This window comes from Ylistrum balloti, unplaced genomic scaffold, assembly GCF_031769215.1.
Source record: "Ylistrum balloti isolate Yb309-2 unplaced genomic scaffold, AGI_CSIRO_Ybal_v1 Utg371138, whole genome shotgun sequence".
Classification (NCBI taxonomy): Eukaryota; Metazoa; Mollusca; class Bivalvia; order Pectinida; family Pectinidae; genus Ylistrum; species Ylistrum balloti.
The window spans coordinates 259073-327500 of record NW_026782624.1 but is presented as its reverse complement, the minus strand read 5'-3'; the positions used below and the strand labels follow the sequence as shown (position 1 = coordinate 327500).

General features: G+C 34.4%; 3 protein-coding genes and 1 pseudogene across 3 annotated transcripts in view; 3 read left to right on the top strand and 1 right to left on the bottom strand.

The window, feature by feature from the left end:
- Nucleotides 1-20861: 20861 nt before the first annotated feature.
- Nucleotides 20862-22721, top strand: LOC132561028 (uncharacterized; annotated as a pseudogene).
- A 2245-nt stretch (nt 22722-24966) lies between these two features.
- On the top strand, nt 24967-43903 carry LOC132561026 (protocadherin Fat 4-like). The gene is made up of 11 exons (XM_060225745.1): nt 24967-24978; nt 25216-25308; nt 36194-36289; nt 36799-36909; nt 37306-37413; nt 38646-38760; nt 40845-40942; nt 41115-41288; nt 42473-42607; nt 42893-43033; nt 43718-43903. Exons 1-11 carry the CDS (start codon nt 24967-24969, stop codon nt 43901-43903), a joined length of 1269 nt encoding a protein of 422 aa, XP_060081728.1.
- A 473-nt stretch (nt 43904-44376) lies between these two features.
- LOC132561017 (serine-aspartate repeat-containing protein G-like) lies at nt 44377-53455 on the top strand. The gene is made up of 11 exons (XM_060225733.1): nt 44377-44427; nt 47230-47285; nt 47584-47665; nt 47980-48102; nt 48899-48957; nt 49544-49694; nt 50018-50112; nt 50856-50942; nt 51387-51452; nt 51684-51857; nt 52444-53455. The coding sequence occupies exons 1-11, from the start codon at nt 44377-44379 to the stop codon at nt 53453-53455; spliced, it is 1956 nt and encodes a 651-aa protein (XP_060081716.1).
- Nucleotides 53456-57258: 3803 nt separating this feature from the next.
- Nucleotides 57259-68428, bottom strand: part of LOC132561025 (mucin-2-like) — a 22448-nt gene continuing 11278 nt past the window's right edge. Inside the window, exons 4-6 of the mRNA XM_060225744.1 lie at nt 67521-68428; nt 58939-65211; nt 57259-57452 (exon numbers count right to left, since the gene is read on the bottom strand). The exon at nt 67521-68428 is cut by the window's right edge and continues 17 nt beyond it. Of these exons, the coding sequence (XP_060081727.1) occupies nt 57259-57452; nt 58939-65211; nt 67521-68428 (7375 nt within the window). The remainder of the gene's footprint in view (nt 57453-58938; nt 65212-67520) is intronic.

Sequence of the window (68428 nt, the reverse complement as noted above, 5' to 3'; positions counted from 1 at the left end):
CTTTTTTTATAAAATGTGATAAAAATAATTATCTTATATCCGAAGGGAGACAATTCATATTTCTAAATTGAGTGTGCACACCCATTGTGTTCATTCTGAGTTACCGCCCTTCATTTCAATCTGGCAGATGGTATCCAGTGTGGCTGAGACTGCACATAACTGCAATTACTATTTTAGTGTGTTGTTTTATTGGTAAATTATGTAAGCGAGTTTCAAAGAGTGCCAAATCCAACATAATACGTTTCCCTTTTTAGAAATTGATTTGTAACGTGTTTTAACGTCATTGAAGTATCATTGGTAGTTATAGAAAAAAAATATTTCCCTTCTTTGTCTAACGCGTTGACATACATATATTATTGCGTTTATGATGGCATGACGCATTTGTTTAGAGGTATATCTTAACTGCAAATCGTCGTCTACTGTATAAAATTCTTCTGTTCTGATCGACTAAATGAATTTCAAACTAACTGCATAAAGGCTTAAAAAATAGTATTCATGGTGAGAAACGATGTATTATTTAGCTGATGTCGCTTTAACGCTAGGGCAAAAGTGACGGTCATCATTCTTAAAATGCTACTCCATATGAGTTTAAGGAGTCACACCTACATTGGTTCAGAGACGTATATAACACATACGTCTCTGATTGGTTCAAGATAATTTTATGACGTAAGTTTTAAGTTGGTACAGCCCAGGAAGGCGAGATGGGCGGGGTCACGTAGGAGAACGCTTTCTACACCTGTCTGGTTTAATTGTACATGAACAAAATTCGGTCTAAGATTACATTTTAAAGTACATATATATTGTATTTTATTGGTAGGTGTATCAAAGTAGACGCCACATCCATTGCAGCTGTTACAAATTGGTTATCGATTTATTGGAGTGATTTGTCTACCTGTGTCCCCAATATAAATATCGACTGATCATGAGTAATATGTCTACCTGTGTCCCCCATATAAATATAACTGATCATGAGTAATATGTTTACCTGTGTCCCCCATATAAATATCGACTGACCATGAGTAATATGTCTACCTGTGTCCCCAATATAAATATCGACTGATCATGAGTAATATGTCTACCTGTGTCCCCAATATAAATATCGACTGATCATGAGTAATATGTCTACCTGTGTCCCCAATATAAATATCGACTGATCATGAGTAATATGTTTACCTGTGTCCCCCATATAAATATCGACTGACCATGAGTAATATGTCTACCTGTGTCCCCCATATAAATATCGACTGATCATGAGTAATATGTCTACCTGTGTCCCCCATATAAATATCGACTGACCATGAGTAATATGTCTACCTGTGTCCCCCATATAAATATCGACTGACCATGAGTAATATGTCTACCTGTGTCCCCCATATAAATATCGACTGACCATGAGTAATATGTCTACCTGTGTCCCCCTATAAATCGACTAACCTGCAATCATTGTGATACTGATCGGTGCACACCAGGCAACGGAGACCGAACTTTGTATCCAGAAAAGTGGAAATTCATTATAACGAATGATGATAATCAGTTAATCCGTATATTCAAATCCGTATTTTATAGAACGAACGACAGGTGTTCTTGTCGTCTCTGAGAAAACAGGTAAGAATGATAAATTTTCTTATAATGACACAGATTTAAATAGTATTTTCAACGTTGTCATTGTCTAGATATTTAATGTCAGTTATTATCATCATACATATAGCAACAAAATGCACATCTAAACAAAAATATCATGAATTGTCTGGCATATAGTCTACAAAATAATAAACAATATGAATGATAATTATACATCAACCTTTATTTATTTTTGGAACGATCAGTAAAAACAGACATGGGAGAACACGGTTTAAGAAAATATTACAACAACGCTCAAAATTTGAAATCCGTTTGGTTTTTTTTAGCAAAAACGTCATCAAACACTCAGAGGAAATATATAAAATTTCTGTTCTAGAATCTGTATGTGTTACTTAATTCTAGGTCGCTTTAATAAAAAATATAATGATTTAAAAAATATATATTCAGTTTTTCCTTCTCGAGAGATACCTCCCTTGTCACTATAATGCATTATATGGACCATGTGTCGGGATTCTTGCCAAATCCCCCTTGTATGTATGATATAAAATACGTCTTGCGTGATTCATACGTTGTCAGGCTATTTCAAGTTGTGGTATTTTATGCCAAGATGCCAAATACGTTTTCTTATGTCACTACATTGCTTTCTGGTCATTCCTAACTTAAAAATAAATAGCAAATGTAAACAAAACTATACCTACCTGCAATAAATACTTATCCATGTTCATATAAAAACATCAAAGAGGTAGGACGCAAAGTGTTATAAATCAAACAACTTTATGATACCCTCCTTACACAAATGTAGAAGACTGCCTGTGAGTACAAAAACGGAGATTATGTTAACTTTCGATTAACGCTTTGGCGAGACAAACCGTCATTTTACAGTAAACATAAATTTGGTGCATTTTTACGTGTTAAATCATATAGTGTTCTGAAAAACACCATTTAAAATCTTATTTCATAATCCGAAATATATACCACAGCGTCGACACACAAGCACAAAATATAATCAAGCAGCTACACACAAAATTTAACAAAGCGTCAAAAAAAAAAAAAAAAAACACAAAATTTAACAAAGCGTCAACACACAGACACAAAGTAAAACAAAGCGCCAACATACAGACACAAAGTAAAACAAAGCGTCAACACACAAACACAAAGTAAAACAAAGCGTCAACACACAGACACAAAGTAAAACAAAGCGTCAACACACAGACACAAAGTAAAACAAAGCGTCAACACACAAACACAAAGTAAAACAAAGCGTCAACACAAAAGTTAACAAAGCATCAACACACAGACACAAAGTAAAACAAAGCGTCAACACAAAAGTTAACAAAGCATCAACACACAGACACAAAGTAAAACAAAGCGTCAACACACAAACACAAAGTAAAACAAAGCGTCAACACAGAGACACAAAGTAAAACAAAGCGTCAACACACAAACACAAAGTAAAACAACGCGTCAACACACAAACACAAAGTAAAACAAAGCGTCAACACACAAACACAAAGTAAAACAAAGCGTCAACACACAAACACGAAGTAAAACAAAGCTTCAACACAGAGACACAAAGTAAAACAAAGCGTCAACACACACACAAAGTAAAACAAAGCGTCAACACACAAACACAAAGTGAAACAAAGCGCCAACACACAAACACAAAGTAAAACAAAGCGTCAACCCACAAACCCAAAGTAAAACAAAGCGCCAACACACAAACACTAAGTAAAACAAAGTATCAACACACAGACACAAAGTAAAACATAGCGTCAACACACAGACACAAAGTAAAACAAAGCGTCAATACACAAACACAAAGTAAAACAAAGCGTCAACACAAAGTAAAACAAAGCGTCAACACACAAACGTCAATATCCTGTTACAATTTCATCCGACATTTAATGAGTTAAACTTACTTCCTATACTTGTACTTATTCTTTTCTTAGATGTAGTCTTTCTGTCTGCATTTATTATTGATTGATTTCGAAGTACAATCAATACAGAGACGTAAGCATTTGTCTTTGCAACATGCGGGTGACGTAATCATAGAGTGATATCTATATTTAGGTTAACAGGCGATAGCTACATCAATGTGAGACAAAAAGTGATCAACAAGTAAATAAATGTTGCTTAGGTCAGCAAATATATTTGTACGTATCCAAACTTTTATATTTTGCCGAGAAGAAATCTTGAAAGCATCAGCACACAAACAAAAGATGGAACCAAAACACAAAAACGAAATGTAACAAAGCGTCAAAACACAGTCCAATATTTATCGCAAAGGCGTTACCAAAAACAAATCCCATTTATAATAAATATGTCAAAACACTAACAGAAAATATAAAAAGCGTAAAAAAAACCCAACCATTTTTTAAGGTCTCAACATACAAGCACAAAATACAACAATTTGTCAATACACAACACTAGATACACCAAAATGACATTCATCAATATACAACAGCTAAATGTCATCATACGACACACAAAATATACCACAAATGTCATCATACGACACACAAAATATACCACAAATGTCATCATACGACACACAAAATATACCACAAATGTCATCATACGACACACAATATATACCACAAATGTCATCATACGACACACAAAATATACCACAACATCAGCACATTATACAAAAGTACAAAAAGCTACAACAAAGCGTCAACAAACAAACAAGACGACTTGCAACCAATCATTGTGATGTAAAATGTAAAATAGCTCTTGTATCAATAAATCTTATGTATGTTATTGTGATATAATTGAATGTACATCTGTTCTTTCAAACGTTATTTTACAGAGAAACTAACATGGAAATTTTAAAAATATCTTTTGGGGCTGTTCGGTTTCTTGAGTTTACTCCGGCCATGCATCGGACAAGGTAATATATTGATGCCGTTGCTCAGAAAAAAAAGAATCATGCACCATATGTGATATACATTTGTATATAGCACAACAGATTTTTGGGTATGGTCATTTCGCGTATTTGTCACACATTCGTAATCGTTTCAGTATCAGCACACTGTCATGTAGGCGATATTTCTGTCATTCATTGTATTGTGATTGTCTGTCCTTTTTTTGTTGGGGATTTTTTTTCGGCTGTTGTTTTTTTTCTGTTTTGTTTGTTTAAGCTATACTTACGGAACAACCCTTCATTTAATTTATAAAGGATTTATTTCCTCATTGTAACTTCATGTCATATATTTTTTTATAAATATATGAACATTGGCCAATTAAATGTCTCCTATAGTATCATATCTTGCGGAGGACTTCATAATTTTGACATAGATATATAATAAAATGTTCCTATATTCCGAGAACTGTCTTGACCGTTTTGAATACAGCCCGACCAATAAGAAAAATAATTTGTCTCCTTTTATGTATATAACATGTTTCAGGCAGCGATGGAGTCCTCCCCGTTCGAATATTTGACAGCGCAGTTAAGAAGAGTAAGTACACACATGTAAGTGGAGATGATTAAGACAAGAAATTAGAATTGGAGAAAAATATTATTAAACGTTTAACACCCCAAATAATTTTTTAAAAGCGATTGTCAGAGTTATAAAAGCAAAACGGTCGTTAGTGCATTCTAGGTGGTGAAATCCTTTGATACTGAAAAAGCAAGTTTTCTTTCTTTTCTTCAGATGATTGCTTTTATACCGTGAACTGTTCACTTGTGAAGATTCAAGCAGAGTGGGATTTCTTTGTGTACTTAAATAAAACGGATACACACCAAACAGGTTTGTGTATGAAAATAGATCTACTTTCACATTGTGTAAGTAAATAAATATACATAACTACTATTCTTGGTTTTCCTTCTGATGTTTGTTATTTCTGTTGAGTTCACTCTATAATCGTATTGACCATGTTATAGGATTCATGTTCAATGTGTTAATATGTACTAGATGTCAGTTTTAACAATACAAAACGTATTCTTATTTGTTTAGCACTGATGATCTAGCATTTCTATTTGTTTGATATATCCCAATTGTAAACATCGTCATTATGAAGCAAGACTTGCTTTATTTTTAAAAATTTATTTTCATTATCAGGATTTTACAGGACATCTTTGCTCCGTGGAGTGTGAGGTAGTGTATGATTTATTATATAATGTCTATGTATTATATAAAGGTGCTTGACATGGAAAATTTTATACGTCATCAATCATTTGCTTGGTAGCACTTCTAATGTTTTATTTTAAGACAAAGATTTTGATAGATATTAACAGTATCAGATCAGTGGTATCACACGTGGTGACAGGAAAAGTTGTGTACTATGAAGAATTCGTTTGTTTTCATCTGTTTTGTTTTCCTATTTGTTAATTTGATGTTTTTGTTGTCTATCCTTTTTTTCCCAATGTTTAATTATTTTGATTCATGATTGCTGAATTTTGTTAACTAAACTTAACGTAATAATGCTTCATGATTATGAAATATTGATAATGAAATTTGTTACCAGTCAGGGGAACGAGAAACATTGTTTTTTTCAAAGATATGCTGACAATGTCGATCCGATAACATTCAAACAGAGCGTGTACACAGTCAATGTTTCTGAGGTGAGTATAGTTGTTTTTAAATTTTTATTTAAAAGTTTCATCAAACAAAACATTATTTTACAAATGCGAAATTTTCTACACTAAATCGATTGGAACAACCTCCATTTTCACCGCACCTTCACTATCTCCAAAATAGCGGCCGGTTCTGTGTTGGATTACTCCGTTAGACGGGAAGGTTGCAATCAGTCTGATAATGGATACTATACATATAATGTTGATATTTTTCATTCATTAAAGTATGAATTTACTTTTGCAAATATTACTGTCGTTATCCGACGTACAAAGAGTACGTCACTGAGACTTTATTTTTTGGTTCTGTAGTCACATGGCCTTTTGTAGCTACCAACCAACTCAACTGAAATTGATTTGAAACTTTCGAAAGAGTAAAATGAAGAAAAAAGATTAAATTTGGAAATAACTGCTTTTTCACTGCCATCGCAGTTTTGTTTATGAATATCTAAGATGCCATACTTCTAGGAATATGCACATAGTATATATATTATATGTTATACAAATGTAGAAAATCTCTTATTCTATATCGACTTTGAACTTTGCTTTGTAAATTAATTTTGCTATTATTGTTTTATGACAGTCTGCAGGAACTGAAGTCCCCCTTTATGATTTGACACAGGATATGATCGATAGAAAAGATTGCTTTTACAGTGATACGTTTGCCGAATTTTCTATTAAGGTAATACATTTTGTCTTCTGAGGTATGACAAGAATCAATTAACATTCACTACCTGTATACAGATATAGCATGAACATTGTCCCAGCTGTCATAGGGCATTCAGTTATTAAGCAAGACTTACTGTATTTCATTTGTCAATGCGTTTTATGCAGTGCTGAATGTGGCTTCGTTAAAGTCTGCTTCAATCTTAAACATAACTGGTTGTATTGTTTCAACATTTTAGTGTGTGTAACTAATGTCAGTAGAATCATTTCTCAATATACTGTTTATCAGTGTCTTAAGCTAAAATTATGGTAGTGACTTTACTTTAAACCGTCAGATCTTTTAAGATCATTTCGACCAATGTTAATTTTCCTTGGTAGCCTCCTATGTTCCAACAACTTAGATAAAGTCTTTAGTATCAGTGACAAGTACTTGCTGAAGGAGGAGTTGTGTCATGCAGTTTACTTATTCATTTTGTTATTCTGATATCGATTTCTAAAGTTGTATTGAATGAAGTTTTTCACTTGTACGTCTTTTGCACAATTCTTTAATTTTGTAAGCGGTATATTTCTGTGGTTGTGTCCATTCTTCAAGGTTATCCGTAATCTGCGTACATGTACATATCGTTTTATTTTATTTCAAAAGTGGCAAGGTTCAGAATATTCCAACGCACTTATTGCAAATTGTAAAATTTTGTTATTTTGTTTTTGATTTGATCTTCTCGCTATCAAATTTGACAAATAGTCTTCTCTTTCAACAATTTAAGCGCTTTTTATTACTAAAAGAATGAAACAGATGATTGATGCAGATTAAATATTTGTCGACACACGCCTTTTTTGTATTACCTAACGTACTTTGCCACAAGCATTGACCATTTCTGCTAAATGATGACATGTTACAATTTACACTTCTCATCGAAGGAAATCTTATCAACAAAATATTATCTTTGATATCTTAGAACCATGCTCATAACTTGAAACATATTATGGACAAAATGTTAATGTGATATTTTGTTTTATTTCTGCACAGACATATACAGATATATTTCAAGTTAAGGGTACCAGACCGCCTGGATTATATCTCAAATCGAGACTCGATTACCAGAAAACACAAACGTACAATGTCACAGTAGCAGCCATTGTAAGTAAATATTCATTATATTTTCATTTTTCGGTTCCAATTTGAAATATAAAAATATATTAATTGAATGGTAATTCATTACGTTAACTTTGATATAATTACATCCATGATTTATTTTCACTTCAACAGTTAAAATAGGTGAATAAATCGTAGTCGTAGTGATCACATTCAGAAATATCCGATTTATTTTGCGATATGAAGTTCGATGTGCTTGAGAACTTGCTTTGATTGACAAAGATTAACATGGTGGTGGTTGTCGTGAAGCAGAAGGCGCTTACTCTTTCGGACCAGCTGGTCTTATTCTCCTTTTTCAGTAGTTTCCGTGTACATCTTTCTTTTGTTCATATTTTGCATTAAGTTTATTAGATTTGAGGTTGGGTTATGATTATGTTGACTTTTTTTCTTGGATTTCTTGTTCGGTCTTTTAAGAAGCAAATATTCCAAGTAACAAATTTGTAATATTCAATTATACTCTCTATTAAATGATCAAGACACCGTATATCCATGTGTTTAAATACAAATCAAAATTTAAATAAAAAAAGTTGATTTCAATGTATTTCCGGTGTGTATAGTTGATGAAATAGGATATGAGTGCTGCTTTGGCTCTCTTTAAAATGCTTACTAGAACAAGAAGTTTTGTTTATCTTTCAGTTGTATGATCAAGATGACACGACATTATTCATAGTATCTGTAATACCTTATCCGTGTAAGGTAAGTATATGCTGCCGTACACGAAAATACGGGAAACTAAACAGAAATGATAACTAGACTTCATTAATTCTTTTACATAAATACTTAGCTATTAAAAGCAAATAATTTGATTTTCCAAAGGTCAACGTTAATACAAGACCAAAATGTAAATGTAAGTAGTTAGATTCAATATCAAACGACAGACGCAGAAATTAACGAGAATATGTTAATGCGAATTTGGGATTTACTGTTACTGTAACTAGTAGCGAAAACATGGCTGAAGTTAGATACAGAAATTAGAAACTAATCTCTACTTACTTTAATTGACCTAAATTTACATGACGAGTGTCGCCAGTGAATGCGGGGAATGCTTGTGTTTGATGGTGGTGGGTTATTTGGACATCAATTTTTTTTCAGAATTTAGTTATTATGTATTTTAACCGTTAACTGCTGGCATGATGGTTGATAAAAGGTTATAAAACGATATTACAGTCTGCATGTTTTCATTCGGGTTTCTGGACTTATGGTAACGTTTTGACGTGCCAGCTAATCCAATAAATAGCTGTGTAATAAAAACTTAAAACATGAAATAAAATCTAACAAGAAATGTTTCTGTTTAATGTATAAATATCTGCCACGTAAGGCGACCCTGGCTAAATAATGGCACGTTCTCAAATACCAGCCGAGATAGTAACGAAACATCCGCGCTTAAAGAATAACATATAATTTGAGGCTATTTCTTTCAGTGTCCAACCACAGTAACGACTTGTCATCCAACAACACCTGGGGATATGTCAACAAGTATGATATTATATCAAAAATTCCTCTTATGTTTCCTTAATATACCTATTGATAAAGATATTTTCTATATATTTTTCAATCAGTATATTATAAAGTATCGTTGATGTTATGATTTCTATTTAATAAATTAACTTAAATATACTATTTATGGTATCTACTACATGTAATTTCAATATCTGACTTTGGTAATATTATGTGCTTGTTATGTACAATATATCTTATACAATATTCATTTGTGTGTCTTTTGTAAAATCTTAAGTCTATTGGGTAACATATAAAGAGGGAATTAAATGTCTTAGAATATAAAGCCATATTGTCTAAAATCAGAATGTTTCCAAACCTTGCAATGGAGCTTTTGACCTTCCGAATCGTCCATACTTTAACTCTAGAGAATAATCCACCCTGACCCTTTCCTTTATGTTTGACCTCATGTGTTGTTGGAACATTGTTGTGAGTTTATCATGTATCCGTCTTAGTACGAGGTACGTATTTATTTTTATTACATTTTACAGTTTAAACTGCACGATACTTGTGTTTATGTACTTATGAACGATATGTGATATGTTCTTGATTTAGAGATCACTCGAAATAAACAAGTTCAGAATATGACTTAAATATATGAGGTATAAAAAGTAGGTAAATATAGAGACTTACATAATCTGTAATGGTCAGATTTAATTGCACATCTTGAGCCATTAGGGAAAGGTAAGTGTGGTAAATAATGTCATCTTTATAAAGAGAATATTTATCAATATTTTTCTATGTTTCTTTGTGTATTGTGTAAAACGGTTTGGTGATTTAGTTTATGAAGGTGATAGTATATTATTTCTTTTGTAATTCTTCATTCCTAACTAGGTATGAATTGTTTGGAAAATAAATATTAAACAATCATTGTACTATACCTATTGTTTTGTTCATTTTAAACGCACATATATAACATGTTTCTTTTATTAGATAAAGTAACACTAATTATCATTATCGAGTGTAATATATACTGATTTTGTTTTCGGAAGATACATCTTCAAGAAAATTTAGTGAATAATCCTTTTTGTTTACAACTATAAGAGGAAAATAAAAAAATCAACATATACATTCGATTTGTGTTCTAAAGAAATCATAATTTGTTGTAGATGTATTACTGATATTTTACGGTACATAATTAATTTCCTGTATACGGCCTAATAAGATCTGCAACATTTGTCAGGTAGAAAGCAAACGTTCATTTTTCATAGTTGTGACCAGCTGGAGTTGACTAGAGATCTCATGGTAGCGATCAATTCCATGTGAATTTCAACAATTCCCGCAGAAAGCAGCTTTCATGTACAATCTTGACGGTAATTTCATGGTCCTTTTTCTTCTTTTTTGCTTTTCATTTGGCCCCTTTGTATCGAATAGTTAGGTTTATATTTGCAACAGGAACATTTGATATTTTCAAAGAATTTATACATTTTTGTGGTCATATTTGTGCTAATATGAGATATTCAGTAGTTCAACTCTTTGTTTATTCTCTGAACATATGTCTCCCCGACCATAACTTATTTGATTTTCTCTGTAAAACTATTTTTCTCAGTGATAATTGTACATAAGTTACTCCCGTTTATTATATGTATTAACATATTTGCTCATCCTCTAATTACAGGATATTAAAGGATTTCCTTTCGCCATTCTCGAGTTTCCACCCTTCAGAAAAGGAGTTCGATGTGTTTTGCAGTATTAATGAACTTTCCTAAAGATTCCATTTCAAATAAATCTATATGAATACTGTTATCCAATCTTTTGTTTTATATAAACCAGCCGATCTTACATGATTTCAATTAATTTTTGTGTGTGTATGTGTGTGTGTGCGTGCGTGCGTGCATGTGTTTTTTTTTTAACAATGGACATGTTTTAACCTAGTATAAAAATAGAGATGGTGCAAACGATGATGCAAGGGAAGTAACTACAGTATACAAAAAAACATCCAGAGAGAGAAATGTTTCAGGGCCGATAACTGATTGATACATAAAGACGAATAAGTATTGCAATGCATTATTATATATAAAATGGCCTCTATTCTTCCGGAAGTCATTAAAAAATTTTCAAAGATATTTCGACCAATTTGACATTGTGTCATTTAAACTCTTAAATTTTTGACTCCATAGATCTATTATGAAAAAGAAACAACATAAACAACTTTATTGGTAAAAACGGTACATACAGCTTGAAATTCTGATTTCCTCGATTGACAGATAATTCATACGACTTTTTGTAGCTTTAACATTACAGTAATCATGGTTATAAGTTAGGAGTTGTACTAATCGACAGATTAAAATACAAGAAAATCCTATTGCATGATGTTTAAGTAAGTAATATGATTTATAAGTATGTATAAATAAATGATCTCGTCACTAGTTCTAATATAAAGCTGACGTCACCAGTGTCACTAGTTCTAACATAAAGATGACGTCACCAGTGTCACTAGTTCTAATATAAAGCTGACTTCACGACGTGTTAATGTAGCTGACATGTGATTGCTATATCAAAAAGAAGAAAAAAAGACTCAGAAGGATTTTTTTCTTCATATCGCTGCCCTACCTCTGTAGAATAGGTCATAAATTAAACAAATAAATCTTGAATTCAAATCAGGCACATTTCACTTTGCACAAAGTAAATATATCAAAAAGAGTATATGCTACTTTTGAAATATGGTTTAACTTTACAAGGAGTTTTCATGATATTTACATGTACTCTCATGTATTGTAAAATATATGACCGAACTATTTAGTGTATGGTATCAACAGCTCATCTTATAACTCATAGGGCGGGATGTTTTGATCCTCGGGAATTTACAGAGACTCTAGTGCAGGTTACAAGTGGTCGATAACCCCTGTGCACAGTGCATTTCAGTTTGGTGTCGTGTAATCCTTGGGACAGAGATAACGTCTAGGAAGTATATTTCTACTTCAGATTTGCCTTTAAAGTAGGTCAAATTCGAATACATTCACAATTCCTTAATCAATCAATATAGCTGTTTATCTAAAGTGTAAAACAGCAAGAAGGACATACCAACACGTAAATATAGGCATAATTCAAACTTGAATTCGATAGAACTGGGGCAAAATATAAACAAAAAGCTGATTTACATGGGAAAGGTAGAACAAGTAAATGAAAAGTTTAGTGTTGAAAAACTGATTGACTGGTAATAAAACACATTTCGCTCCTAGTTCATTAGACCATAGAATAAATTATGTTACGTGTATAATCTTCCACAAGAAAAATTATTCACGGCCTGAGTTATGGCTTGGATTTACATACATCTTTAAATTCAGCAGAACTAGGACATAATATGAAAAAAAGAAATATTGACAAGGAGACTCTTGAAATAGCACAATGAGAACAAGATCAAGTGTTAGGGAAACGTAACGGCTTCTGCTTCATCGAGGACACCCGCCATGTAAAAGATCCTTTAATCAAATCACAAAGACAACATGACAGACATGGTAATTTACACACACCTCTCTGTACTGCAAAATAGGTCATCATAGCAAAATGAGCTGACCAACACACTTATTAACAGACGTTGATAACAATGATTACCAACACAAGGGAACTATAATCTACATTTAGCACACACTATATGACACTTGAGGGCCTGAACCCAGCACCCTAAACTGGTCATACAACACGTTTTCAATTTCTTAAGAAGTACTCGATGGAATTAATCTTTATATAAAAATTTCCATATGTCATAGGTTGTGCATGAAAAAGTTGTGGTCGTAAAATGTGGGTGTGCTACAGAGAATTTAACAGTTAATGTTTGTTATTATTCTTTATTGAGGATAATTGCATGAATCATTCTCTCTCTATAAAAGGTAAACTTGATATATTAAAAAAAGAAAGAAAATACGAACATGTAAACATAAACACAATCCAATTTCAAATATTCAGTAAAATCGGGACAAAAAATGAAGTATAGAAAGATTTATACTGAGACTCATGAAAAAGTACATGGAGAATAAGACCAGCTTATCCGGAATAGTCTTCTGCTTCATTGACAACACCCGCCATACAAACCGTGGTCAATCTGAGTAAGCAATGTCAAGTTCTCCAATGAGAACAAGGAATACTACCACGGAACTAACGAGCACCAAACCTGTGATATAGCACAAAGAATTAGAACTTGATATTTGTCATTGCTATTTCCTGAAAAGGACAGAACAGATAGATCTCGGATTTCATATCGGTTCCTTTCCAAGGTCACTTGTTGCGCATGCTTAAATCAAGTCATCTGACCGGTTGAAAAACAAACGGTCTGAAAAAAGGCAAAACAAAATGGAAAGAAGAAAAATAACAAGTAAACTGGTAGGCGGCCAGTGCGCTCTGCGATCCCTTGTTTTGAAATATTGTCAATAATGCTTACTGTGAACCAAAAGAAACACTTCTAATTAAAAAAAAATCCTTATTTTAAAGTTAAGATGACATTATCACCGATGCCGTTAGGTGAAATATGCTAAATGTAATTCGCACTGGCTATGGGGCATATATTATACACACACAAAAGCATACTTATTTATCATATGTATGCCGTATAACCCGAGGACATACAGATTCCACTTACCACTGAGAGAAATTGTATGTTCACTCTTTTGACGAATGAGCAATTAGAGGTAAAATTAAGATTCATCTTTTAAACCTTTGATCAACAAACATTACTCCATACTTTATATATGTATTCATATTTTGACATGACAGAAGAGAACTAGAGAATTGCCCTGTTCGGGACTCGACCTCACAAAATCCGTTTAAACTTTATGTACATTGTTCTGTTTCTTTTATCGTTGCTGACAGAAACGACTTTGACATGTTTCAATGTGTTATTTCAAAGTGTACACTATCTTCTACATCCATACGGATTCTACAGTAGCAATGATCCTTACTTGTTCATCATTTCAATTCTTAGTGTTGAACGGAATCCCGGTCTGATAACCTTAGTTAGTTTGACTTGAGCTTTCTGCATTTAAACGTCAGAAGCATAAGAAATTAATTTACTTTTCTCGATTCCACTCTTAGTGACTTTGATGTTTTGTGCTTCACAGAGACACATCTTGATAATAATGTTGAAAATGAGTCCTTGACTATTCCTGTCTATTCTTTATTGATGCTTAAAGATAGAAATACTCACGGTGGAGGTGTTCTTGGTTACTTTTCTGATACAATTAAATCTTGTCACAAACGAGAGAATGTAGTTGGGCGGAAATGACGTATTATAATAGACGAATCAAGGTAGGATTATTTAACAGACCCCGAAACTAAAGTAATACATTTTTCAACATTTGGAATGGTCTGTTGATATTGTCTGTGATTATTGTTCTGATATTGTTATTCGTGGTTATTTTACAGTTGATTTGAAGTATCGTCACAGTAGTTTAGAGACTATAGCAGCTTATCATAGCCTTTTGAATGTTATTACCAACTCGTGTTACTGCTGATACAGCAACACTTCTTGATCCGATCTATTTATAACACCTAGTATCAAGTGTCTTGATAGCGGGGTTTTCAATGTGGACAACACATTTAGTGACCATAGCTTTTTTTCATTTATCCTTCTCATATAATTGCAAAATCAGCGTAATCAAGACATATGTGGAACTGGCATTATTTAGGTTTTAACGATTTGCTGGCGACAAAAGATTGGGAAAACCTCATTTGTAATGTACCTTCTATTGATCGTGCAGTTGTACATTTTAATATAAAATATTTGGAAGTAGCTAGTACTTATATTCCAAACTCAACATTAACTATTCGTTCCTGTGACAAACTTTGGTTTGATATGGTTTTACGTAGACATTGTCCTATACGTGACTGACTTAAACATTACGCTCTAAATGCCCTGAACATTGGTCAGCATACACGAATTTGAGAAGCAAAATAAACAATACGAAAAAGAAAACTAAAGCTGACTATTTTAATAATTTCGTATCACGAATCTGGCAATTTCTAATAAGTTTTTCTCATCTGTTCATTCTATTTAACCTTTAGAATTAATACATTATTGATGGTTTTCGCACAGTGGCATACATGCACCAAGAATACTTCTTCACCTCTAATTCATCTCCTGATGATTCCAATGTCACCTTTCCAAACTTCATTAGGAAAAATTAGGAAAAGACCAAACTTTTTCCAGCTCTGTCAAACACGAAAAAGAAGTTTTTGATATTTTTGTCCATTCTTGGTATAGGAAAGACTGTTGGTTCAGACAAAATTAGCCATCGTACACTGAAAGTAAAAAAAATAATCTCTAAGCCTCTTACCATGTTCTTTTACCTATTACTCTATTATAGATGCTGTTTCCCCTCGGATTTGGAAAAAAGTTAATATTTATATTCCTTCTAACTAAAAAACAATATCTTTATTGGGTTGTCGATATAAAATTATGTATTGATGAGTGTTTAAGAACTTTTTATAACTTTGCTAGAGAGACAATTTTTATAAGTATCAATCTGGATTCATTCCTAGTCGGTCCGCAGTCTACTAGTTAATAGAATTGTATCATAATATTAACTCTACTGGTGACAATAATAAATACTCTTGTGTTGTTTTTTGTGACATGTCAAATTTTTTTTGATAACGTCAGGCATAAATATCTTTTGTTCAAACTTCGTCATTATGGAATTGAAGGAAACCTGTTATCCTGGCTGAAAAATTGATAAGAATATGTTGTTTATGGACATAACGCTTTTAAACATGTCCCGACAGGGGTTCCCCATGGTTCTGTACTTTGGCCCTTGCTGTTCCTATCTTATATCCTGATGCCATGCAAACCTTTGTCAGATGTTTGTTATTGATTCCTTTCTTCAAACATCCCCTCCCAATTTAAGTGAAATCAAGCAAACTTTGAATCAGGATTTGCACCGTTTTCAAACTTAGCTTATGCAGAGCAATCCTGCAAAAGTGGTTGTTTTCTAATCTGCACATATCCCAGTTAAGCCAACTTGGATATGCAATGGTGAGCCGATTAGGTACAACGACTCACGTCGTCATTTAGGAGAAACTCTTAGTAATAATTGCAAATGGGGAGACCACATAAACCATTTGTTCAAATCTTCATAACAAGTAAATACTTTGGAAAAACTGAAGTATAAAGTAGATAGGTCTACTCTCAATACTATAAATGTATCATTTATACGATCTGTGGTTGAATATGCCTGGTATGTCTAGGGTGGATGTTCGGAACACTTATCCGACTCCCTGGGAAAAGTTCAGTTAGAAGCAGCTAAAATCGTCTATGGCCTCATATCCATTATCGTGACCCGTTATATACTGAACAAAGGTTGGAATCCACTCAAAGAGAAGGTTCAAAACTTATTACATTCGACAAAATACATAACAAAAACGTCTCTCTATATTTTGAAAACTTGATTCTGACTTGAACATGGAGTTAAGAAATCCAAACAACTATCAAGCCCCACGAGGTCGTCTGGATATTATGAAAAAGGTCTTTTGTTCTGTCTAAAAATGTGTGGAATAATTTAGACAAATCTTCTAAATCGGCTGTATCACCAAAACATTCAGAACTCATCTATGGTAGCAGTAAACAGTTAATTTGCATTTTTCCTGAAATTATTTGTCATGTTTGAGATATACAGGTATAGCAGATTGGTTATGAAAAATACATCATTACATGTATATATATTTTTAAACTACATAACAATTACATTAACAGTATAGAGATGAAATTTGTGTAAAAAAAAAAAAAAAATTCCTCTGATTTCTGACATTTGATCGTCATGGTTACCTACTGAAAAATGCTAAAAATGCAAAAATACTGCTAATTCCAACCCAACACTACAACTTTCTAGGAGAAATTTAATTCTAAACACCTATCTTACAATCAACAACACTGTCATGGTAACAAAGTACTTACATTTCAGCAAATTCCAACTCGGAAATTCTTCATAACACATGTGAACACTATGAAAATTTCACTTCCAGTAAAGCTAGTTTTTGGTGCGTAGACACAGATCCGAGACTGCCCAAAAAGTAATCTCCAACACAAAGCTAAAATATTATCCTGAAAAAAATGAAACCCCACATTGTCCACTTTAACATGGCAGGACCAATTTTAGGAAGGATTTTTTTTTCATTTCTAATTAAAACCTTTATAATGGGGTAATCTAATGAGCATAAAAATCACCCATGGCCACACCGAGAAACTGTACTGCTACCTATCCCGCATACATTTATCCTTTCCTAATAATTTATATTCCAGCAATCGATATTTTTCTGAAACCAATGTAGTATCTTGCGTTCAAATTTATATATGTTAGGTTTTGCCAATTCCCGTGAGGTGAAGGTATTGAAGACGGAAGTCACTGTTTCCTTACATTTTCTTTATTATCTTATTGTAGACGTATGTTGTTTGCTACCTTGTATGATTTAAACGTAGATTTCTATGTGGAAACTATCTTATGGGGCGATAGTAATGTTAACACATATGATTTTTTCATTTAACAATTGTATGCCTACGAATTACATGTTTTCATGTCTTTAGTATACAGATGTGTATGTGCAGTATATTAATTGTTATTTATTTATGGAGAAGAGTTCATCAATTGCTGATCCCTTTGTCTGTTACTGATAATAAAACATTTCTAGATTAGTAATCTCAGACTCAGAGTCATTGAAAAACAGAACAGCTTTATGATCCTTATAAATTTATTATTGTTCGATTTCACTTAAATTAAAAATGTGCGTTGAAAGGAAATTTGCAGTATTTATTTTATCTATTTTTTGTCTAAATTTCAACCAAAAAAGGATATATTTTTTCATAAATATCAAATATGGAATGATATAAAATGAATTATATGAGTTTTCATTTTATATTTCATGAAACTTGTCATGGAAGTCTTTATTTCACAAGACTTAAGCAAATTTTAGATACTTTTATCGTGTAACTCAGAAAAGGTACATTTTGAAGGTTTTATAATAGAATAAATAAATGACAAAATCAGATGGAGCCATTTTTTGCGCCATTTTCGATTCATGATATAAAGTCAATGTCCATTTTATCACAACATTATAGATTTCTGACTGGTGCAGTCAATGAAAAACGCTGCAGGGTGTATTACACCTTTGACATAAGACGAAGTTTTATCAGTTAATCTTATTCTCCATGATCTATTTTGCTTTTTTTTTAAATAAATCCTAGAAAATGGGGAACAACAGTCTTAAATGTAAAGATGTTGATGTAAACTTTAGAAATTTGAAAATCAACATCAAAACAAATGTTTTAGCAGTGTTTGTTCATGTATAACGATTCATCTTGTTTGCTGGAATTGTCCCATGAACAACCAGGATCATATTGAGGCGTGGTTACTTGTAGTGGCTAGTTGTTACATCACCGAAGAAAGACATACGGGAGATCCATCACATCCTCTCCAAAGCAAAGAGGGTAAAATATCATGCCCAAGGACACACTCAGTCACAGCAATTATGACAAAGTGTCTTGCCACAGGTCACAACTCTGTCAGCACAGAGCGATCCTTTTTGCAAAATCTTGTGAAACACAAACCACAACGGGCCTTACGAACATTTTATTAGGACTTGTATATTCTTAATAATGAAAATACCAATGTGGACAATTATGTCTTCATTAGTAATAATAGTAATTGTATTTTTAGGCTTTATTACATATATGTTGTACTGAATGGAACAAAATTATTTGATGTCGCTACAGTAGTCATAAGCGAGCATGTTAATTTAAGATAAACAAATAAGACCCGATACCCTACATAAGGGTCTGAGTTTACAAGAACGTGTCATCGGCTTGTTTTAATGGTAACACTGCTGCACAGGAAAGGATATAAAAACCGAAAACAGCTTTTGAAATGTTAGGTTATAGATTAAAAGATTTCAATATCGACTTATAACTGAATTTGTAACTTTTTTATATTTGAAATTAATAAATTAACTAATTACGATATATTCGGAACGTTTTTCATTAAGGAAAATATGCCAAAGATAAATAAATGAATGAATGAATTTATTAATAAATAAATCAAAGCGTTATTGTTGTAAATGAGAATATTTTTAAGAAAATAATTAGATGATCTTGCTGTTGTTTAGTAAGAAATTACGGCACGAAAACCAAACAATAATTCTTATTCGAAATTAATGATTGAAAATTACAGGGCGGATAAAAAAAATATTCAACGTCTTTTGCCTCGATAACACGAGATATCAGTCTAATTATGAGAACTGAACACATACACAAGTCATACTTAGTCATAAATAAAATCTAAAGTGGATATATTCTGAATATTAGCCCATACCACTCTATTTTGATAAATTTAAGTTCTCTGAAGTTGGTGTTGCGGCTCGTAGAAGAGAACATCCAAACGCTAATGTTAAAAGAAAATCTTGCTTCCATAGCAGGGTAGTCATGTCACACAAAAATCACTAGCGCATACACAGAATGGGTTAGTGGTTAAGTGTAACGAGTCAAAATCTTTAATATGTTTTCGTTTCCGAGATTCGCAATGAAATTATGGTGGCGACGGTATTTGGTCTAAATTGAATCTATCCAGAAACGAAACATAGTGACAGGTTATTCGGCATACATTTTCACACAAAGAATTATCCATGAACCTAAGTGATTTGTGAAATACTTTAAGTTTATATATAACAACGTCATTTCCCCTTTTGCATTTATGAAAAGACGCACAAATTCATAACATAGGATTTCAAAAGATGCAGGTTGATGAAAATAACGGGGAAGTTTTACTTTCATCATAGTGATCTCATTGAGAAATACTCTTTTATGGTATGAAGTGTGACGTCTTTAATTTTGATGTATACCTTGTTCTCTTTTTGAGAACGTGACATAACTTATTTGGATTGACCAAAGCTTATATGGCAGGTGTCATCGATGAAGCAGAAGACGCTTACACACTCTTTGGGAACACATGGTCTTAATTTCATTGCATTTTTGTCTCCGTGGGTTTTTTCTTTCTTTTTTTCAGTTTTGCTTCGGGTAGATGGGTATTCTATAGTTTTATTGAATTTGAGTTTGGATCGTATTTCATTTAACATGTTGGTATATTCTTTTTGTTAATGTAATTTTTTGTCATTTCGAAGTGCATCTACGCTGATGATTTATTACTGGTATACAAAATGAATTGATTTTTATAGTCAATGAATTAAGTAACAGTAAACATATATATGTATCTTTACAAGAATTTATGACAAACCGAGCATTTAGCAATTTCTTCATTTCCTTAAGTTAAAAACATCATTTATCATTGCTGCCTTCAGTTGACAGGGTTTGTGGCAAATATTGCATTTTAATCATCCGATCGATTCGTCCAAGGAAGCTGAATATTTCATACATAAGTTTATTCTTGTATTTCATTGTTATTTCGTGTTTGACAGGTTTTCTTCCTTATTGTCTTTGGTAGGACCATAACCTTCAGCCTAGGTTTCGAGTGTGATAAAACAGCCTCTGTGTGTGAAACAACCTTGGTAATAGAAACAGGCGATGATGCATAATGTTGAAATACAAGTATATCCTTACAACGTCAAAATCAGCAGACATGACGTAGTTGACCCATCAAAGGCTACACCCATTCTCCCAGATGACGCTATGACTGCTGATGACTGGGAGGAAAACAGATTCGTAGTCGTCACTAATTAAACTATTTCTGGTCCTCCGATAATTGTAGCGGTAGCACTTGATCGTTCATGTCACCAACAAGCTTTATTTAGATACATTTACCACTGGCATGGTCTTCACCAGAAAGGAACCACTTGTTTCACAGTGTCCAATCCTCTCCGGACAGAAGGTCACGTATGACTTCACAGTTGACCAATCCGGAAGTTACTGGTATCATTCACATGGAGGTAACTAGCGGACGAAGGCGATCAATGGGACTTTGGTTATTAGACAAGACAATGAAAGAACATATAATGACAGTTCAGGATTAGAACCATTTCTTAGGCGCCGATATGTACCACTTTATGATTAGATATGGTCTGTGATCTGTGGATGGTGTATCCATTTCATGCTATTTCCGTTCTTGTAAACGGTAGAGGACGCTACTACAAAAACACAACGACAGGAGAAAGCAATGTAGTCCCGTTGTCAGCGTTTTCAGTGGTTCAAGGACAAGCGTTTAGATTTCGGGTCATTAATGTAGGTGGCATGTATCGTATAAGAGTATCAGTAGACGATCATCCTTTGATACTTGTTGCATCAGATGGTCAAACCTAACGAGGCCCGAGTCGTTTATAACAAATCCTGAAGAACCATTTGATATTGTTTTAACAGCCAATCAGAGCATTTCAATCTCTTGGATACGGGCAGAAACATTTGAAACTAAATTGCATCGAGTAGAACCCATCAGTCCAGAGGTAGACCTAGCACTGTTAGGCGATCTTGTACACGACAAACAGATGTCTGGTCGTCAACTGTCCTTTTACAAATTATCCATTAGGTGACCATATTGACTGCATAAGATTTAATTTTTTGAAGTCAGCAATGAACAACGATCCTGCACTAGAACTAGTATCTGCAGATACATCTAAAGATTATTTTCTTAATTACAAGAAAATTGTCCTCAATCAACGGAATCTAAAGATCCCAGTGTTTCCGCTGTGACACAACCCTTCGAGATCTAGACGACGTGCGACAAAGTAGACTGTGGTGAGGATAAAACATGTAGATACCTAATCACTCACAGATGCACACAATGATGTCGTGCAGTTTGTTCCGTTTAATATGGGAAGAGGAAATGTTGAAGCCCATCCTATTCATCTACATTGTTATTCCTTCTGTGTACTTAAAATGGGATACGTTACCTACAACGCAACGACCGCTAAATATATTTTTGAAAACCATGATATCGATTGCAGAGGAAGTGTAGACTTTACAAGCTACTGTTACAACGCTGCTTGGCGCGATCCGAAATCGCTCGGAAACAACGTGCCAGGGTTGGAACTGAAACGTTCCCCTCGGAAGGATACATTGATTGTTCAAAAGGTTGGAAATGCTGTGATAAGAATCAAGGCCGATAATCCTGGTGTTTGAATCATGCATTGTCACGTCCAATACCATGCATAGGTATGCGGATGTTTAATAACTCATAGCCTTTACATTCGTCACCTCCATTGGGTTTCCCGATTTGTCACGACTTCCCGCCAACCTCCTGCCGAGAAAATATGTATGCCAGCCATCCTCCGACGTCTACAACTTTCGAGACAAACGCACTCCAGCAAATCATTGCCAATAAGTAGACTACTTTAATCCTTTCATATACATTAAACGAATCTCGACAATGCATAACGGTTTATTCTATTGAAGTTGGGTGTTGTTCCTTTGCAATCTTGAAAGGAGCGAATCCGCCTGTGATTGGTCAGATTTTTTCTTCTGGAACCAATCAAATTGCTTCGCTTGTGCCTCCCATTTTGCTGTGACATGTTCCAGAGATGCAGAGAGCGAACGTGATCATAACCCCTGAAGTATTGAGAACGTAGTAAGGGTAGCTTTGCCGACTTTTGTCGAATTTCTTCTTTTTATAATCGTAGTGGTTTTGTTATATGTTTACATAGTTAACAAAATAGACTTTTTAAAAAGGATGCTCAGCTCAGGCCCAATGAACCCTGATTAAGGTATAAGTGTGAGTGCTTTCAAACACCTTTATTTCTATAGCAATATTCGGCAAATCATTGCGTGTTGTTTCTATGCTCTATATTTGATTTTTTGAGTTAACACAAATAGCAATTCAACGTAAATTATTATGCTAACGATATCTTTGCAAGTACCCGCGATTAAAATCTGAACATTTATATATTCCTAGAAATGCTTGGTATCCTTCAGATTTGTATGGAATGAAAGCCACGATGACGTCGTTCGGAGGTCAAACCCCAGTTGTATAATAACACACATCAAATACCAACCCTGTTATCAGTATAATAACACACATCAAATAACAACCCTGTTATCAGTATAAAACACACATAACATAACAACCCTGTTATCAGTATAATAACACCCATCACGTGACAAGCCTGGTATCAGTGTTATAACACACATCACATAACAACCCTGTTATCAATGTAATATCACAGAACATAACAACCCTGTTATCAGTATAATAACACCCGTCACACAACAACCCTGTTATTACTGTAATAACACCTCTTACATAACAACACTGTTATCAATGTAATAACACCCGTCACACAACAACCCTGTTATCAGTATAATAACACACATAACATAACTACCCTGTTATCAGTATAATAACACCCATCACATGACAACCCTGATATCAGTGTTATAACACACATCATATAACAACCCTGCTATCAGTATAAAAACACACATCACATAACAACCCTGTTATCAGTATAACACCCATCACGTGACAAGCCTGATATCAGTGTTATAACACACATCACGTGACAAGCCTGGTATCAGTGTTATAACACCCATCACGTGACAAGCCTGATATCAGTGTTATAACACCCATCACGTGACAAGCCTGATATCAGTGTTATAACACACATCACGTGACAAGCCTGGTATCAGTGTTATAACACCCATCACGTGACAAGCCTGATATCAGTGTTATAACACCCATCACGTGACAAGCCTGGTATCATTGTTATAACACCCATCACGTGACAAGCCTGATATCAGTGTTATAACATCCTCCCACACATAAATACATTATTTTACTTATTTTAACGCACTCGTCTAATTTCTCTGACCATTAACTCTTTTCGAACATAAACTTTAAGATGGATCCTGGCATTAAAAAGGAAGGAAATATTCACTCGAGAAATTATCGTATGGGATTTTACTTCAAGAAGACGATGTTTTAAACGTCTGAGGAGGCCATTTTTGTTTTATGATAAAGAGATGAAGTATTGTCTGTCTTGTTCAGCTTTATCAACGTTCATTAAAAAAAGCAAGAAAATACCAACATTTCAAAACAAAGCATTAAATTGCCTATATGTGAGGTTCATCGTCCTGCAAACAGCAATAGCCCTTTTGTGTCAGGGTCTTCTTACATTTGCTTGTCGTTACCTCATGGAACAACATTTGGGAGGCACGCCACATTTCATCCAAAACATTAAAGAATATATTTAATTTAATCAAGGTAAAGTGTCTTGCCCAAGCATACAGACACGCCTGCAGAGAATAACCCGTTTCTCAACTTCCTTTGAAACGCAATCCGCCACGGTTAGGGAACATCCAACCACGCACCTCGGGTTTTCACTTCAGTTGTGTAGGATCACGCTATCCTGGCCCCTTATAGCTTTGTTCCCGGTCGTATCATTTTATATATGTTTTTTAGTTACACTTATATCAAAGCAAAAATGAAAATGCCAACATGGTGTCTCTATTGATATGTCTGATAAAAGCTTAACACCAATGCCCGAGTAAACATGCCCAAAAGAAAATCAAACAAATTTCAAAACAATGCCCTATCTATCAAATAAAACAGCGGTAATACTTGTCATCATTATCAAGATGTCCACACAAGTATGTTTATTGGCCAATAGTTCGGACATTTAAGTCCAATTCAATATCCTTAGGGTGTTATCTGTGTTGTTTGTTGTATTTATTTTATTACTCAGGTTGGGTTGGCATGCCTGTATCAGAGAGGGGTTTTTACCTGTGGTTCCCTCGGTCTCGTTATCTTTCTCTGTCTATAGGGCAAATGGATAACACACCGATAAGCTTTGCATTGTATATGTATTGATATTATTATCAACGTAGGAACGACAAGACGACACAAGGGACTTCTTTTTCTCTCCCTTAGGTTCTATTGATTCGGGGTACAGCCAGCAGGTCAGCGTAGATGTGACACAGGTTGGCAAGTCTTGCCTATCCCAAACCATGTTAGTGGTACCGTAGGAATTCGCTCTATCTGCTAGCTACAGCATCACAACAAACGACTTTCATGCCAGTCTGTACCTCCGGTGTTCACGAGCGGAGCATTAAGTGTCCGGTACATTAAAGGATGGTGTAGAGTTAATCCAACATTCAAAAATACATTCCCTTGGATGTTATTCTGGAAGTATTTCTGTCTTTACAAAGGTAAGGATGTCCTGAATACAATGTACGGTTTTAAATAATATTTAACTTCTGTGTTTTTAAGGATTTGTCGCAGACATGTGATAAAGCTTTAGAACATAGTGTCACTGACCGTTTTAAGCATTTGGGGACATATTTTTCTCAAGTTGTTATATTATTTAAAACGTGATGATGGATCGTAATCAAGATGCAAGTATACAACTGTAATAATGTATGACTGATTTTTATCTATTTATTTTTGTAAGAAAAGAAATTTTATATCATAATGTATGGTGCGATTTGAGAGAAAGAGAGAGAAATAGACATACATACATACATACATACATACATACATACATACATACATACATACTTACTTACTTACATACATACATACATACATACATACATACATACATACATACATACATACATACATACATACATACATACATACATACATACATACAATACCTATATACATACATACATACATACATACATACATACATACATACATACATACATACATACATACATACATACATATCATACTTGAAATTATTTTTGTTGCATTATATTTGAAAATTTCTGTTCTTAAAGCCTAGATATACCAGGTAAACAATGGAATAAAACTTGTATACAGCTTAAGTACAAACACAAACAAAAAATAATCGATATGGAGTATATCATAATTATAGACATCAACAAAGCTTTGGGACTGACTGTTACATGTGTGTAGTGTTAATTATTTACGTTATTTCAGATATCTGATATTTTCTAATTATAGACTGAACAATACGACTGTAACATGTTTACCGCGCATTGCTTAGTACTAATAAATAATAAATAACAACAAAATCAATATCACTTGAATTTAATTTATTAGAGTTATGTCTCTGTACGGATCTTTACATGTACAAATAGCAATGCAATATATCTTATCAGGCAGAATCGATTTTAAAATCGATATGACGTGTCAGTGCCGTATTTCATGTGAAAGTCAATTATCAATACTTGACTTCTATTGAGGTGGATATGGGATTATATGAACACGAGAAACAGATATTGACCATGACTTTAGTCGTTATAAAAGCCTACCAATAGATACAGACTTTATGACGTCAAGTAAGTGATTTTATGGTAAGTAATTATGTACCTGAAACGTCTCGAAAAGAAACTACACTCAATTTGGCAGCTGAAATTTTACGATAAAGAGAACATTAATTATGTTTCTAAAAATAGTAACATTGAGTCAATACTGCAGAGTATGTATATTCAAAATAACACACACACATATATATATATATATATGTAATGTAAGTAAGCCTTGAAAGCTGGGGGTGTGTGATGCGCGTTAATATATCTGGCCCCACTTGTATAAAACATCTCAAATTGAGATTTCCTCAAGTCGAGATTTTCCTCAACTGATATCTCCTCAAAAACGGCTTGTATAAAATTTTCTCAAGGAACAGGAGGAAGGCATCGGCTAGGATGTCCTGAAATTCCTTGAGGAATTTTCATACAAGATATTTTCAAGGAGATATTAACTGAGGAAAATCTGGGCTTGAGGAAATCTCAAGTTGAGATATTTCGTTCAGATTGCTGACATGGGTCTCATTGGAGAACATGCCATAAATTTGATTGACCTTGGTTTAGATGGCGGATGTCTTCGATTAAGCAGAAAACGCTTAACTTATCGGAACATCTTGTCGAACTCTTCCGGGAGTCTTTTATCTTTTATCGACTTTGAGTTTGACTTGGGACATGTCGGTATCTTCTTTTTCATTTTTTTTTTTTTTTTTTTGTATTTTTTCTGATGATCATAGTTTTGATCTACATGTTATCAAACCATCTGTGTCCATTTGTAACTATTTGATGATAAATAAAAACCAATGTCAACGATAGAACTAAAATCTTTTTTTTTTCTGATAGAAATAAAATCAATTTTTTTTCGCGCATTAATTTTTTTAAATATTGTGTTGTTGGTTAGCATGCACCTACATGTACAGTATTACTGATATAAAAAAAAACACCAATTCGTTGTGTTATCTTTGAACGTGGGATAAGACATAAGGCGTAGATCATGTCTGAGTCTACATAACTTAAGTGTTTGAATTTGACGCCTATTTAAGATAAAGTCTTAAAGTCCACTTCGTACCATGATACTGAATGTATGTTTAAGGCATTTAGAAAATGAGGTAAAGACAGGTGTTGTTTAAATTTGTTATCGTTTGGATGAGGTCAATATGGATAGTTATTAACTCCAACCGACATCAAGCGGAGATTACTATCATCATCATATATATATATATACACGTTGTGTTTGTATGAACAGATTCAAATATAAAATGCAGTTTTATGACGTCTAAGAATTTTCCAAATTGGTAGCACTATTTTTCCTGGCGTCAAGACTTCAAATAGTAAATAATTGCTTTTCGTCACAAAGTAAGGTGTTATTGACTGTACGTTACGTGTGGACATGTTAGCCTTCGTTTCAACATCAGCGATATCGCCTCAGGCGCCGGCAGTTTTCAAATACCATCCATTACGCTTCGTAGCGCACAATGAAATTAATATTGTGTAGATGACCTAAAAGCTTTCTTTGTCAAATGTCAATTTGAAAGTCTCTCAAACACTAAGGTGCCTTAAATATGAGGACAAGAAATTACATAATCTAAATGATATTCTTTAAACAAAACTGTTACATTCCCCAAAATAGATCCCTACTTCATTTGGCTGGAAATTCGTTATTTTTAAATGCTTATGTTTAAAGATCTGGAAGGATAGGTTTCCAAATTTTGACAAATGGAACAATTAGAATATTGAAACATGACAAATATGTAGCTGCCTTTCTCCTTTTCCTAGTGAATAGGATTGAAGTAGATAACTCGACACTGAGATGACAAATTCGAGTTCATACAGACTGCCTATATTCCATCACTGGTGTATTTACTATGCATATTGTTTTTAATAGTTTTCAAGCGAAGTATCTTTTATTTATTTATTTATTTATTTATTTATTTATTTATTGAATTTCTATTCAGAAAGAACAACAAAAAAACTGTAGGCCTTTGTTTAAAGATAAGGTTAAACGTCCAAACACCATTGATTAAATATCAGAACAAAATCCTCGACACAGGTATGAAATACACTACCTGAAAGGCATCGTTTTATTTTTGTGATAAGGTATAATATTGTGTACCAGCCAGTACGGCATGCTGTGCATTTATCTAAAAATCGATTTAACACATGCCGGCTGAGATAACACATGGGGTGTATTACAGGTCATGTCAAAACGAGAAGGATTTTATTTTTTATAGACATGTATTTCATATAAGGAAGTGGCAATGCATATTCTTTGTTTATCTACAGTGGAGACATTCAATGTTCAACCTGTCTAAATTGACCTTAAATGTCTGGAAAACCCGTGCAAATTGATTTCTTCTTATCTCGATGTGAACTGAGTTCAGCTTAAATTGGAATCGGTGCAAGAATTTACAGTTTTTTTACTTGTTGGTAAAAACCTGCTATATAACAATGGAAAAGTTGTCTCTGGCTGGGTTTTAATCGTTTGTTTGTTTGTTTTTTTAAACTTGGTTCCTATTTTTCATATATCTTTGTTCTATAGCTTTACCTAAATATGCATGTTACAATGACAATATCTTTTTCATGGAAAAGTTCTTTTTAATATGTCATATAATTACATTTGGTTAACATAACGTGAGTTAAATTTGGTTTAATACACTTCAAATAATGATTGGAAGGTTTTTGGGGACAGTGTTAATTCTCTGGGTTGAAATATGATAAGGATTTTTTCAAAACAAGTTTCATAGACTTACAATTGTAAACACCATGCCAATTCCATTCATTTGAATCTTTTTGTTTGAACTTGTATCGGCCAATTCTATGTCATCTCTCCATAAAATAACACATATTGATGTCACGTTTGATTGGCCAATATGATAGTTTAACGAATTGTCAAAGAGAGAGAGAGAGAGAGAGAGAGAGAGAGAGAGAGAGAGAGAGAGAGAGAGAGAGAGAGAGAGAGAGATTTCAAACTATGATTGAATTATAAGGATTAGCATTTGATTATTTTCACGTTTTTGATCATAATAAAAACAAAAACAAAAAAACAAACAAAAAAACAAAAAGAACATAAAACAAAAACAAAAAACAAAACAAAACAAAAAAAAAACAAAGAAAAAAACGGAGTGTACTCTTGGCATAAAAAGTACACTCCATTTTTTGTGTTTTGATTTCATAAAAAAGAAAGATAGTTAAAGTTAATTCTTAAACGACAACCTGTCTATCAAGAACACCCTCTCGATAAGGACCATCGGTATACTTCAGACACTGACGTTCCTTGGTGAGGCGATACCCGGCAACGGGAGGAGTCACGGAGACGGAAAACCTGTAACTAAGTCAGACTGTTTTTTAATTGCATGAATATTTAGAAGGCGGTGCTAGGGAAATATCTGACACAATAATATAAAGAATGCTGATTACCATTTCCTTCTTATTGGAATCTGAAGTAATGTCCCCTTACAGGACTTCGGAAAAGATAGATACATTTCATAGTAAACGTAGATATCGCTTTCTTATCTTGTAGATTAATTTATCGGGCTAATTATTATCGCCTAAATCATCACCTTATCAAACATACCGCAATGCATCATGGGTGCGGTTACACAATTCTTTTACAACCACATCACCACGAAAGGAATATTATAGCTAGCCACTTTTCATGAGATTGGTTGTGTGGGGTGATTTGTGTGCGAACCAAGCCCATTTGTTTAAATATATTTGGTCACCTTTCTAATATAAATAGGTGTTATCGTGATTCTAGCTGAAATGGATTGGGTGTCATTGTGTTTTAAATTCCGGGGTAACCGTAAGGTGCAGATGTATCCACTCGGCAGACGACAACTGAGTGTGTCGTAATTCATCTGGTATTTTACGACAACCGTAAAATGAATAACAGAATGTAAAAATTCAAATTTTAACACGTGATTACCGTGTTATACAGTGAATGGGCTCACATTTTTCTTTAAATTTATGACGCCAGGTTTAGAAAATAAATTTTCGTCACACTTTCATCGATTTTGAACTAATGACTTATTTTGATATGATTAGCTTGCTAGAATTTATCTTGTGATTGAAAAGATTTTATTATCATTTCCATATAAAAGATTTGCAAATTTTTGCTCAATTTTTAACTTTGGTTTCTTTGAATTATTTTTTAAGAAAATAAATGTGGATGGTAAATATTTAACTCTGTGTGTTCTAACATTTCCAAGTGTATCGATAAGCAGATATATTAGAACACCTTCCCCAGATATTCGTCGTGTTCTGTATATCATTGTGTACCGCAACAAATCCGGATCAATCTGCACGATGTTTCATTTAAAAGTCGTACAAATATTTTGTGATGTAATAAATATGTCTATAGAGAGAATTTATATACCAATGTATTATGCGTCTAGAGCGAAAGTTGACACGTGTCAACATCGTGAGTTTATTGTAACCATTACTACCCCTCTCAACATATTTTTACAGCTATGAAGTCCTTCACAACAAAACGATTAAAACTAAAGACAAATAAAGAAACCTACCTCCAGCTGTTGTGTATTTCCGCTATGTACAAATAAAAGAGGTATGGTTCCAAGATAAGGTGCATTCATATATGTAAACAATTTTATAATAAAAATACAATTATGTGTCTAAAACAACGCAATTCAACAACAGGTTGCTTAATCCTTAATTAATATTCTTAATTAGTCCTCCAATGAAGTATTTCACAAACATTTCGTGTTGTTTCAAAATTTGTGCCGTATATATCTAAGTAATGTGCGAATTTTTTTTTTTTTTAAATTCTGCTCCCTGTTTCACAGTATTTTAATAACCAGGCTACGGAGCTTTAGTACTGACACTGAGTAAGCTATTATCAGTGTGTTAGTCATCATATTGTTTACATTTATATCACCGTAACAAATCACCCAAGGTGAACTACAGGTATACTTACGTAATTGATGACGTCACAATACGCCTATATATTCATTATAATTTAGGATTGTTCTGTGATGTCGCCAGATTGGACACTGCCCGGCGACGGACAGAGTCAAGGAGATGAAAAACCTTCATCATCAAGGAGTGTTACGTCACCTATTTACATTTTATGGTGTGACTAGCACGTGTCCCAAAGATGTGTTCATTTTAATTTTTCCTTTGTATTTTCACCTAAATGACTTGTTAATAAAAAAATAATCTCTAACGAAACGACAAAACACTTTGTCGTTATAATTTCACAAAATATACCATAAACCCAGTGAGAAACAAACAATGGATGATTAAAATATGTCACCATCTGAAGTCGGTTCTCTTACATTTCCTGCTACTAGCGCTACCATTTTCGGAATACACCTGCATTAAACGTATTTACTGTCATCATCAGTGACGGAAGACAGCTGTATTTTAGCACGTGCATTAATTCGCCGAAATTGCTATCTGATCTATTCAAATATTTCATTTAAATTATATAAATAATTGTTTAGATAATCGATTTCCTAAGTGGTAGAAAAAAACAATTTACCGATAATTTACGTAAATTCAAAAAATTGCTTTCATATCAATTGAAATGTGGTACTATATTTCCGTACGGAAATTCTACAGTCTGTGATTGGTTGTTTTTGTTTCAGCGAGTCGTAGTTCATTAAAAATCCTTAATTACTCTGCACGTGACTTAACTGTACTGATGACACGTGTATAAGTTCTGACAAGATACGAGGTTTGCCATTTGTAGCCATTGCCATGTATATTTTTCTTTTAACATAGACAATTGGCAATTATGTTGAACTTAAAGTATTACTGTTATCAGCTAGAATGCTCTCTATTCATTTAATTACTACTCTGTCGATCTACCTGCCTGCCTGTCTGTCTGCCTGTCTGTCTGTCTTCAAGATACGTCAGTATCTCCATCTGTATCCATATGTATTTGTCTGTCTGTGTGTCTGTATTTCTGTCTGTGCGTTTGCGAGTTTTGCGAGAAATTATGTCTGGCCGTCCGCTTGCCGTCTTTATCTTTCAGACCATGTTTCTCAGTCTGTCTTTCTCTGACTGTGGCCGTCTGTATCCATTTGTATGCTTTTCTGTGTTTATCGCTATAGTCTGTATCTATCACTGTCTTTTTCTCCCTCCCCCAATCCCCCCCTACCTCATAAAGTAAATGTATATGTATGTGTATTGTTTTTTAATTTACAATTTACAAAATATCTAATATTGCGTTACTTTTTGTATCGATAACTGATAACGGATGTTTGTATAATCATGTCATCATCCGCTTATCTCAATATAACAACAATATCTATTGTTTACCGCCGACATTCATTGTGCTATATATTTAAAGCCAATGACAAATATACATATTTACAACATACATAGATAATGTAGTATGAACACTGTAGAACTAAACTACATCACCGAATATTTTTCTCATATAATTTGACAGAGGAACTGAAATGACAATGGAGAAGTTTCGTTTCGGACTATTTGGATTTCTGATTTTACTTCAACTCTGTTCCGGACAAGGTAAATAGTCTGTAATTTTTTATGTCCCCTTCAATTCCACTATTTTTTCACTCAATTATACAAAAGAAGTCAAGGGGTAGATGGCATTTTCACAATGTACACTTATTGGTACTGTTGGTTCATACTAACATTGTGCTAAGGAAAGAGTATTTTGTAAGCGGCTCATCACTGACATAAAAAGAATATTGAAGTCTAGTTTACATAAATCATTATTGAAAATCCTCAAATCTACAGCATCATTGGTTTCGTGCATATCCAAGGGTATATTTTAAGGCTTTTTTTAATTTCTGTACCTGTAACGACTTGTATATTCAGTTTTTTCCCCCAGTATGTTCAAAGTACGAGTCTTTGATTTGGATAAGTGTTATTGTGAACATACACTGAAAATTCGTGTGGTGTGTTTTTTTCGGTTCTTGTAAATATGATAAACAAATCGTTTTATGGTATTTTATCAAAATTCACATATTCACGTTCAGATTGCCTGCAGGATATATTATAGCCCAACCTAACATTAGCAGTGTTCAGACAAGGTCAGGTCATTGTATTTCAACATTTATTCACATAAATGAATCAACAGCCCATATTTTGAAATATATACTTAACGAGACGTGTTTACGAAACACTAACACTATGCTGCAACAAAAGCCTTAATTGGGATGTTAAAACTGTTCTGTATAAGGCATGTGCTAATTGCATGCACACTTTGTGAAACACTTATGTTTTCTTTGTGGTAATGATTTGGCAGTTTTAGATAAATATTTATGGCCTATGTGAAATTTCTTTTCAAATGTAGGTCAAAGGTCACGGTCAAGATCACATGGTCAAAAACAAATTTGGTACCACCGGAAAGGTCTTGTCACAAAAAAACACACATGTCAAATATGAAAGACTTGCCTCTTATGGTGCAATAGTTACGAACAAGTTTAAAGTTGACAATAGACAAACAAACAGCACAAGAACAATATGCCCCGACCTTACGATCCAGGAGCATAGAAAATACTGAACATACCGCAGTTCTTTTAAGATCTATAGTTGTAATTAATTGTTTATATAGACAACAAAATTAATTAGTCGCTACCCAACATATTTGCATATGATTGACGTTTCAGGTCTTTACTTCAGACACAAGAGACAGAAAGGTTTTTATATGCATTATTATGTCATTTTTTATAGGGAACAATCAACAAAGTATAGTAATAAACGACAGCACAGTGAAGAAAGGTAAGCAAACATGTCATATTTAATATTTTAATTTTGACGATTTCTTTACGAAAAAAGTTTTTTCCCCTTTTATCTAGTGACGTCATTTTTGTTTATATATTTATCTATTCAAGATTAATCAATTCATTCATCCTTTTTTTCTAATTTGATCGAACTCCTTTTTCTTCACTCACTCTTCCACAGATGATTGTTTTTATACATGGGAGGCCTGTCCTCTGTCTTCGATTTCCAAAGACTGTGACTTCTTCATGTACTTTAATACAACAGAGTTGAACCAAACAAAGTTGTATATGAAAATAGACTTATTTTCACATTGTGTAAGTAATCATTTCTTTATAATTTATTTCCTAATGCTAGGCGTTAGCTTTTCTCCACAATAATATATTTTTCGACATTTGATTCAGACTGGCATGCTATCACGTTGTAACATTTCATATTCCCATCAAACATTTGTATTGTGTGACAAATCTGTTATTTCTATTTTACAGAGTTTTACTGGAAAACTTTGCAATCTATATTGCGAGGTATTGTATTATTTTTTTACTTCATAAACCTTACTTTGAATCAAATATATGAGACTATATTCATCACTTGTTGCTAGTTATAATGCCAATAATAGACAGCAGTACAGTTTGACATAATCTATCGCGAAGGGTACAACTTGTGGTTAACTGCAGAGAACATTACATTTGGTCAGGACGTGTTTCCATTCGCCGTAATTTCATTGGGTCGGATGTTTTGGTTTCGTTTGAAATTGAAGAGCTCTTCAAGAGAGGTCATGAAGACCTTGCAAAGTCCTTCAGCTTTATATTCATATATATTGATGTCGTCTTGTCTTTAAATAGCAAGATATTTATTGACCATGTCCATCGTGTATACCACAAGATGTGGAAGACGAATACTTTCTATATCAATTGCTTATCTCTATCTTTTCCCTCAACGAAACCAACATGGACAGTTTCACACCAAGCTGTATGATAAGCGTGATGATTTCAATTTCCCTATTGTAAATTTACCTTTTCTGTGACACAATTACCTTACACCCCAAACCTATGAATTTGATATGTTCGATATTCAAGGGCCTGATCCCAAACTCAAGAAGTTCGTGATATCGTCAGCTGACAGACAAATTCATAACACACGTTTTCAAGAATTGTAGTTTGATGTAAATTAAGTAAATATTCTTTTTCAAGGTATGAAGCTGGACGTGTTTAGTGCCAGTTAATTTGCCTGTTGTTTCCGTAGATGCTCATTTTAGAACGCTATATTACTATTTTGAATTGACCAAGATTTACATGGCAAGTGTTATTGATGAAGCTAGCGACGTTTACTCTTCCGGAACACATGGTCGTATTCCTTGTACTTTATTCAAATGTTGCCCTATGTCTTTTAAATTCAAGCTTGAATTATGGTTATGGTCACGTTTTCAAGCATGGTTGTTTTACTATCAACTAGCTGTGCATGTTCCCGCATAAAGGATTACACAAATCCCTTTGAAGACCTTCTTGGTCTAACTGGCAGGTTTTGTCCTGGCATCCACCGTTTTAGACAAGTTGTCTTCTGTATTAACCTATACTCCTGTTTCTCCTGCTGACAGGAGATCATCTATCAGGAACAGATGAACTTTTTCGTGTGAAATTTTCTTTCATTCTGAATTCATTTTCGTTTCCTCGATTTTAAGTTTGCGAGAAAAGCTTATTGACGAATTGTCGGTATTTTCCTGTTGTTATCCGAGGTTTTAAAAATTTATTTACTTTTACATCCGACATGGGTTGCAGATCTGATAAATTATAAGCTTAAATATATGTGCATAACAGTGAACATTAAAGTGACTGTGATCAATAAATGATTATATTCAATTTACTTTTTTCAGTCAGGGACATCATCTGCAGTGTTTTTCCAAAGGATTGCTGAAAACGTCCATCCAATAACTTTCAGCCAATCCTCGTACGAAGTTGATGTTCCTGAGGTAGGTACCTTTTTTTTAAACGTTCCTATGTGTAAGTTATCGGTAATATATCATGCATATACATCTTCAATATTTCAACACTAAATTAAAAAACATATGGATATATAAGTGGGATGACAAACATCTAGGTAGATTTACATACATTTCATTTTATTGCAGTCGACTGGAACCGATGCAGTTCTACTTGAATTAACTTCAAATATGACAGTTAGAAAAGATTGCTATTACAATGACGTCTCGCCGGTATTTGCTATCAAGGTAATACATTTGATTTACAATATATCTGATTTTTCTGGATGGATTTGGTGTCTGTTATCACTTTAACAACTCTCTTTTTTTTTATCACATCAGAAACAAAATCTCAAGTAACTAACAATTACACCCGAATGAACGAATTTTATATATAGAGCAAGATTTCTCAAAGATATATATATTATCCATATCACAGTGTCTGACATTGTTTGAAAGACGTGCGATAATTTGGTATTTTTTGTGTTTTTTCAATGCAGACACATGAAGATTTATTTCAAGTAAAGGGTACTAAGCCGCCCGGATTGTATTTAAAAGAGAGACTCGATTACGAGAAAAACACAATTTACAACGTCACAGTAGAAGTCATTGTAAGTAAATAAATATCACTGTTTCATTTTTTGGTCACCAACAAAGAATGCAATTTTAGCCATTGCCGCCGTTATCTGGTATGAATTACTCGCGAAACAGTGTTATCAGTGTTAAACTTATTACCACTTCAAAGGAGAGATAAAACCACCTCATATTAAACCTTCGCTCCATTTGAATTTTACCGAATTGAATTTCAAAATGCCGAAAAGATGGTGTCATTTTAACTGGCCAATACCACCAACCTTATCATAACCATGGATGTTATTTTATCAAATTCAGACTTTCATATATAATGCAAGACACAGTTTGAAAAGCGGTGTCATATTTTCAATCAACACGTGTCCATTTTACCGGGCAAGCATTTACACTGTGTATTTGCGTTATTTGTTTTCCAGTTGTATGACCAGACCAACACGACAGAGTTCATTATAAATGTAATAGACGTTGATGACATGGATCCAGTGTTCTTGAACGATTCATATAGCCTACACATAATGGAAAACGTAAGCTATTTGGTAGACACCATAATGTATACCCTTATCTGTTCTTTTTTACCCTTCATTCCAACTTTACCGTTATTTTTATCATTTTCCCGGTTTTCATCACTGCTTTGTTAAAATGATAAGAGAAAGCAGTGGATTAAGCACATAGACGATCAGGTTTCACATCCGTAATCATTCATTATCATGTCTAGACTCATTTGCCCGACTCTTAAGTTTTTTTTGATACTCTGGCTCCCCCCACAAATAGGCTAGACAACTACCTACCGCTCCTACCACGACCATCCCCACATCACACACAATATCCCACGCACCATCTCTACCACACTCATTTCCCACATCACACACAATATCCCACGCGCCACCACTATCCCATCCAATCCCTATCCCGTAACCACATCACACCCCATACACACCACGCACCACCTCTACCACACTCATCCCACATCACACACAATATCCCACGCACCACCCCTATCCCATCCAATCCCTATCCTATCCCCACATCACACCCCATACACCACGCGCCATCTTTATAACACTCCTCCCCACACCACACCCTATACTCCACGCACCAACCCTATCCCATCCAATCCCTAGCTCATCCCCACATCACATCCCGTACACCACGCACCAACCCTATCCCATCCAATCCCTATCCCATCCCCATATCACACCCCATACTCCACGCACCACCTCTACCACACTCATCCCACATCACACCCCATACGCCACGCACCTCCCCTATCCCATCCAATCCCTAGCTCATCCCAACATCACACCCCATACACCACGCACCACCTCTACCACACTTATCCCACATCACAACCCATACACCACGCACCAACCCTATCACACTCATCCCACATCACACACAACAATCCATGCACCAAGCCTATTCCATCCAATGCCTGACCACGTGGGTTTTCCACGGGTACTCCGGTTTCCTCCCACAATAAGACCCCTCCCGCGCTTACATCCGGGCCAACGAGAGTGATTAGTATAAGTTGACATAACTTGTTTCGCAATTGTTATAAAATAAATAAAGTTCATATTTATAAAGTTTATATTTATCCAATCGCTGCCATGCTTCGATCCATTTCACCATGATTCTGTAAGATAAGTTGGTACGTTACAATGTTTTTCTTTATTATAGTACTGTTGTCCAATATATCAACTCCACTTAAAAACATTTTACATTATAAAGGTATAAAAGGGGGCACTATTTTTGACAGGATACAGATCACGTGAATACTTGGCTTTGGACAACACCTGCTATTGCGGCAGAGGATAGAGACAAAGGTCAAGGACGACAAAATCTAACATTCAGTATATCCTCAGGGTCAAACGGTACGGCACTTGAATCTTAAACTTATTTTCAATAACTATGACACAGTTCATTTCTTTTACTTCATTTTCCCTATCAGTCAGTTTAATTTCCTTGCATGCTTAAAATTGTGCTTTACTGTTTTAAATGGAAGTAAGACTTAATTCAATATAAAATGAATTCCAATATAATATCTCTGACTTTTCTCTTTTTATATATTTTGTCATCTATCGTTGTATAAATAAGTTGAAGAAATTTCGCTCATGAATTACATTTGACGACATAATTAACGATTTGATTAATAGCGTCAACACTATCATATCTTAGAAAAACAGGCTATTTGAGTGAAAATTTTGTAATCATGAAAAGTATCCTTGATTGGGGAACATATAAAGAGGGAATTAAATATCTTAGAATATAAAGCCATCTTGTCTAAAATCAGCTCGCTTCCAAACCTTTCAATGGAGCTTTTGACCTTCCGAATCGTCCATACTTTAACTCTAGAGTATAATCCATCCTGACCCTTTCCTTTATGTTTAACCTCATATATTGTTGGAACATTGTTGTGAGTTTATCATGTATCCGTCGTAGTACGAGGTACGTATTTATTTTTATTACATTTTACAGTTTAAACTGCACGATACTTGTGTTTATGTACTTATGAACGATATGTGATATGTTCTTGATTTAGAGATCACTCGAAACAAACAAGTTCAGAATATGACTTGAATATCTGAGGTATAAAAAGTAGGTAAATATAGAGACTTACATAATCTGTAATGGTCAGATTTAATTGCACATCTTGAGCCATTAGGGAAAGGTAAGTATGGTAATTAATGTCATCTTTATAAAGAGAATATTTAACAATATTTTTCTATGTTTCTATTTATTTGGTGATTTTATGTTATGAAGCTGATAAAATATTATTTCTTATGTAATGCTTCATTCCTAACTATGTAGGGTTTGTTTGGAAAATAAATATCAAACAATCATTGTACTTAACCTAATAGTTTGTCCATTTTAAATGCCTACATATGACACGTTCTTTTTTTTTTAAATAACTTAATATATTATCATTATCGAGAGTGATATATACTTTTTGTGTTTTCGGAAGATATATCTTCTAGAAAATTTAGTGCATGATTCTTTTCTCTTGTTTACAACTGTAAACGGAAAACAAAAGTATCTACATATACATTTGATTTGTGTTCTAATGAAATTTTTATAGATGTATTACTGATAGTTTAGGGTACATAATAAATTTCATGTGTATGGTCTAATAAGCTTTGCAACATTTACTTAATACTAGAAGATGGTCTATTTGCCTGCAGTTTAAAGCTTATTAAATCAAATGAAAACTCACATTTTTGTCTTAATACCAAAGTATCATATACTCTTACAATGTAATGAAAGACGAAAATTTACTTCCAAAAAAGTTGCCTCGAAAACAACAGAGAATTATCATTTTGGAATATAATAATAATATATGGAAATAAATTTATTCCTGTGACACATATTCTGACGCCTGTACCGGCAAAAAGGTAGTGCATTAACATATTGATGTTTTAATTTTCCTCTAAGTTCTTACATCAAATCTTTCAAAAATGCATTGTAATATTGGATTGTTCATATTTCTCAGAGGAATAAACACGCCCTTTAAAGCTTTAAAATGGAAGAGAAAACAAAACAGTTAAATAAAATATCTTTTTGATCTGGATAATCAATTCGATTGAAATGTGAAACGAGATTCATTTTTGCTTTTTGTCACAAACCTTATAAATTACCGTGTAATTTGGAAACCGTCTCCCATCAATATTGTCAATATGACGTCTTCTGATGAATCACAACAGCTACAACAACATTTTGGAACTAGAAATACCTACTGTGAAACACCAATAGTTTCAGAAAGAAACCCCATAAGAGAACTTAATCAAGAATTTGAAATGATTAGAAGTCGTTTGATTGTAAAAATGTATTAAGTATTATTCATATCATCTGGTTTTACAACACAAATGAAAAAGAACTCCTCGTTAACTGATTGTACATTTGTACAAGATAATCTTGCACAAAGAATTTAATGTAATTTTTTTTAATATTTTTCATACAGGTAATTTTCAAATCAACTGCACAACCGGACAAATACGTGTTACTAAAGTTCTATTTTGGAAAAAAGACGAGCTCAACATGTATCACCTCACCATACAGGTAATTTTGACGTCACCTTGCAATCTTATGATTTCAAATATTTAAAAAAATAAAAACAAATTGATTGTAAATGTTCTCGAATGATCAAAGGTCCAGATACGATACTATTATATATGTTGTTTTGTTTTCGTTTAATTTTTTTGAAAATTATATCGTGATGTAATTTATGCAGGCAACACAAGATAATGACCCGAATAGGTACGCTACCTCCTTTCTTAATGTGTATGTGAACGATACCAACAACCACAGACCAATTTTCACCAACAATCCCTACAAGGCTGTTATCGACGAGCATGCTCGTGTAGGATCCCACGTCACACAAGTTCATGCGGAAGATGGAGACGAGGTTTGTCTTTCTTATCGCGAAAGAGACTACAATTAAAATTCATAAAACAGATTGTGGCCCTTTCCAATATTTCCGCAGACCTACACCCATTTGCTTCTATAGTTCTGTTACCCAGCGAAAATTTGAACCCTAGAATAATCAAACGCGAAAGACAATATCAACATGGTAACAGAATATTCACTCGAAATTATATTCTAAGAAAATAGAGCAAAATAGGAACAAAAAGCTATTTAAAAACGTAAGAAGAGAACATGACCAGGTGTTCTGAAAAGGTAAACGTCTTCTGCTTCACCGCCGACACCGCCATGTAAATCTTGGGTCAATCAATGTTAGTGTTGTTATATTTCTAAAATAAGGTGAACAATATCGGATCTACCAAGTATGAATTCTTACCCTGTTTCAGTGTCAGAAATAACCGTGTTCATGGTACATGTTAATACCCACCACAATCAGAATACATTGATACAAAGGACTCTGTATAACTATGTCAATCTCTATAAACGTGATCTTTTCCTACGATCAAACCAATAAGGACAGCTTTCCAGCATTATGTTTATAAAAGCGTATTGATTAGGTACGAGTGTATGACGTTAGACAAGTTTATCATTCTCATTCAAGGGCCTGTTCCCATCATCACGTTTTCGTGCAAGAAGTCGTCAATTGACTGACAAACTCGTAACACAAGGATTCAAAGATGCAGGTTGATGAAAATTATGGAAACCTTTATGATCACCATAGTGATCTCATTGAGAAATATTCTATTTCTTTGTGTGACATGAAGCTTGATGTATTTGATGCTCGTTAGTTTGTCTATTGATTCGGTTGTCGTATACCTTGCTCTCATTTGAGAACGTGACATATCTAACTTGGATTGATCAAGAAGTAGACGACGCTAACTCTTCCTAAATGCCTTGGCCATGTTTGTATTTTCTTGATGTTTTACTTTTTTTCCGTTGCTGTCAACCATGTTCTCAATCTTAGTAACAGAAGACGCTTATCCTTTCGAAACACCTAATCTTAGTAACTTAGTAACTCAATTTAATCTTTCTTCTGCGTGTATTTTATTACTGTCCTCTCCTTGATAATGGATTTAAATAACGTTTTTATGAATATTTCGATATTTTCGTATTTCTTATTTTTTAAAACTGATAACGTTAACTGAAAACGCTTCATATATTTTTCAGGGACCGTTTGCTATCACATCTTATAAAATTATTGGTTCTGTGAGGCTCTTTGCTATTGACAGTCAGACTGGGATCATAACTGTTGCTAATTCCACCGGCTTGGACAGAGAAGCATTTCCGAATATAACGTTAGAGGTACATGTCATTTTAAAATGAGATCCTTTATTACTTCCATTAGGAATACTTATTATTGTTTTACTACATATCTTGCACGGACAACTATACCATTATCTTTTATATCCTATCGGAATACCCTATTTGCATTCGAATATCTAGGCGGCTAATATAGAGAACACCTTAACCTATTATAATATCAGTAAGAAATAACTTTAAAGGATGACAAAACCTTTTGCTTAAGTTTTTGGACTTTTTATGACTAAGCAGGAATTAATTATATGTGTGTCATTGTTTCACCTCCAGGTACAGGCTATCGATGTGAACGCTAATGAAACTGGTGACACCACTTTTGTTGAAATTACACTTCATGACATTAATGACCACACACCGAATTTCACAAAAGGTTCCTACATCTTTCACGTCAGCAGCTCTGATACTGCACAGGTAGATATATATATGTATATATATATATATATATATATATAATTTCGTGACGTCATATTCGCGGTTAATTTAATATTGCAATATCACAAATAAAGGTCATGACCTATATATCAACCAATGAACTATTATCCCACAGTACCATCATCCATTTTTTCATTTTCACATAAAAATTTGAAAATTGTTTTTATAACGTGTTCTGTTCTGAAGCAGTGCAATCGAGAACCTCACAACATATATGGTTCATATTCACTCCATAGTATTATAACATTAATTTCTACACATGATTAGACTCTGGTTTGGATGGTATATAGGACAAAGAGGATTAGGTGTGTTATAGACATTTTCTCTTCTTCTGGTGATCAACCCACTGGGTAAGATATAAGGTTTCAAGACTCCTCACAACGTGTACTGATAATAGATGTACTTACTGTTATGCAAGGCCATTTCTTTATTTCACAAATCCACAGTTTACACAACACGATTTTAATAAAAGGAGAATAAACAGAAAATGTATACAAGTGAATATATGTTGCCAACGGGGCTTTTTAACACATGAAAGACCAAACAGCCCACGTCAACACAAGAGTAGCAAAGTAATTAATATATTTTAAGAGATTTTTTTTCGATGAGTGTGCAACAAAATAATTAAATTTTTACCTATGACGGTTTTATGTCTCGCGACAGGTGCACGCTAATGACGACGATATTGGCAGAAATGGGCGTGTATCATATGAATTGTTCATGGAGCCATCGACACCTCACGTGACTATAAACAAGGACAATGGAACTATAACGTTCATTAACATCCGCGAAGATTTAACGTTTTCTGTGTCGGCATGTGACAATCCGATCATCACAAGCAGCCGGTAAGTTCTGTGCATGTTTTCTGACTGAGAAAAGATGAAAACATACAATCAACTGTGTGTAAAGGATGGTTGAAGGGATAGTGCAATGTCTATTTTGGAAATTTCCAATCACGCGAAAAATGTGACCACAAAAATTAGATATCTAGGAGAAAACTAAAGTTCATATCGAAATATAATCTTATTTTCCGTATAATTATTTTCTCTTCAACTCATATCACCCACAACTGAAATATTATGATCACCGTAAGATGTTTATTAACGAATGTAATTTTGATATTTCAAACAATGTGAATACTATCTTATTACATGTACATGTGTAATTCATATCAAAGTATATTGTAAACGAAAAAGGATATAGTAATAGTTTGATTGGATGTTACTTAACATTCAATTTCAAATTGTACATCCAGGAGATGCTCCATTGCTAATGTGAAAGTTTTCCTTAACGGAACGGTCGCCGGGACATCAGTCAAGAACATGTCGGTCGCCGAGAACTCACCAATAGATACTATTGTGGGAAGTTTAGACGTAAGTTATATAACTAACACACCAGGGTACACCGCCGTAAGTTATATACTTAATCACCAGGGTACACTGCCGTAAGTTATATACTTAATCACCACGCGACATTGTCGTAGGACGTAAGTTATATACTAAATCACCAGGAGACACTGTCGTAGGACGTAAGTTATATACTAAATCACCAGGAGACACTGTCGTAGGACGTAAGTTATATACTTAATCACCAGGAGACACTGTCGTAGGACGTCAGTTATATACTAAATCACCAGGCGACACTGTCGTAGGACGTTTAAACGTAAGTTATATACTAAATCACCAGGTAAGTTATATACTTAATCACCAGACACTGTCGTAGGACGTTTATATACGTAAGTTATATACTAAATCACCAGGAGACACTGTCGTAGGACGTAAGTTATATACTAAATCACCAGGAGACACTGTCGGAGACACTGTCGTAGGACGTAAGTTATATACTAAATCACCAGGAGACACTGTCGTAGGACGTAAGTTATTTACTAAATCACCAGAAGACACTGTCGTAGGACGTAAGTTATATACTAAATCACCAGGCGACACTGTCGTAGGACGTTTTAACGTAAGTTATATACTAAATCACCAGGAGACACTGTCGTAGGACGTAAGTTATATACTAAATCACCAGGAGACACTGTCGTAGGACGTAAGTTATATACTAAATCACCAGGAGACACTGTCGTAGGACGTTTAGACGTAAGTTATATACTTAATCACCAGGAGACACTGTCGTAGGACGTAAGTTATATACTAAATCACCAGGAGACACTGTCGTAGGACGTAAGTTATATACTAAATCACCAGGAGACACTGTCGTAGGACGTAAGTTATATACTAAATCACCAGAAGACACTGTCGTAGGACGTAAGTTATATACTAAATCACCAGGAGACACTGTCGTAGGACGTAAGTTATATACTAAATCACCAGAAGGCACTGTCGTAGGACGTCAGTTATATACTAAATCACCAGGAGACACTGTCGTAGGACGAAAGTTATATACTAAATCACCAGGAGACACTGTCTTAGGACGTAAGTTATATACCAAATCACCAGAGGACACTGTCGTAGGACGTCAGTTATATACTAAATCACCAGGAGACACTGTCTTAGGACGTAAGTTATATACCAAATCACCAGAAGACACTGTCGTAGGACGTAAGTTATATACTAAATCACCAGGAGACACTGTCGTAGGACGAAAGTTATATACTAAATCACCAGGAGACACTGTCGTAGGACGTTTAGACGTAAGTTATATACTAAATCACCAGGAGACACTGTCGTAGGACGAAAGTTATATACTAAATCACCAGGAGACACTGTCGTAGGACGTTTAGACGTAAGTTATATACTTAATCACCAGGAGACACTGTCGTAGGACGTAAGTTATATACTAAATCACCAGGAGACACTGTCGTAGGACGTAAGTTATATACCAAATCACCAGAAGACACTGTCGTAGGACGTAAGTTATATACTAAATCACCAGGAGACACTGTCGTAGGACGTAAGTTATATACTAAATCACCAGGAGACACTGTCTTAGGACGTAAGTTATATACCAAATCACCAGAAGACACTGTCGTAAGACGTAAGTTATATACTAAATCACCAGGAGACACTGTCGTAGGACGAAAGTTATATACTAAATCACCAGGAGACACTGTCGTAGGACGTTTAGACGTAAGTTATATACTAAATCACCAGGAGACACTGTCGTAGGACGTAAGTTATATACTAAATCACCAGGAGACACTGTCTTAATTATATACAAATCACAGAAGACACTGTCGTAGGACGTCGTTATATACTAAATCACCAGGACGTATATACCAAATCACCAGAAGACACTATCGTGTCGTAGGACGTAAGTTATATACTAAATCACCAGGAGACACTGTCGTAGGACGTAAGTTATATACTAAATCACCAGGAGACACTGTCGTAGGAGACGTTTTAGACGTAAGTTATATACTAAATCACCAGGAGACACTGTCGTAGGACGTTTAGACGTAAGTTATATACTAAATCACCAGGAGACACTGTCGTAGGACGTAAGTTATATACCAAATCACCAGAAGACACTATCGTAGGACGTAAGTTATATACCAAATCACCAGAAGACACTATCGTAGGACGTAAGTTATATACTAAATCACCAGGAGACACTGTCGTAGGACGTAAGTTATATACTAAATCACCAGGAGACACTGTCGTAGGACGTAAGTTATATACTTAATCACCAATGCTAATAACCAAGATGGTACATATTGCAAAAAAAAAAAAAAAAAAAGGTTTGATAGGTTATTTTAATTAAACTCATGTCTGCATATTTAAGAACGTTGGTTTTTGTATAGCATTGGATTATTGAATTAATGTTAACTCACTGAAAACCAGCAGAGGTCATTCAGATCCACTTGCTTGTTCATTCACATATGCTTTCTTTGGAAAACTATGTAGTTTCGATAAGTTGACTGAACTCACGTACTGTATGTTTACACGAGTGTACTTTCAATCATGTCATATTTTCGTCGTATGATATTGGTTTTCAAGGGGGTACCACTTAAATCTTGGAATAGTGTAGATTTTTTTATCTGACAGTTAACAATTGTATTTCAAAGTGAAAAATAACATTACTGATTATGATTATGTTAACATACACAGTTACAGTTATTGGGATTGAAACTGACTTCCCAAAATATTTCTGTATCAATATCCACTGATTGATGTGTCTTTAGGCTTAAATATCCATATCCTTTTGGGTTTTAGATTGATGACACAACATTCAACGTTGTACAACAGGACATTCCGTTCATAATTGGAAAGTAAGTAAGGAACAACCCATACGGTTTAATAACGACCGTTTTATGTACTAAATGTTATTCAATAGACACACAAATGAACAGTATCTTTTAATACTGAAATTACAAACTTTGCAGTGTTAAAAATATGTCGGTGAAAATTTATAGCGAGAAATTCATCATATTTTTAACTGCAGTTGTTTACATCAAATAACATATTTTCATATAAAAATGTATCTAAAGCTGCCTTGGTTACTCCGCAGTAGGGATTGATGGAACACTTTTAAACGAAACAAATAAAGAATTACATATTTCATTGTAGTGACCACTTGGTAAGAACGACACGTGTGTTGGACCGTGAGAACACATCCACCTACTCCTTTACTGTTGCGGTAACAGGAAAAGTAAGTAATTAAAAGACTTACAACTATCTTTGTATCTCCATTTCCTATCAGATGGACAGCTTTTGTATAAATCTCCTCTACGACCTGATCATCAAAATAAATCGATATAGGAGTATTACAAACTTAGGTATATTGAGAAACAAGTTTTATAAATAGGTGTTTATTTGTCGCTTTATAATTATCTAATCAGACCTACTACTCAATCAATAATTCTTATAACATCGGGAATTTTAGATTTTTTAATTAAAAAAAAAGGAATGGTAAATAAATAAAATGCATAAAAGGTTATCAATACAAATCTTCTCCTACTTCAGATCATCAGTAATATAACTGTTAATGTAGCCATTTCGGATGTGAATGACAATCCTCCAGTTTTCAACTCATCAGAGTACGTATTCGGTTTACCGTCAGGAAGCACCCCAGTTGGAAGTGTCCTGGTAAGTTCGCACTCTCGACATCTACAATAACAGCTGTCCTGAAAAATAATTGAGTTTACTCTTACTGAGATTGAAAAGAATCAGATGTCATTGTCACATCAAATAAGAACAACTTTCAATGTAAATGTGAAATTGGTTTCTTCGACCAATATCAACTGCCTTTATAATCAAATAAACAAGAATCAAGGTTAGGTTGTAAGTTGAGTGAAAAAAAATCATTCATGAGTGTTAATGATATATCTGGTGTATCATACGTGTTGAACAGTTTGGTGTAACACGAGCCTTTAAAATTGTGTCATACCAAGTCACAAATATGATATTCTATTCATCGCATCCAATGTAACTCATTTTCATGAGGCAAAATGAGTTTAGTTTAAATGAACAGAATTTTTTTCGCCGCTTAGAATATTGTCTTTTTTCCCATTACGTCACAATAATGTTAAAAGGAATTTTAAATGTGCAAATAAGGAATCTATATAATATGTGAAATAATAATGTACTTTGCAGAGCTGGTCTATTCTGTAATGTAATCAATCAATTCTTACTACCTGTACAAACAGAGGTAATCATTAATGGTTAATTTGCCATGCAATTGCTGCATCATAACTAGAATTCAAAATGACTAATTATAAAAAGGAATAAATCAACGAAAACCCGGAAATACTTTTTTATTTTTATTATCATTGACATTGCAATTGACTAAAAAATACCTTTTTGTTTCCTGCTGAAAATAACAAATGGACGATTGAACTAACCTAATATATTATGTCAATGACAATATTCATTGTGTTTGCAGGCAACAGACGTGGACCTGGGAGAGAATGGAAATATCTCCTACAGCTTCCAAAATTCATTGTAAATATCTAAACTGCTATTATTTATTGTCCTGCACTTACCCCGAATGAAAGTTTAAAAGATATGTTTGTGCACATGTCGAACAAAGTTATACTTAATTGTTAATCGAAAATTTAATACATAAATAGTTTTTCTTATTGCGCTCACTTCATTCTTGTGTAGGATGTTTTTTCAGAATGTTTTGATATAAAATGAATAAATTCAAAACATATATGACTTGTCTTTAATATAAGTAATTTTAGCGTGTATATGTATCATCACATGCATATATTTGAAATAGATTTTTTTTTGCGATACCACCAGATATGCAGTTGTTATAAATCGGCCTGGTACATACTATAGATGTTCTTTTTCCGACAAACATTTTTCCAAATAATTATTTATGGGATTTATGAAATGACAAATGCATACCTATTGAAATCAAACGAATAATTTTCAATGTCGACCTGATAAAGCAGGGTTTTTATTTAAGAGGTGTAACAAGATTAAACCACTGATTTAGTGATATGGCAAAAGGAAAAGTATTCAAATATGTGATTAATTATTTATGTAATATATTGTAAAGACTTACATTCTTTAATTGCAGTGCTGCCAACAAATATTTTGCTATTGACTCTCGGTCAGGGGAGATAACGCTGTCTGGTGTCAACATACCTTTATATCAATCTTCATTTCAACTTGGTGTGTTGGCCTCTGACAATGGTGTTCCGAAAATGAATTCCTTCTGTTCCGTTTACGTAAGACTATCTTATAATTTCAATTCATGTTTCTCATATTTTAATGATTGAGGCTTATATTGAAGAAAACCACCAATACATTTACTTTTAACTAAGTTAAAGACATAAGCCTTAGACTAATTATGTTTACAATATCAGTAATAGATAAGCTTTTGGAAATAGCGCTCAAAATTATTTATATATATTTTTTCAGTTACTGAAAAACATTGATAAGACTTTCATTTTTTTTTATTAAAATCATAATCATTTGATTGTTGTATAGACTTTGAATATATAAAATTTCTGCACCTAACCTGTATTAATATCTTTCATTTGCTTGGCAGATATCTCGGGTCACTATTAAGGGAAATTACACGGTTTCAATTGGTACTCCATTGAAGGAGGATGTCCTGAGAAGTAGGATACCAACTTTGGAAAGGTAACTGCAGCTGTGGAAAAGAATAAAACAAATCTACTTAAACTGTTGATCAGAAATAAAGAACAAAAGAAAGTAGGAAATGAGTAAAAGCCAAATCAGTAGCAAAGATACTCAGAATCTTGATGAAAATGTCAAAGGTGTTACAGAGGGATACGATGTTCCTGTACCTGATATTTTGCTTTTCGGATGTGAAAAGTCAAACGCACATGAGTCACCAATGAACAATGAAGAATAAAGCCCGAACAAATATTGGATGATGACGTCAGTTGTTTTTTCAGTTAGTTTCAATAGATCATGTGAACAGAATACATTAAAGTTTGTATTCATATTTTGAATTTTTTCCTAATTTCTCCCAATGATTTTTTTATTGCAACCATATACATTTTTAAATACTATCTAGTCTATTATCATAAAAAAAATGTAAAATAAATTCATTTGTGTCTTAAGTAGATTCCATGGGAAACATAGAGTGTTCTGGAAGGCTTTAGTCTCCACAATTTACCGTAACCCCGCTTGTTACCATTTGAATAGAGGCTAAGCTGTGCTCAATTCGATTCATATTGAGAAATGCTATTTACTTGTTTATCTTGTGGACAGTCCTTTGGCCATATTAAAAAAAATCCAGTATGTGTGAGAGTTGACACAAATTTCCATTGGATATGTAATTTTACGAATTTTATTAAATTTTGTGATCATGACCAATAATTATGGATCTAAAGAACGTAACATTTTCATCATTTCAGAGAAATAGGAAATATAGTTAATCTAACCATCACAGCAAAGGTGCCGACGGCTGTTCACAAAAGGGCGACAACCCCACAAGAATTCGGGTAGGTGTAAGAAAATCCAACCAAATTCAATAATACTTTATGGTTATATTATTATAAATAGTTCAATGAAAATGATCGATGCTATAAATTGCAGATCGGTGATCCGTTCAGACCAAATTGTAATAATCGCTTCTTCATCCAAAACGAAAACGCGAGGGAGCAGAAAACACGATGACCAGGGAGCGAGTAGACTACGGCGACGTAATGATATTTTTTCTATCTAGATTTCTTGCTATCGTACTCCTGCATCCTTGCTATCGTGTTTCCAATCCCTCGCACTCTCGGGTGTAGGTGGAAAGATAAAGAAGCGACAATCTGAAAATGGCATAAATGGACCACCATATTGACGCAATTTCTGACCGAGTCGAGTTGGTTAAAGTTTGAACGATCTAAACATAAGAAATGATTAGTGAAATATGTGTTTATGTATGTTTTTGATTTAAGGGCAACATTACAAATATCAGCGATGTATAAAAATGGGACACGAGTACCAGCAAATGATCTTCAAAGGTATGCATCCTTTTATGTTTTCTAAGTATCAACGTCCTGCATATCTCTTAATCATATCTCCGTTGCTTATGCTTAAAAAAGTGCAATTTAATCTAATATAATTTAATCGAAATTAAAATCAACAATATTATCATTATTGTATGCATATGATTTTTAAAAAAATCAAATATCAGTTAAATTAATTAAGAAGTTAATCTTTATATGAATTTTATTAATTAACTTTCATTCTAGAGTGGTGTTGGTTCATCTGTCCGATATCGAGGCACTTTGGACTCAGGAAGCAAATGCTCATAAAGACAATGACAACCACTCTAGCGTGAGCGAGATAGCGTTAATTGTTGTGGCTGGTGTGATGCTTCTTGGAACCTTGATAGCATTGATAGTACTAACCGTTAAGTGGAGACAGTATGTAATCAGGTTTCTTCATTTTGTACCCTGATCATATCTTGACGGGTCATTCCTCCAAACTTGTATTAATCACCAATATCCTCTTACGAATTCGCCCTTCTTCACATCTTTGCTCATCCTACACAATTTACAGCCCCGATGTGTATCATTGATTTCCAAAACAAACCCCCAATACACAATGAGGCAGCATCAAACTAAGCAGCTGAGTGAAAAACGCCGGACATTAGATACTCAAGCACCCCCAGATGTATCTCACAAAATGGATTTGATAAATGCAGCTGACCAAACACAAATATACCTAGACACGTAGACAAAACACAGAAATAAAACAAAAACTCCTCTAAGGTTTTTTTCCATTTCATTTCCTTATTATATTCCATATGCATATTGATGGTTTTATTCTTAAATGGAAGAGCGAGGTGTGTGTTGTTTTGGATATCCTTTCATGAGAAATGGGGAAATCATATTGATTTCAAAAACAGGCATAAGGTAAACCTTTTCACATGAGCTCGAAATCTGAGATCTATTGCAAACGAAAAGGTCATGTATTTAGGATATTTACAGAAATGTATTGCTATTACAGGTTCAAATCTCAGGAGAAGGTGCTCAGGCTGAATGAAAGTTTGACGCGTCGCAGCTCTTTGTATGAATCACAAGAAATCAAAGTGAGGATTGATGATGAAACATCCGACTACAATGGGTCTCTAAATACTCAAGATTTGGAGACGTACGAAAATGGACATCGCCCTTTAGGGGAAACGAACGCCTTCGAAAATCCAGTCTACAAAAGAGACGACTTTGATGAAACAAAAGTGAAGGCTCAAGCTATTAATGAGGCCCTTTTGAGTCTAAACTCCCTGTCTGACCGACTAGATGAAGAGGACCCATTGGCGCCAAAACCGGACTATGAGAAGACTGAAGAAAGTGGATTAAAGAATAATCCCGATTTGGATGAATATGTAAACAGTGTATGGACAGAAACCCCAGGAAGTACCGATTTGAATACGTACGACTCAGTGGATAGTGCTAAAAACACGAACAGTAACCCGTATGAGAATATTGAATTTGATGACGACTTCCCTAGTACGAGTGGTTTTGCAGGATTAAAGATCGATGGGAAGATGATTACTAGTTCTGGTGAAGGACACGAGGATGATGTTTTTATAGGAGAGGAGGACAACAACGATGCAAGATACGAATCAGAAAATGAAGACATACCTGAGGATGAACCGGATGTAGACTATCACCTGAAACAGGTGAGATTCGCTAACAGAGTAGTTAACGCTGATACAAACATTGCAGAGGAACTGAAACCAGATAAGTCTGAACTGGAGAAAGAAACGGACAAAAAAGTCGCGTCAACATACGATGACAATGACGATGATGACGACAAAGTGTTTCAAATTAATACTGACTCAAACAACGAATCTGATTACGACGCTGACTTCCAGGTAGATAACGCCGATGCGTCGATCCGAATGGACGAGGAAATAAACTCGCCGTTAGACTTTCTCAAAAATGACGATAACAACACAGAGACGTTAGAGGACAGCGGGACGTTTGTATTCGGAGGAGAGGAAACCACAGCTTTGTAAATAGCAATCAACTTTTGTGTTTTATGGTTTTGTCTTTCTCAACAAAGAATAAAGCGTTCAAATGAAGCAACAAATGCTTCTGAAATATCTCTGGGCAAGCAGATTTGGATCTCACATCGTTAAAACTACAACGTAATTTAACATAAAAAGCTGATCATGGTGAATGGCAGAAATATAGAATTTGTTGCATTTTTGCGAAAGTAAGAAAGCGAAAATGCCCTCTATTACTTTGCTTGTTATCAAATGGATAAAAACAAAAAGTATCGATTCACTTTTTTTTCGAGATCCTTAGAATTATCATTTCCCGTCGATTATAAATTTGCCTGGAACAAAGTACGTGTGTGATATCTTTATATAAGGTATATTTCAGTATAAAAATATACAAAATGCAGTATTACAAATATTTACCACTTTGCGTGGTGTTACGCGAATCCATTCATTACTTGATAAATCTGTGGAAATTCGTGTGCTCTATATTCCCATGATAGATATCACAGAATCTCGATCGTTGAGAATACTTGCTTGATTTCCATGTTTCATTTTTACTTCATGATATAGATTAACCATAATATGTTTTATCTTATCAATACTTATGTTGTCATAATCTTTTTATTGCGTGTTTCCTTTTCATAAAATCGTATTGTCTCATTTTTGTGACCAATGACTTCCATTAAGCTAAAAACCAATATCATGCCAGATTTTCTAATACACAGGCAATGTTTGTTCATATCTATTTGTGTCGATTGTGAATCAGTTTGAAATTCAAGAGTCTAAAAAAATCTATAATGAGCTTCATGATTTGCTAAACCAAAATGTTATTTTCACTTTCTGTACACCTGGAAGGGGTTCTTTACTTAATTTGCATGATATTTGAAATCAAAATTGACGAACCCTTTTTTAAAGTCAAAATTTTTCTGAATCGACCTGAAATTTAGGACTTAGTCCGAAATCAAATAATTTTTTTATCTGAAAAACAATCTTGATGAAAATTTGTCATGCCTTTCATGTATAGTTCAACTAAATATTTGGTGTTAGAAGGTTTATTGCAGACTCATCTCGGGAAAAATATTATTTTATCAATTTTGACAAGTCCCACTTGTTATGTTAAAAGCTTGATGCGTGTGTTCTTGAGATGCTGTTTGAAGATTATGTACAGATGTTTTCTAAGGTTTAAATTAGCGAACATGATCAATAATGTGTATATCTGATGGTTTAAATGGTCTTACACTATGAGGGTTTAAATTGTGATTTTAAAATTGATAATATCACGCTACAGTTTAAACACTGGCGTTCAGGATATTTTCATTGTAAATTTAAAAAAATGAATATTGTATCATACTTTACATAGTTTTTATTTTATTATTTGTAAATAATGGTGGTTTAATATTTGTATTGCTTTTTTACTTGCTAAAATAAGTTCGAAGAAAATATTAATTGAATTTGAAACAGTGAATGTTCGGACATAAAAATTTAAATGGTATGGTCGATAATGATGAATGTGAATAGGATAATAGCGTAAAATTAGATTGTTGACCGATTTCATTTCAATCCTTACCTTAGTCTAATTTGTATAGTTCCTATCTGGTAAGGACTGAGGAAAACGAAAAAAATAACTGAAATATCTATTATATAAGTCAAGCAAAATTGTGTGGAATCTCCAACAGATTAGATTTGACGGACATAACACAATCATCCACCAGAGTCCCTTTGCTTAATTTCAACCGAGTTGAGTTATCAGTAACAGAGGCATGTAATACAGAGGGATCAGTGACTGTGCATATTTCTTTTTAACGCTATAACGAAGACGTTCCAGCTGACTAGAGTAGTTGTGTTATAAACCGTTTCTCTCAAATGAATAGTAGTAGAAAGCATAACTATTTTCAGTCTGATTGTGCAAGCTTTTCAGACAAAACATTGACGTCTACATTTGATATTTAGAATATGAAATTAGTGTTACTGTTTTTTACATCAGAAATATAACTCTATGTTATATAAGACTTTCAGCCAAAGATATGTAGGAAATAATCTTTAAACAGATAACATTGAAAAGCTAATATTTTTCCCAATGTAATTTATGTGATGCGTTAGTTTCATTTATTACTATTATTTTTGTTATTAAAATAATATTTACTTTTCACTCGTCATGCCGATCAGCATGGAAGTGAATGGGACATAGGTAGATAAAGTTAGATAAGAACGTTAAGAAGAGATGATTTCACGGCTCAGTGAACAAACACAACAAATTGCGCCGGAGACGTTTCCATTTTGCCTAGTCACTTATCCTCTGTAATATGCGTCCCTGAATTTAGTTTCAATGTAAAGATAAATATGTATGCACACAAGCTTATGTTAGAAGTATTCACTTTTCTTTGACAGTTTGATGAGAAATGATCCTAAGTTATTATCTTGGTAACCGTAATCAGAAAGGCATTCAAATGTCTTGTGATAGTATGCAGAATTATATTTATATAATTAAATCAAATCCGAAGATTGTTCTTCACGTGCCAAAAAAGAATAAAATTTATCTTAATTATATAAGCTTTTTTTATTGTTTCAAAATAGGTCAATCCATGTACATTATATCTTATTTTCTGAATGTAATGGTGATACTTTAATCAAACTACATAATTACTAACCTGAATAAAAACTACGACTCTGTTGGTTCTAAGAAAATTGATATCGCTCTGAACATGTTTTACAGTAGCCTTATACACCTCCAAAACCTTTGTCCTGCAGTGTATCCAGGAATCATGATAATATAGGAAAGAAACAAAGTCTTAAAATATCTATTTCATAATTAACCATTTAATAGACCTATTTTATACAGTGGAACAGTTAAATAATGAAATCATAAATTTGATTGTCAAAATAAGCATTGAATTCGTCCAGCAACAACCATATGACCTCTTCATAATTTGAAATAAATATGCGAATATTACGTTTCTAAACAAAACCTTACACCTTCGTATACCGTATACGGAGAAAATTACTTCATGTTGTTTTCGCCCTTTGGTAAAAATATTTGTGTTCGACCACTAATAATATCATCTTAAAAACAAAATATATTTCAGCTGTAACTTTATTTTCGCCTTATAGACAAAAGGGCGAAATGGGCGAAAGTTACACTGAGGCAGAAGTTTTACCATGATATATGAACTAAGCATACGGACATCACATACTGTAAAATGAGATATTTTCGAGGAGGGCAATTTTTGTAGATTTTTGTGGAATTTTATTAATAATCCTCGAAAAATAATTATTTTACAGTATTTTAACTAACTTTGCTAATTTCACGTCTTTGCCTTAGAACTGCCTCCATTATATATCAGAAATAAACATGTTTATATCGCATCCCAATTATTGTGTCAATATCACACACTTAAACGAACCTGTAAGGAAAACAATAATTATAACTTAACATTAATGTGATTTAAACTAAATAAGTGAAATCACATGAATGACCAAACACTGTAAATATATCCGCCATTTGAAATGAAATCGTAATATATATTAATTTATATACATATACATAAACGTATGGATGAATTCACGATGAAATATGTGATTATTACACTTTAAAACAACATATGTGACACAAATGGGCAGCTTTGACAGGTAAAATTTCGTTTTGAAATAATTATAGACTAACAAACACAGATGTGACACTTTATATTAAATCATTGCTCAAGTGCGGGTGATCTCAACGGAGAATATTCTTATAATATCGACAAACGACAAAGAATTAAACAAAGCATGATTGAATAATTGATGTACTTATAGATAAATAAACATATGTATTTATCCTAATTATATATTCCATTAATCAAATAATCAACTCTGGAGTAATGGCGTCGCTGCCAGCCATCGTAACACCTCTTCCCCACTATCGCTGTTACAGCAAAGAAAAAGAGGACTCCGAAGGAGAGAGCAGCAATTAAGGCCGTTGACACAATAGTAGGGTGATTTACAAATGGGGCGTTGTAATTATCCGGCAAATCTGTAACAAAAAAAAAAAACGCATACACTATTTAAAATTATCATTCAGAGAAATCAGAAACTTCAATTTTCAAAAACCTGATTGTACTTATTGTAATATCGAGTTACACGTGTTATTGCTTTAAAATGTTGAACAAGTTTTCGTTCATTTTCACTAACAGGTTTCCAAAAGTTTAACTATTTGGATTTTAAGATTGACTATTTCAGAAAAACAAACAGACCATTGATTCAACATACAGATTTTGTAACCTACAAAAATCGAAATACATCAGATAAACAAATAGAATGTACAAAACTAAAACAGTTATCTACACTTAACTATCCCATGTTACTTCTTAAATTAAAACAAAGTTTCACCAGTAAGCTGTAATAGATATACAACGGTCGATGACAGAAAATAATGCTGATAAATTATAGCTTTTATCAATATATCAATATAAAAGCATTATTATTTACTAAGAACATTTTCAATAAATCTATTTTATCATTCAGATAAAGCAAGCAAAGTGGAAATTTTTTTTATGGCATAGGTTTGCAATATACTTTTAATTAATTCGCTGATGCAGGGTACAATTTCGTTTGAAATTGATAAAAAAAAATTCATTATCTGATTAAACCCAAACGTATACTATATACAATATATATATCTACGATAACTTTAAAGATAAGCATGGAAATACAGGAGTTCACTTTTTCGATGAGTTTTTGGATATGATATATATGAAAGATAAGAAATCTTAAATTATTTTCGCAATCAATAACTCACACTAAATTTGAACTTTGTGTTTTCATATTTCAAATACCTTCTACTGAAAGTGGAAAATAAGAATAATTGCGCCATTATAAAGCGAAATGGAGAAATCCGGGTATTTTTTAAAACTATGTTTTCAAAAGTGAATCAATCATTAACAAATGAATTATAAATGACTTTTAACTTTCTGGATAAGAAAAAAAACCCAGCTTGTATATTTGCTTTTTTTCAAATCGTGAAATATTTCGCAATATGTAGTGAAATTGTAAGGTTTTCCAGAAGAAACATTTTACCTTATATACTTCATGAAGATGGTTAATGGTTATAAAATTAAAAAAAAAAATGTCAACAAAAAAAAAATAAAAATATGACGTCCCATTTTCGAAATTACATACACATAAATATGCCACAGTATAACAATAAATAAAAAGAGAATGAAATTTGGGTTTGTCTGTATACTGCAAACCATTTTATTATCGCGGCTATTAATTGTTAAACCCCTATACTATTTCACGGCTAACTATTTTCGTGATACTTATTCTTTTTGATTGGTGTGTTATGGAGATACGTTCATGGGGATTTTTATTCCAATGATATATGAGATTTACTGAATGAAATTTCACTAATATTTGTTGGTTTAAAGTATCTAGTAATCAGAGTAGATTTATGGGTGCAAATGAAAGCATATTTATTTTGGATTTAAATTAATCAGTCATCATGTTATTGCTTAAATTACCTTCTTCGAGATCAATTTCATCATATGGAATAGTAGTAGAAGGAATCACTTGTAACAATGGTGATTTGGTTGTATGGTCGTGTGGTTTCGTGATGGACGATGTAACAGGCTGTGATTGTGCTGGATGGTCATAGTCTGTGCTAGATGCCGTAGAAAATTGTTTTGAAGTTGTGCGAGGTTGTGGTGGAAGTGTACGTTGTTCTGAAGTTGTGTGTGGTGGAGTTGTACTTTGTTCCGATGTTCGATGTCGGTGTTGTGGAGTCGTATGTTGTGAATTTCTATGTCGATGCTGCTGAGTAGTACGTTGTGAAGATTTATGCTCATGTTGCGGAGTCGTAAATTGTGTTGTATGTTGGTGTTTTTGTGAGATTGTGTGTTGGTGTTCGTGAGTTGTACGTTGTTGTGAAGTTGCGTGTTGGTGTTGTTGAGTTGTACGTTTTTGTGAAGTTGTGTGTTGGTGTTGTTGAGTTGAACGTTGTTGTGAAGTTGTGTGTTGGTGTTGTTGAGTTGTACGTTTTTGTGAGGTTGGTTGATGTGGTGTGGTTACGTGGTCATCGACTTTGGTTCTGATCTGGGTTGTGCCTGTTGGTTTAAATAAATTTTGCGAAGAAGATATTGAGGTACTTGTTCGATCTATAGACGACTTTGCTGTAGTTGTAGGGTTTTTCGTTCGGTCTGTTTTGACTGTAAATTGTGCCGTTGTTAACTTCTCTGCTATTGTAGACAAAGCAGGGACATTTGTCGTGGGTGATTCAGTACCATCCGTTTCAAGTGTGAACTCTGCCGTTGTGGACATATCTGCCGGCGTAGTTGTTGACATCGCTGGGACTTTTGTCTTCGGGGTGTCAGTGCTATCTGTTACAAGTGTGAACTCTGCCGTTGTGGACGTATCTGCCGGCGTAGATGCTGGCATCTCTGGGGCTCTGGTTTTCGGGGAGTAAGTGCCATCTGTTACAAGTGTGAACTCTGCCGTTGTGGACATATCTGCCGGCGTAGATGCTGGCATCTCTGGGGCTCTGGTTTTCGGGGAGTAAGTGCCATCTGTTTCAAGTGTGAACTCTGCCGTTGTTGACGTATCTGCTGCCGTAGTTGTTGACATCGCTGGGGCTATGGTTTTCGGGGAGTCAGTGCCATCTGTTTCAAGTGTGAACTCTGCCGTTGTGGACGTATCTGCTGCCGTAGTTGTTGACATCGCTGGGACTTTTGTCTTCGGGGAGTCAGTGCTATCTGTTACAAGTGTGAACTCTGCCGTTGTGGACGTATCTGCTGCCGTAGTTGTTGACATCGCTGGGACTTTTGTCTTCGGGGAGTCAGTGCCATCTGTTTCAAGTGTGAACTCTGCCGTTGTTGACGTATCTGCTGCCGTAGTTGTTGACATCGCTGGGACTTTTGTCTTCGGGGAGTCAGTGCTATCTGTTACAAGTGTGAACTCTGCCGTTGTGGACGTATCTGCCGGCGTAGATGCTGGCATCTCACGGGCTTTGGTTTTCGGGGAGTAAGTGCCATCTGTTTCAAGTGTGAACTCTGCCGTTGTGGACGTATCTGCTGCCGTAGTTGTTGACATCGCTGGGACTTTTGTCTTCGGGGAGTCAGTGCTATCTGTTACAAGTGTGAACTCTGCCGTTGTGGACGTATCTGCTGCCGTAGTTGTTGACATCGCTGGGACTTTTGTCTTTGGGGAGTCAGTGCTATCTGTTACAAGTGTGAACTCTGCCGTTGTGGACGTATCTGCTGCCGTAGTTGTTGACATCGCAGGGACTTTTGTCTTCGGGGAGTCAGTGCTATCTGTTACAAGCGTGAACTGTACCGTTGTTGAATTCTCTGCTGGAAGGAATGTTGAACGTGTCGAGTGTAGAAAAGTTGACGATCCGGCCGTCGTGTTTTTATTCGTACCTGACGCGAGTGTCGTGTTTTGAAGTATAGCTATTCCTGGTGTTGGACTAAATATTTTTATTGTAGGTGAGGAATAGTTCCTTGCTACAGGTTTGTGTGTAGTAGGTTTGACTGTTGTGACTCTAGACATTGTAGAATTACCTGGTTCAGGTCTAGCTGATGAAGGATGTATTGCTACAGGTTTTTGTGTTGTAGGTTTGATTGTTGTGACGCTAGACATTGTAGAGTTACCTGGTTCAGGTCTACCTGATGAAGGATGTATTGCTACAGGTGTTTGTGTTGTAAGTTTGTCTGTTATGACTCTAGACATTGTAGAATTACCTGGTTCAGGTCCAGCTGATGAAGGATGTATTGTTACAGGTTTTTGTGTTTCAGGTTTGACTGTTGTAGAGTTGCCTGGTTCAGGTCTAGCTGATGAAGGATGTATTGTTACAGGTTTTTGTGTTTTAGGTTTGACTGTTGTGACTACAGACTTTGTAGAGTTACCTGGTTCAGGTCTAGCTGATGAAGGATGTATTGTTACAGGTAATTGTGTTGTAGGTTTGACTGTTGTGACTACAGACATTGAGGAGTTACCTGGTTCAGGTCTAGCTGATGTAGGATGTATTGTTACAGGTAATTGTGTTGTAGGTTTGACTGTTGTGACTCTAGACACAGTAGAGTTACCTGGTTCAGGTCTAGCTGATGAAGGATGTATTGTTACAGGTTTTTGTGTTGTAGGTTTGATTGTTGTGACGCTAGACATTGTAGAGTTACCTGGTTCAGGTCTGCCTGATGAAGGATGTATTGCTATAGGTGTTTGTGTTGTAGGTTTGTCTGTTGTGACTCTAGACATTGTAGAGTTACCTGGTTCAGGTCTAGCTGATGAAGGATGTATTGCTACAGGTTTTTGTGTTGTAAGTTTGTCTGTTGTGACTCTAGACATTGTAGAATTACCTGGTTCAGGTCCAGCTGATGAAGGATGTATTGTTACAGGTTTTTGTGTTTCAGGTTTGACTGTTGTAGAGTTGCCTGGTTCAGGTCTAGCTGATGAAGGATGTATTGTTACAGGTTTTTGTGTTTTAGGTTTGACTGTTGTGACTACAGACTTTGTAGAGTTACCTGGTTCAGGTCTAGCTGATGAAGGATGTATTGTTACAGGTAATTGTGTTGTAGGTTTGACTGTTGTGACTACAGACATTGAGGAGTTACCTGTTTCAGGTGTAGCTGATGTAGGATGTATTGTTACAGGTAATTGTGTTGTAGGTTTGACTGTTGTGACTCTAGAAATTGTAGAGTTACCTGGTTCAGGTCTAGCTGATGAAGGATGTATTGCTACAAGTAATTGTGTTGTAGGTTTGACTGTTGTGACTCTAGACATTGTAGAGTTACCTGGTTCAGGTCTAGCTGATGAAGGATGTATTGTTACAGGTAATTGTGTTGTAGGTTTGACTGTTGTGACTACAGACATTGAGGAGTTACCTGTTTCAGGTCTAGCTGATGTAGGATGTATTGCTACAGGTTTTTGTGTTGTAGGTTTGACTGTTGTGACTCTAGACATTAAGGAGTTACCTGTTTCAGGTCTATCTGATGAAGGATGTATTGCTACAGGTTTTTGTGTTGTAGGTTTGACTGTTGTGACTGCAGACATTGTAGAATTGCCTGGTTCAGGTCTAGCTGATGTAGTATGTATTGCTACAGGTTTTTGTGTTGTATGTTTGACTGTTGTGACTCTAGACATTGTGGAGTTACCTGGTTCAGGTCTAGCTGATGAAAGATGTATTGTTACAGGAAATTGTGTTGTAGGTTTGACTGTTGTTACTACAGACATTGAGGAGTTACCTGTTTCAGGTCTAGCTGATGAAGGGTGTATTATTACAGGTTTTTGTGTTGTAGGTTTGACTGTTGTGACTCCAGACTTTGTAGAGTTGCCTGGTTCAGGTCTAGCTGATGAAAGATGTATTGTTACAGGTAATTGTGTTGTAGGTTTGACTGTTGTGACTCTAGATATTGTGGAGTTACCTGGTTCAGGTCTAGCTGATGGAAGATGTATTGTTACAGGTTTTTGTGTTGTATGTTTGACTGTTGTGACTCTAGACACAGTAGAGTTGCCTGGTTCAGGTCTAGCTGATGTAGGATGTATTGCTACAGGTTTTTGTGTTGTAGGTTTGACTGTTGTGACTACAGACTTTGTAGAGTTGCCTGGTTCAGGTCTAGCTGATGGAAGATGTATTGTTACAGGTTTTTGTGTTGTATGTTTGACTGTTGTGACTCTAGACACAGTAGAGTTGCCTGGTTCAGTCCTAGCTGATGAAGGATGTATTGCTACCGGATTTTGTGTTGTAGGTTTGACTGTTGTGACTCTAGACATTGTAGAGTTACCTGGTTCAGGTCTAGCTGATGAAGGATGTATTGTTACAGGTAATTGTGTTGTATGTTTGACTGTTGTGACTCTAGACATTGTAGAGTTACCTGGTGCAGGTCTAGCTGATGAAGGATGTATTGTTACAGGTAATTGTGTTGTAGGTTTGACTGTTGTGACTACAGACATTGTAGAGTTACCTGTTTTAGGTCTAGCTGATGTAGGATGTATTGCTACAGGTAATTGTGTTGTAGGTTTGACTGTTGTGACTACAGACATTGTAGAGTTACCTGGTTCAGGTCTAGCTGATGAAGGATGTATTATTACAGGTTTTTGTGTTGTAGGTTTCACTGTTGTGACTACAGACATTGAGGAGTAACCTGTTTCAGGTCTAGCTGATGTATGATGTATTGCTACAGGTTTTTGTGTTGTAGGTTTGACTGTTGTGACTACAGACTTTGTAGAGTTGCCTGGTTCAGGTCTAGCTGATGAAAGATGTATTGTTACAGGTTTTTGTGTTGTATGTTTGACTGTTGTGACTCTAGTCACAGTAGAGTTGCCTGGTTCAGGTCTAGCTGATGAAGGATGTATTGCTACAAGTGTTTGTGTTGTAGGTTTGTCTGTTGTGACTCTAGACATTGTAGAGTTACCTGGTTCAGGTCTAGCTGATGAAGGATGTATTGCTTCAGGTTTTTGTGTTGTAGGTTTGTCTGTTGTGACTCTAGACATTGTAGAGTTTCCTGGTTCAGGTCTAGCTGATGAAGGATATATTGTTACAGGTTTTTGTGTTGTAGGTTTGACTGTTGTATGTTTGGAAAAGGCACGTTGTATAGTAGTTGCGTTTGCAGCATTATCTAACACAGATGTATCATGTTTAGGTTCCTTAAGTTTATTAATTGTAGTAGGCGGTGTTGTAAGTTCAAAAGCAGCAGGTTTGGGCTTCTTAGAATCAACTGTTACAGCTTTAGGCGTTGTATATTGAGAAATAGTATACGTAGCTTTAACATTGAATGTTGTAGGCTTAGGCTTGGTAAGTTTGACTGTGGAAATCTTTGGCATTGTTAGGGTGACTGTGGAAGGCTTAGGTGTAAAAGGTTTGACCGTTGTAGGCTTAGGTGTAGAAGGTTTGACCGTTGTAGGCTTAGGTGTAGAAGGTTTGACCGTTGTAAGCTTAGGTGTAGAAGGTTTGACCGTTGTAGGCTTAGGTGTAGTAAGTTTAACTGTAGAAGACTTAGGCAATGTTAGTGTGACTGTGGAAGGCTTAGGTGTAGAAGGTTTGACCGTTGTAGGCTTAGGTGTAGAAGGTATGACCGTTGTAAGCTTAGGTGTAGAAGGTTTGACCGTTGTAAGCTTAGGTGTAGAAGGTTTGACCGTTGTAAGCTTAGGTGTAGAAGGTTTGACCGTTGTAGGCTTAGGTGTAGTAAGTTTAACTGTAGAAGACTTAGGCATTGTTAGTTTGACTGTGGAAATCTTAGGCATTGTTAGTTTGACTATGGAAGGTTTAGGTGTAGTAGGCTTGACTGTGGAAGGCTTAGGTGTAGTAGGCTTGACTGTGGAATGCTTAGGTGTAGTAGGTTTGACTGTGGAAGGCTTAGGTGTAGTAGGTTTGACTGTGGAAGGCTTAGGTGTAGTAGGCTTGACTGTGGAAGGCTTAGGTGTAGTAAGTTTGACGGTGGAAGGCTTAGGTGTAGTAGGCTTGACTGTGGAAGGCTTAGGTATAGAAGGTTTGACAGTGGAAGGCTTAGGCATTGTTAGTTTGACTGTTGTAGGTTTATGCGTGGAGTATCTAGTTGACACAGAACTAGGCGAAGTAGGTCTAGTTTGTATCGGTATATATGTTGTAGATTTTATCGTTACTGGTTTCTCTGTGGCGGTTTTAGTTGTAGATTTAGGCATTGCAGGTTTAACTATTGTATGCTTAGGAGTTGAAGGATTAACTGTTGGTTTTGCTGATACTGTTTTTAAGGAATCAGCCTTCGGCGTTGTTGGATTTTGTGTTGAAAATTCATTGGCAGAAGCACTCTCTTGAGGTTTTGTTTCTGGAATATTGAAACACCCACGTGATATATTCCATTTCCTGGCGCGTATAATGTATTTTGAGATGTGAATCATTTTCAAATTTTAAAATTCAAGGCAATCAATCGAAATTCTTCCATAACTGAATTCAGATCCCATTACCTCTGAGGATTGGATTACAGCATTACCGTATTTTCCATTAGGTTCGAATTCAGTGATGTGTCGATTATACGTTGAAAGAGATGTCACGGTCTCACACAAGATCACGACCTTGAGATGAACTTATTGGGCTATGAACGTGATATCTTGTTTTCCTTTCTAATACAGGTTGATCCAATTTTTTACAATAAAGTAAATAATGATTCTTTAGTTAGATAAACATGATAGTCGGCTATCATTTGTCTGGGAATCACTTTTTCCCTTCTTTAACTGGACGTCTAAGAAACAAATGCACATGAATTGAAAAATATATTTTCAATCTCAAAATACATTATGCTTTCAATTACCTAACATAGGTATAAGATAATAACAATGTAAATGTTTAATGTAGTTGATAATATTCTTATATTGTGCATATTTTTGAAAGTCAAGAACAAATAATTGAAAAAAAACAAAGGGGTGTTATTGGGTTTTTTTTTTTTTTTTTTTGCTTATTATTGTTATTTTTTTTAATGTTATTTTACAAAAGTCAACTTATATCTAACACTCCACTTTTATGCAGTATTTAATTTTCCAAATATAAGACCTGTCTATACATAGATTATTACGTTTCCTTTTCAAGGAAGACATTTTCGTTCAGATGCACTCACGCAACACTGCGTGAATAATTTGTGATATTTCGACGAGGAAAAGCGGTCCTATTGTGATGACACAACTTATTGTCTTTGGCTTTTGCCATTGTATGATTAGATTTTTTCACATATCTCAGACGAATACACGTATTACTAGTTTCTGTAAGAGACTAGTTTTTCCAGTGTATATAAATGTGCCATCGAAGTGAGCTTTTTTAGTATTGTATTTATTTTAATCACCTTTCACATGATGGGGTGGATTGGGTTGTTTGTTTTGTGTGTGTGGGGGGGGGATGGGTTCTGTCTTTTTACTTGACATTTAATACAAATTTAGCATTAATTGTTGTTAGTGAAGTTTAAACAGGAGTATATTTAACTAAACGGCTCACAAATAACTTTTTACCTAATGCTATTATACTTCAGTGCACGTTTGATAAGTTTGTTATCTACGAAATCTCACAAGTTTTACCAGGAATGTTGTTGACGAATAAGTATTAACACAAGATAAACTACGCAGTTTTTTAAAGATTAATATATCTCACTGATAATCAAGAAGCTGATATACTGTCTAACTGATTAGAGATTTCTAAAAAATGATAAACAGAAAAAATAATTGGATCTCATGTCATTGAGATCTTATCATATTCGAAAAAAGGTAAAAACGAATACAATTTAAGATGTAATATCTAAAGAGATCATTTTATGATATCAATGTTTATAATATGTTAGGCGATAACATACAGAAAAATTCAAACGTCAGTATAGAGTTAATTCCCTTTTGTCAACTCAAAGTGAAATTAATGCACAGAAATTAACACCTTTGTTTTTATTCCCGAACCTTGATTGGGTTTGCAATAAAATGTCGGAATGTAATGTCCCCCATTGGTTAGTCTATTTCATATGCTAAATAACTTATTGTGGAAGCGTTATGCAATATATAATATGTAAAGTAATTTTCACCCATTTAAAATATTTTTAATAAGTGCACAAACCTGAGCATCTAAAGATGAATACTGAGAGCGATCCTACTTATTCGAAACTTCATCGTTTGTGCACTTTTTAAATATTATATATATATATATGCAGTGTTGTAGTAGTGGATACCTCCTTGCGTGCAGAGTCAATATTTATGCTACATTAAGTTATTATGCATGAATTCAAAAATAGGGTTCTTGATGCACACTTCCAATTTTCAAACTTATTCCCATCTAGCGATATTTCAGTATATCGTACTCGAAATCATCAATGCTTTCTTGATTTGTCACTATTCAAATCAATTGAATCACAGAAAAACGAACTTAATATTGCCATAACACGGTATTTTATAATTCCTTTTGTATATTGAAATAGAGCAATATCAATGTTCGGGTTTCCAGAAATCGAAAGAATATCAGGAAAACCCTATTTTTGAATACTCTGAAAAATTGTGAGCCATTATTTACATTGCATTTCCCGCATATTCAGCAGTTTTTAAACATCGATATCATATTTCTTATCAAATTACTATTAAAGATAAAGTGACGAAACGTGCAGGACATTACCTTTTTCCAGGTCAATCTGTGGTATTGTGGTTGAATTGACATCGGCAGTTACTGTGTTTGAAGTTTCTTGTGTTGGTGGTGCGCTTTTGGTATGTGTTGTTTCAGAGAAATGTATATGAAGCTCTGTGGTCGATGGTACGGTTTGTTTTGACAATGTTTCGGGGAAAAGTGTATGTACCTGTGTCGTTTGCTCGTTAGTCGGTATATTTGGTGTGGTTGGTTTTGGTGATGTGTCTGGGAAAAGTGTATGTACCTGTGTTGTTGATCCTGTTGATTTCTGTATTGTAACCTTCAGAGTTGTTGATTTTTCTGTTTTATGTTTGGGATTTCTTGGTCTAAATGTTGTTGATTTCTGTGTTGCTGTCTTTGGAGGTGTTGGTTTAAGTGTTGACTGCACTGGCTTGGTCCGTTCTGTGCCAACTCGTGTCGCTGTAGGTTCTGGTTTCACTAAGTTTTGTGTGGTTGATTTTTCTACTTTTTGATTTGGTGTAGTTACTTTAATCTCCGTTTTTTTATTTTCCAGTGGTGTAACGTTAGTTATTGGTTTTTGTGATGTTTGTTTGCCATCTGTGGCTTTTGTTGTCATTGCGGAGTTCGTCGGTTTTTGTTCTTTTGCTGTGGTTAGTTTTTGACTGGTTTCTATGGGTTTCAGGGTGGTAGATTTTGCGTTTTCGTGTTTGGGAGTTGTCAATTGTTTTGTTTGTTTTCGCGTGATAAGTGATGGCGTTGTTTGTTTTTCCGTTTTTATTTCAGTTGGATTTTGTGAGGAAGGTTTGAGTGACGTTGATGGTTTTGATGTTGATTTCAGTGATGTTGGTTGCGGAGTTGTTGGTGAATGCGTTGTAGGTTTGTGAGTTGTTAGTTTTTGTGTCGAAGGTTTTTGAGTTGTTTGTTTCTGTGCTGTAGGA

What these genes read in the sequence shown, in the direction of transcription:
- LOC132561026 (XM_060225745.1), top strand. An exon ending in ACGTCACAGTAGAAGTCATT is followed by an intron (nt 36,910 to 37,305) that starts GTAAGTAAATAA and finishes TTTGTTTTCCAG; the next exon opens with TTGTATGACCAGACCAACAC. An exon ending in TTCCGAATATAACGTTAGAG is followed by an intron (nt 42,608 to 42,892) that starts GTACATGTCATT and finishes TTTCACCTCCAG; the next exon opens with GTACAGGCTATCGATGTGAA.
- LOC132561017 (XM_060225733.1), top strand. Translation starts at nt 44,377, where the DNA reads ATGTCGGTCGCCGAGAACTCACCAATAGATACTATTGTGGGAAGTTTA. An exon ending in ATTCCTTCTGTTCCGTTTAC is followed by an intron (nt 49,695 to 50,017) that starts GTAAGACTATCT and finishes TTTGCTTGGCAG; the next exon opens with ATATCTCGGGTCACTATTAA. An exon ending in AGGATACCAACTTTGGAAAG is followed by an intron (nt 50,113 to 50,855) that starts GTAACTGCAGCT and finishes TCATCATTTCAG; the next exon opens with AGAAATAGGAAATATAGTTA.